The sequence below is a fragment of the Vanacampus margaritifer genome, chromosome 6 (assembly GCF_051991255.1).
Source record: "Vanacampus margaritifer isolate UIUO_Vmar chromosome 6, RoL_Vmar_1.0, whole genome shotgun sequence".
NCBI lineage: Eukaryota > Metazoa > Chordata > Actinopteri > Syngnathiformes > Syngnathidae > Vanacampus > Vanacampus margaritifer.
In genome coordinates this window covers 25,726,120-25,783,356 of record NC_135437.1, presented here as the reverse complement: position 1 = coordinate 25,783,356, position 57,237 = coordinate 25,726,120, and the positions used below count along the sequence as shown (strand labels likewise).

Genomic DNA, 57,237 nt, shown 5'->3' with positions numbered 1-57,237 from the left:
TGGAAACATTTGTGCCACTCAAACATGTCAGTGGCACGAGAACGACAAATCTTTGTGTCATCGTGTACGGATTACACAAGTCATGTAAGCTTAGTCATGTTGTCAATGTAACAGTTTACTCTTGTAACCTGCCGCTTTAGTTTTAAGGACAAATTCAGAATTCAAAATGAAAAGTTACACCTTTGTGTATGTGGAAGTCTGAAAAAGACTGGGCAAGATTCACATTTCGCTTTTACTGTTTGCACTCTAATTTGTTGACAAACCATCTCATTGTAATACAGAAAAGGAAAATACAGCACTGCATAGCACACGCATACAAAAAAGTAGAAATTGAACATAAGACAAACTATTTCGGGAAAATGCAACACTGTAAAATTACTGCCACAAATTCTTATTAGGCTACCTTCACTTATATGAACTATTTTAGAAAACTGGTTGATCCAATACTTCACATATTTCCCTTCATAATAAAAAGTCAAAATTTGCCTGTGGAAAAAAAGTCCAATGGAAATGCATAGAAGAAATATGCTGGACATTGGACATAATCATTTGCGCGGATGTACAATAGCATTTGAGCTTGTTCATAAAAATGAGAAACTGCTTTTTTTTTGATGAGCACACAATGATGTGAAAATTGAACAAAGTCATTTTGAGGAATTCAATTCTGATCGGATGAATGTACCAAATTACTGTAAAGCGCCTGTTGGTAGCTGTTCATATAATTAATTGACAGCAATTTTAATGCTTTTCAACTGCCAAATCAGAATTCTTACATGTGCGTGTGAAAGAAGGGTTTAATGTGGATGTCATTAAAGCAAAATTAAAATCCTGTCACCGTAAAGCAAACACATTAGAGCTGGATTGTGATGCATGTGGCTTTTCCTGATGCCTCACCAAGCAATCAATTAATCATGAAAATAATCTGCAGATTAATCTGTAATAACCATCACCTGCGGCGTTAATCACTTTTTCATTCTAGCCTTCACATTCGCTCCCTCCAGTGTTCTGTCTTTACAGGGCAGGATGCATCCCTTCTAATCAGTATGCCATGCATCTGCAAGCACAAAAACAACAATTGAACTATAACGCACCAACTGCTTCAGCGTGCCCATGGGTGGGAGGGGTGGATTTTGGGGGGAGGGGGGGGGGGCTGGTAGTTGTTAAAAAGAAAAAATATATATCACAGTTGAAGTTCTAAAAAAAATTGTCGTTTTGAGTCGCGCTTTGAAAGCTAATAATGACACGGAAAATGAAATTTAGTTGTATTTTTTTCCTCAATTTTCCCTTTATGTAGCTTTTCAAAAATGAAGGCTTCTGCTGCCTCTCTCTCTCTCTCTCTCTCTCTCTCCTGCTGTTTTCCCACGATTTCTGTCCACCAACACTAGTTGTACATTATGGGATGGTAACCAGGCAGCATCTAATTGCAGTAATTGGGAGCATGTACTGCACGGGCTGTTTGAACACCTGTTAGCACAGAATGTCTCTCAGGTTTGCACATTGTAGGTGCCATGTCACACCATTTGGTGCATGCATATGTGTGTGAATATACAGTTATGCCATATATATAGTGGATGTGTGTTGGGTGTCGCCACGTTCAGCCTCAAAATTGTTGAGGAGGTTTGGGTGGTTATAATTATGGCAAATGAAACAAGTGTCACCGAACAAGTTTCCGTTTTAACACTTCTGACCCATCCAGAAGGTGACAGCCGGTCACTGACACGTCCCCAGTTGCTATTCACTCCCACTGATTTGGGTCTTTGACAAAATAAATAATATGCATGGTACATCTTCACACCTCTCAAGCTGTCGTCGCGAGCCTGCAATCACTTCAAGTCTTTCCAATGAATGAGTTGCTCAGCGTTGTCCGTGTATGTGTTTTGTTTACATTTGCTTTCTCTTTCCTGTGAGACATCTGGACAGATGTGAGGAGCTGTCCTCCTCAGCGGTGCTGAAATGTCAATCCGCACACTCATCCTGTCTACTGGGGTAAACACGCGCCGCCGCTTTCTGACTTTCATAAAAGCTGTAATTTCATCGCAGCGTTGAGGACTAAAATAGACATTCATTTCAGCGTTTCCAGCAGGGTTCAATCACAACCATTTACACCCTTATGCGAGATTCTCTGCGGTTATATTCACACTGCATGCTTCTGCACACATTCCTGGCCGTATCTGATTTTTCTTGATACGTTTTTTTTTTAAAATCAGGGTTTCAATGTTATTACTTGAAAAAAAGACAGGAAATAATAATAATATATTGAGCGGGTGTCATTTGACCCCAGGGTGCCCAAAGAGCCTGCTGCTAATCTATTGCAGGTCACCAGCAGGTTCCACTCTGCTTGGGTCTCCAATCTAATCACTCTGCGGCCATTATTGCTAATTGAGGTGCCTACCGTTGGTGAGATCAATACAGCCTGTAAGTACCTTTGCCGCGTATAGCGTCACGCAGCGGCTTCTATACTTTGAGTTGCTCCAAATACCTGTTGATTTCTTGTGAGGTGGGCCACCTCCTCGTCTCCATCTCGAGGGCGACAACAAGAAACTGGAGTCAAGAAAAGACAAACACCATCGTATGTTATCCATCTATCTTTATCCATACATGAATAGTGACGTTTTATTTCTGTTCCAACAAGCACACACTGCTAAAACATACTCTTTCTACGTGTTTGTTTCCCGAGGCGCTTGCACGTCAAATGCGCATTAATTTAAAAGTCTCACCTGATGATTGACAGTCCAGAAGCCGCCGCAGTCTCCCCCGCTGGGCCTCGATGGAGCGACGGAGAAGAAGACGAACCTGCGAAACATGCCCGCTCCTTTAAAAAGCTTCCCCGGTCCAATGGGAGGTCTGCCAGCTTTAGCGGGACCTGACGTCACTACCAATGCCGCGTCCATCCCCCACCCACCTCCCACCATCAACCCGCACCCCACTTGGTTTGAAATATCACAGAAATTATCTTGGCGTTATTATCTCACGAAAAAGGGCGACGAGCCGTTCTAGGAGCGGAGGAAAAAAACGGATTTCTTTTGGGAGGGTCTAGTTTTAAAGGTCTTTTTTTCCGTCATCAAAATTGTGCCATTTGGGAAGTAACACAAAACATGCACCACATTTTCATCGTGTCCGCTATTGGCCACGTGCTTTAAATCAGTTTTCCTCCAACCTTTATTGAGCCAAGGCACATACGTTAGAAAAATCTCGCACCATCAAACAAAAATGATTGTGTCAAAAATGTCAAAAACATTGTGTCAATATCAAATTTCTCAAATCTCCCGTTAATACAGAGGTGTCCAAACTATGGCCCCAGGGCCAATTGTGGCCTGCCATATATTTTGAAGCGACCAACGGCATACATGGCTTATATATGTAAAAAAAAAAAAAAAAAAAAAAAAATCTGCTACTAATCTATGTTTTATATAGCCTACTGTAGAGCTTTTCTAAATTTGCAATAATGGAAATTAATTTGTTACAACTAAACAAGTAACATTTCTTTTCATAACACCGTGGTGAATAAAGAAAAAAATGTTTCCTCCATTTTCTGCTCTGTGCCAATGTCTAAATTGTGAAAATATCACATGGATTATTTTCAAGTAACTGCTTTAAACATGGCCACCCTCTTTAAATAATTGGCTGTCTTTTTTTTCTTTTTTTTTGCAAAAACTTTTTTTTGTTGCCTAAATCATGTCCTCATGATGCAACTGGTCTAAATGTTTGTGTTTCCTGCAAATCGGAAAAAGATGACTTTTTAGCCAACTATTTTAAGAAGGCGTCAAAATGGTCATCTGGTTGCTCCTGTATATTTTAGAGATGAGATTTGGCTGCTGTTCTTTGCAGGGGCAGATATGGCCTGCTGGGTTAAAGAGGGCTTCGACCACCCCATAATCTGGTAAATTCCTGAACTATTTGCCTTGAGCAAGTTGTTCAGGTAGCAGTTAACTGTAACATATAAGCAAAATGCAATTGCTTGATCGACTGAGTTTGGTGTGCTTGATAAAAAAATAAAGCTAAACAAATCGTGGAAGCTGCCAATACCAGTCACCGACACTTGAGCTGACATTGAGTCAGTCCTTATCAGCAGTAGTTGGCGCTTCAGTTTGACACATCAGTGAATCATCATCTGCTCTTTGTTTACTTTTTTATTTTGTCATTGTGTTAAATGAAATGTGATATATCAAAAGTAGTAGAGGTGAGTACTGAACGAGTGAATACTCATATTGTAAAGATCTTTTTTTAAAAAAAATTTTATCGAACATCTCTAGTATATATCGTACTCTCAGTGGTCGGAAGTAACGAAGTACAAATTCTTGTTACCACACTGAAGTAGATCCTTCAACCATCATTTACTTGAGTATTTTTTATTCAGTGTCCTTTTTACACTTGCTCCCTTATAGAGGTGAAAGCAGCAATGTCTTACGCCAAGGTTCGAGGCTGGTGAGGCATTAAAATCAGAGTGAGGTTTGCACATACTGTATATGAGTTAGAGTCTACCACCATAGGAATGCCATGTGGGTTCATTCCTCAAACCTTGCGGCCATGTCAAAGTGGCAAGCAAGCAAGATATTGAACTCCCAGTTGTTCCTGATACTATGTCATTAATACAAAGTAAAAGGGGGGACTCACGGCTACGGTGTCCTTGAGCAAGACGCCGATACCCCAAGCGCTTCAGCAGCCCCCACCCCCGCTCCAGTGTGTTTTATCCGTGACGGGTCAAAACGTAGAGTTCAAATTTCACGTACATGAGAAGAAAAGATTCTTCGTTGAACAGATTTGTTGCTCCCTAAGCAGTATGCAGTGACAGTAAAAAGTGGTTTGAGCTGTAAACAAAATGCCTAAAGCAATTTTGAATTTTATATGAACTCTTCTCACTTAACAAATAGCGTAAACTGCCACCGTGTCTCCTGTGTGACGGACAGACTGACATGAAAATGAAGTGCATTTTCACAAGCAAATTTGTGCAATTTGAAAGCTCTTTGTGCACCATTGTAGCAGGCAAACTAGAAACCATTGTGGAAAATACTATTGTGTTGTTGGATGCTTATTTCATTGTTGTTCCCTACTCCACTTTTGAAATGCGTATGCTTCGTCTACAGTTTAGACATCTGCCGAGAGGTTGTATTTTTCCGTTTTATTTTGGTAACAAATTATTGTAACGTGTATTCCTTTCATATGCATCTAGGTCGAGGTCAATAACAGTGAGGGCAGTAAATAGAGCACTTTTATTGTACAGTTAATCATAAACTATAGTTCCACATTTTCCATTTTATACCACATGGATCTCTATGTCCGTCCATCCATCCATCCAATTGTTAACACCTGCGTAAGCAGTATGTCTACTAATTGCAAGCGCTTGCCACCTGGTCCCAATTGCCAGAGGTTGACGCCTCTCATTTCCTTATAAGGTCAATATGATGACAGACGAACAGCCTGTAGGAATAATTTTGGCGAATCTCAGTTCTTTATCTTTAATCTGCTCAGTCCTCGCTCCTCTGTTTAGCAGGGTTCAATCAATCAATAGATGGTGTTTATGGAGGACCAAAACTGCCCAAATTAAAAATAAATAAATGACTAAATACACTTAAAAAAAAAAAAGACTAAAAGTGAAAATAAAAACGGATATATAAAATATAATTCAAAAATTAAATACAAAATATAAAAATAAATGCAAAGAAAAACAACAACAAAAACATAGCCCTAAAATTTTTATTACAATTAAAACTAAATACAAAAATAAAAATGAGATTAAAAAAATTTAAATAAAACAAATGTCGAAATAAATACACAAATAAATATATAAATAGAATTAAATATCAATCAATAAATAAAAATGCTCTGCTTTCACATTTATTTATTTCATGCTGCAGAAGCTGTCAGGTTGAATTGTTATTCAAATGAGAGGGCGGTCGTATAAGCGTGTCTTGGGTTGAGCTCTGTCGTTGCAAACTGCCTTTCAATGGTCGAGTGAGCGGGTCGGCGAACAAGCAGGTGACAGCGGACAAGATTGTCGTCCATTGCTGGAGCTCTCCATGCAAGCCGGCGACGGCGGCAAGACTTCCTTGTTCGTCGACCCTCTTTCTCTAGGCAGTTTGCAAAAGCGGAGCACAAACCTCAACACGCTTAGGACCGCCTACTCATTTGAATAACATTTCGATTTTGAGAGCGTCTGCAGCATGAAATAAATAAATGTGAGAGCAGAGCGTTTTTTTTATTTTTATTGATTGATATTTAATTCTATTTATACATTTATTTTGTATTTATAGCAACATTAATTTTTATTTTTGGAATCTGGTTATTCATTTTTGTATTTATTTGTACTTTTTTTAGATTTAGGGATATATATATATATTTTTTTTTTATTTCCACTTATATCTATTTTTTCGTATTTCATTTTTGAATTATATTTTTTATATCCGTTTTTAATTTTCACTTGTAGTCATTTATTTATTTATTTAGTAATGTATTTATTTAAATTATGGCAGTTTTGGTCCTCCATTGGGGTTGCTGCCCTACCGCTCAGCAGGATAAATAATGTTGTTGGTGAGTAAAATTGATTTGTTTATCTCTGGTGTCTCCAACGATGACATATTTCTGGTTTGGTGCAGAGAACATCGTGATCGACACTGATTAAAGTACGACACATGCAGTAAGGTCTTTGTGGAACACATGTATCAGGCCGTATAATGCTGAGTTCGACCATAACTGTAAATAATGTTTAAATGGAGTTACCGTTAAAAATTTGAATCGCGTTGCACAATGTAGCAATGTTGCAAATTTTTGTCAATCAAAATATATGGCCGCCAAGCGATTGAAGTACAGTATATACAGTCCACATATTGTTTTTTAGAACAATGCTTTATCATATTCATGATTTCATATGTAGGAGAAACCATGGCTTAAAAAAAAAAAAAAAAAGGGAAGGAGGCTGGGGGCTCTGACTATGTTACTCGCTACGACTCTGGACTGAGCCAGACGAAGTATGAGTATTTGCGGCTCGTGCATTTTTGACAAAGGCTGCTTTGGAGCTGGAGCACCAGCTGTGTATTGAACGATACATTGACAATAGGCATGTCATACTATACATGCGCAGCCAGCTTCGAGGGAACTTTGCTTGAGGCTAACCCCAATAGCCGCTAGCCCTAATAAAATCCAATCACTGGCGAATAACAAAGGCAGCAGCATGAAGTGAAGCTTCATTACCAATTTCATCACAGTGCAGCGTAGTTACCGTCGTAATTAACACTTGTTGGAATCCGGCTCGTTGCTACTAGCTAATGATTTTTAATAATTTTATTAGAGCCCGAACAGCGACTGGTGACATTCGTTGCACTCCCTTGTTGAATGTTGAACAACAATGACATTGACTGTTTATATAACATTTCTATAATAGCTGTTGTTTTTATTTCACAAATTGTTTTATGTGAGTGATTATTAAAACTAGTAAGTATATTACATGCGATAGAATAATTAAAATGTTTCATTTATAAATATAAAAGCAGAAGGCATTTGTAGACTACAATCAGACATTTTCAAGTAACTCATCCATCTGTCCATTTTTAGCACCACTTGTAAAATGTGGAGCACAATAAAGTCAGTCTGAGAATGAAAGCGTTGCTAATAGTGTGGAAGGCTCTTCATTTGCTCTGTCTGAGCTTAGTATGACATGGATGGAATGAAGCTTGGATGTTGGTGTTTTGAGTTCATAGATTTGTCTGCCTGTGATCACAAACACAGTCGAAAACCTGAGAAATATATGATAGATTGTTAAGATGTCTTCTAAAAGTCAAAAGGCACATGAGATTAGGTGAATGGTATAGCGAGAAAACTACAAGACACACACGACAGTTTGGTGTCATACAAACGTAACTAATGTCTAGAAATAAATCAGAGAGACATGTTTGAGACCTTAAGCATTTTTTTTGTTTTTGTTTTACTTTTCCTTGTGCCACAACTCATGAATTTGTCTCGTGCCAAAAATCAAACAATAGGCCTGTGATGTGAAAGGGAACAAAAAGCTGTAAACAACTTAAAGCTTGTGTTGTTGCCGGACACAAATCGAGAAGTGATGGTTGTTTGTTTTGCAACCGCAACGTAGTTGCTAGATAAGCTAACGGTTAGCTTCGATTCTTGTACTTTTTCTTTCACTAGTGCCTCTCACAGGCCAGTGTTGGTACTACGACATATTTCTGGTTTGGAGACCCGGCCTTATTTCAAGGTATGACGAAAGCAGATTTCTAGGGCGCAGCCGAAGCGTTGAGGGGGTCCGGTTTGGTGGCCTCAGTATAGCATCTCTGCTTTTTGCAAAAGATGTGGTGCTGTTGGCTTTTTCAAGTCGTGATCTTCAAATCTCACTGGAGCGGTTCGCAGCCGAGTGTGAAGCGGTTGGGATGAAGATCAGCACCTCCAAATCGGAGACCATGGTTCTGAGTTGGAAAAGGGTGGCGTGCTCTCACCGGATCAGGGAGGAGTTCGGTGCAGCGTCTGCAGTGATGCGGACTCTGTATCAGTCTGTTGTGGCGAAGTAGGAGCTGAGCCAAAAGCCGAAGCTCTCAATTTACCGGTCAATCTACGTTCCTACCCTCACCTTTTGTCACAATCTGCGGGTCGTGAACGGAACAACAAGATCCCTGAAAGAAGTGGCCGAAATGAGTTTCCTCCGTAGGATGTCCGGGCTCTCCCTTAGAGATAGGGTGAGAAGCTCGGTCAACCGGGAGGGACTCGGGGTGGAGCCGCTGCTCCTCCATGTTGAGGAGAGCCAGTTGAGGTGGCTCGGGTATCTGGTTCGGATGCCTCCTGGAAGTCTTCCTGGAGAGGTGTTCCAGGCATGTTCCACCGGCGGGAGGCCCCGTGGACGACCCAGGAAACGCTGGAGAGACTATGGCCTGGGAACGCCTTGCTGGAGGAACTGGTTGAAATGGCTGGGGAGAGGGAAGTCTGGGTTTCGGTAATGGATGGATGGATGGATGGACGGAGAGTCGAAAGCCAATAGCAGCATTAACCACCCTCTAGGGGCTGTTTTACGATCAGGAACTAGAAATGAGAAATTACAAGAATAATTAAATGCAATTTTAAGAAAATATGCTGTATTGGGATATTTAGGTCGTTAAAATTTCCTTTTATTATCTTTAAAATTATCTGCCATCGTTTTTTTTCTCTTTTGTATCAAAAGTATGAGTGGTATTGGTGCTTGGAATCGGTATCAGTCACTACTTAAAAGTTGTGCACTCATATGGGTATCGTTACGGAAAAAAGTGGTATCAAACAGCCCTAATATATACATAGAGTGTATGTATAAATGCAATATTAATTGTAATGAATAAAAAATGTCAGACACAACAGGTTCCTAATTGCAAAACGAGAATATGAAAAAAATGTTTTATGTAATTTGCTCAGCCAGCTCGTATGATGAAATTTGGACAAACAAAGCAGTGTTAATTGAAAAGGAAATAGAATCAGATATGAAATATTTCAATCAGTGGTTTCCCAGGAGCTACAAACACAGCGAGCTTTTGCTAATGCCTGCCAGCACATTCCACAGTGATGGTTTACCTTTTTAAATTGTCAAAGTTTAATATGGCTGCACTGTTGTGAAACAACAAACTGATGTGCAGGTGAGATTATAGTTGCATGTGACTCGTGCTATGTGACAAAGTGGAATTCCAATGCAGTTGATCCAAATCCACATAAACACTGCTAGAATAAAATATACACTATGTAGAATCTGCCTTAAGGTGACTCACATGAAAATGTAATTTAAAAATAAAAGAAATTAAAATCACCAATACTGTAATAAGGTATTACTTTATTGATAAGGATGTTATTACAATATCAGTCAGGATTTTCTTTTCTTGGTTTGCTTCAGTATTGCGTCTGTAAACATATAGCGTGTCACGGTGTGGTCACGGAGCGGCGTGGTGTCTGTCGGCGTGTGGAGTTGGAGGACCCAAAATACAGGGAGGCAGGAGAACCACAGCAGGAGTGCGGGCGAGACTGGCGTGCTTTATTTTACAGAAAAACACTAACCAGGGTACTGGTTAGTATAAAATAAACAAGGAACTTAAAAGGTACAAAAATCAAAATGACAGACAGAACTCCGGGGGTGACCGTGACAAGCGGCAATGATCACCACCCGGGAACTAAATGCACCCACACTAATTGGGTAACTAGCCACACCTGTGGGCCAGGCACAAGTGGCTGGGGGCCCGGATTGGTCAACCCGCGGAAGGGCGGGAACCCACTCAGGGCCCTCAACCAAAGCCAAATCTCCCCAGACATGACATAGAGCTGATATTCCTTTCCAAAAAGTTTGGTTTCCAATTTTGTCTTGTCTGTCCATTCTCTGAAAAGCTTTGTGGGTTGCCAGCATGCAGTCTGGCAAATTGTTTATGGTTTATTTTCAACAGTGGTGTCCTCTTTGGTGTCTTCCCATGAAGTCCACTTTGGCTCAAACAATGATGGATGATTGCAGTTTATCTTATTTTCTAGACAATCTACATTTGCAAAAATATTTCCATCCAGCCAACAATGGTTTTTTTTATACTGCTTGTCCTTTTGCATTTAAGGGCAAATCACAGGGCCTCTATAACATTATGGCCCGGTTTCACAGAAAAGCCTTAGGACTAGTCTCAGACTAATATGCTGTTGGAGCTGTCTTAATTTTAAGTCACTTGTACAGATGTATCTTAAAATAGTCCTAAAATTAGCCTGTTCTGGTTTAAGCAAAGCCAGTTGCAAGAATGCGGATTAGAGCTACTCTTGGACTAAATTGAAGATTAAATTAATCCTGCCACGAGGCTGGTTTAACTTCATTTTAGTACTGTTAGTGAAAGGGAACACAGATAGTTTGGGAACGTGGAGTACTTAGAATATCTAAATGGACAACAACATTAGCTACCGAGGCCAGCCAGGCAAACTTGTGGATGAGAGAAATCAATTACATCCATTTGATGAAATAACTTTCAGAGATGTACAAAGGTGACATGTGACCATCGCTACATCTGTGCTGCACAACTTCCTGAAGCAGCAAAACTGTAAAGAATGATCCAGGTGTTCCCATCATGGTGGCAGAAAAACTGAGGACTTACACTCAGAGCTCCTTTCAAGTTGCAGCACTTCAGTTATAAAAGATAACTGTGTTTGGGATGTACAACATACATAAATAACATGCTGAAAAATTAAAGGACAAAACTAAACCAAGGCTTTTGTGTTGGCCAATACTCTCAAGTAGGGAGAAAAAAATGTCCACATTGTATTTAATTCACACAGCTTCCTCATACATCTTTCTTTGAACAGCTCTCTCTTCTAATTTCTTGTCCATATTCCACGTGTAGAATTCTCATTTTTATGTCTTTCATATATTTCATTTTCTGCTCACGAAATTCCAAGGCTATCTTTTCATGCGTCTCTGCATCTTCTTTGAGGGATGCCATAGCAGATGTGGAGGATTCGCTGTCTTTGTGCAATGGCTCCTTCACAAGGGTTAGAGTAAAAACTCACATCGTTCATAGAATGAAAGCCCAAGCACTCCTCTTATGTTCAATAGAAGCAGTGTATATACAGACGCTCCCCTACTTACGAACATTCGAGTTACGAACAACGGTACATACGAACATTTCTGCGCGTACAGTATGTCGAAAAATGTTCGGAAAGAAATGCTGTAAGTTAGATTTTGTATTGCGTGTAGTGCTTCTTTCCGCCGCTAATACCGACGATTGGCGCTGTGAGAGCTCATTGGAGGCTGAGCAACGTGGCGAGGAGGAGGAGGAGGAAGAAAACGCCGGTCCCCATGAAGCAGGAAATAACTTTTGAAGCCGATTCCAGCGACGACGAAGAATCTCTCATGATATAAAATCCTCCTCTTCCTCCTCCTCCATCATCTCCTTAAGCATCAAGTACATCTTCCAAAAGTAAGTTAAACTTCATTTTATTTATCTTATTACGTACATGTAAATACTGTGTGTGTGTGTCTCGCTTTCTCTCTCTAACATACGTAGTACAGTACAATACTGTACGTATTCTCTCCATTTTATTAAGTTTTTTTCAGTACAAACCAATGCAGGTTACTTGTACAAGCCTTAAACATACTTATATAAACCTTCAATATACTTATATAGGCTTTAAACATAAATTATAATACAAAATATAGCACTGAAGCAACTTACGAACAAATTCACCTTACGAACGATCGTCCGGAACGTAACTCGTTCGTAAGGTGGGGAGCGTCTGTACTGGTATTGAAAGTAAATGCTATAGCATTTACTTTCAATAATAACATGGTTTCCCATAACTTATTTCTGTAGAGTTCTTTTTCATACTCCTTATAGTTTTTTTGAACGTGTTATTTTTCTTTCAGCCATGCTTTAGGGACAGAATTTCTTCAATCAAAGCTGTCCTGAATTCCATTTCAGGTTTTTATGAGCAATATTCTCATTTAAGATGACTCCAGGACTCCATTGTCTAGGACACGGGTGGCCAATTTCGGTCCTCGAGAGCCACTATCCATCCTGTTTTCCATGTATGAATTTAATGATCAGCTCATCGGCAAGCTTTGCAGAAACCTGATGATGATCCTGATCATGAATCAGGTGTGTTAGTGGAGAGAAACGTGGAAAACAGGCTGGATAGTGGCTCTCGAGGACCGAACTTGGCCACCCCTGCTCTAGGACTCACTAAGACAAATTTAAGCCACGTTCATGCAAGTCCCTTAAATGACCGAGCTTTAGTAATCTGATTTATAGGCCTAGTCCTGACTTGATATAAGACAAATTAAAACGTCAATAATTAAACTTGATCTGGTCTTGCCACGACAGCAGTAGAAATGCTGTATTTTCTATATCATAAACCTGTGCATTCAAAATCATTTAGAAAATCATTTGAGGTGCAATTAATACATGCTGTTGCAAGTCCCATTTTTCTCTTCCATATCATTTTTTTTTCCTTCTGTTTTTCAATTCACCATCTCCTGAGGTAAAAACCTGGCTTGTTAGCTGTTAAATGCTCCATTATGTTCATCAGCTAGTTGCTAGCTGATTGGTAATTATTTTGTTTTTGTCTGCAACAGCTGCCTGCTGCTGATGAAAATCACCATTGACCCCGGGGTTGCACATGGATGAAGGTTTCCACACGTTTGCCTTTGAGGTGGATGATCTCAGAAAGGTGTCAACTGTGGAACTGCAAGTCAAACAGAGTTCGAGTACCTTGTTCCATTTTAAAACCCGGGCATTTAGGTTACACACCTGCACACGCATGCATGCATGCACACACAAAACCACACAGGTAATTGTTGGAGTCCCGATGTTTTTAATCAGCAATGGGGCCCCACCCCGAGCAGATAAGAGTCTGGTTACGTAGCATTAAAGAGCAATGGGGAGGGCAGAGTCACCTGGGCAGATGGTCCTATCAGTCTTAGGTAAACCGGTGGCCAGTGCAACCATGTTTGGCTTAACGGCTTTTAGGTAATTCATTATGTTCACTGAGAGAGAGCAGCTGTCCAACGTCGCAATTCTGGACACACACACACACACACACACACACCCGCGCGCACACACATACAATACAGGCGTGCATACATAAACATACTTACATGAACAGATGACCACACGCATGCACACTGCAGCACAGGTGGTTGCAGTTCCCTGCCCATGTGACCTTCTGCTCCGATCAGATAACTAGCAGTGATCTTAGTTAATGCTCACATAGAACTCATTTACTACTAAACCTGTGAGCGGCTCTAAAAACAACGAGGGAGGAATAGAAAGAAAGACATGGAGGGATGATGTTCAAGCGCCGCATAACACTTGATGAAAGGAGTCCAAATACTGAATATATATTTTTACTCCAAGAGCTCAGTCATCCACTTAGTCTTTATTGGCTAGAATCTTGTACAATCACGTCTCTCTTTCATGTTGTTTATTCTCTGTCTGTAAACAAGTTTATCCATCAACATAAGCTATTATAGTATTAATATGCACAGGCTCTTCCTATTCTATTGAATGTCTTCATTCATGAGCATGACTGAAACGTCTGCACCATGGAGAGTCGTTTTTTAAAAGACCGCTTTCAGTAACGCCATCGTAATTTCACAAAATCATTTCAATTGGGGTGAATGCTTATACGTTTGCTTGTCTGGGAATAGAAAGTGAAAAGAAAGACACAAAATTATCCAAAGGCAGAAAGATGAAGATTTCTGTTTGAATAGTGGAAAGTCTGACTATTTATTTCCCTTTTAATAGATGCCCCATTTGTTAAATTTAAGAACATTTTGTTTCATTTGACTAACGAGCAGCACAGTGGAGTATTTGCACTGGCTTTATGGCACTTTTGCTCTTGACTCCTGCTTGTTGTTCTTGTGGTGAGTAGAAGACTGAAGTGTTGTCAGTAACAAAAAAAGAAATGAGCATTTATTCATTTACAGGGGAAGTCAAGTCCAATAAAAAAAAAATTTGCATGTTCTATGTGCCCTCACTAGTCTAAACATGGTAGTCTGATTAGTTCAAATAAATTCTCCATGTGCTTTGCGATTTACAGTTTTATTCACAGTTGAGGTCCTGCCACCTCCAGCTCAACCCGTAGTTGTCACGGTAATGAAATTGGTATTCGCCGATCGCCCCAGCATTGAGGCTAAAGGAAGGCTGGCTCACTTATCCTCACAAAAAGGTAAACAACTAAAACAGAGTTTAAACCGTGCTATAATTCTGTGTCCGTTTTGCTGAAAGTATGTCACAGATATAGATATGATAACATCAGAACTGTTTAAAAATGTTTTAAAAAAAAGAAGAAAAAAGCTTAATGTACTTCCTTTAATGAATCAAGAGCTGACAACCTTGGATGCAACACACTGTAAAAGATGACAACAAAAGAAAACAAAAAGGATGACAATAATGGTATAGGGAGAATCATTTTCTCTGTATTGAATCTGATTGATGCATGCAGGTTAAAACGAGTACATAAATTCAACTATGACAACGTAAAGCAATGAACTGATAACATCATTGGCTCTGTGCAAATGTGCTTCCAATTTATCTCTTTAATTAAATGGTAAGTGCACTGCTTTTTATATAGCGCTTTAACTACACCATATGTAGTGCTTTACAATTTAAGCATCACATTCACCCATCCACACACACACTCATACGCCAGTGGTCGGCTGCTGCCATGCAAGGCGCTGCCAGGTCCATTGGGAGCAAATCGGGGTTCAGTGTCTTGCTCAAGGACACTTTGGCAGGGTCACCAGGGATGAGGATCGAACGCACAACCTCACGGATGGGAGACAACCTCTCTACCACTGAGCCATGCCGCCTTGCGGTTAATTGAAGACTAAATTGTCCATAGGTATGACGTTAGTGGGAATGATTCCGTCAAAAACAAGCATCAGTATCATTGTAAAGGCAGAAAAGAAAAATACAGCTGCCGTTAGATTATGCAAGTGCAAGGTGGAAATTAACATAGTATTGGCAGTATTTTACAATATGAGTGATAGGTAGCAGGATGGAAAAAGGGCAGGTGCATGATGGGTTTCGGCCCTGCTTTAATATTCAATTCACTCCGTGCTTTTCACCATTGCAAACTGTACATGACAGCATAACAAATACAATTTCTGAATGCTTGTAGCGACTGATGGACATGTTCCGAATGCTGGTTGTTTTCTTCAGCCAGCACTCTGCAAAAGGAATAATAATAGAAAAGTGGCCATCACTCTGATTTTCAGCTCACACTTTGAAATGGCAGAAATTACAGGCCTTCTTTGACTCTCGCTGTTGAGTCTCGGCTGTAATGTGTACAGCCGCTCAGTCCCCCGCCAAGGCCATTTAACTCTGTCAGAATTGGGGGACGTGAAAGTGGAGCGAAAGAAGTTCGCGTGCCCTCTTTTTAAGCCCTCCCTTTGAGCTCGGCCTCCCTTACTGTGGCTAAATACCGGTGTCTCTGACCTTGCTCCTTTTACTTCCAACCTGAGAGGACGGCTGACCCTGGACCACAATAATTCTCAAACTTTTTTTTTTTTTACGATAATTACATACTTGGCTTATTTTTCATTCTGAAAACAGTATACATAGAGAGAAAGTCTTATAAGAGTAGCCTCATTTAGATGCTTATATACCATTTAATGTGTGAGGATATCAACAAAAATTACGCTTAAATTTCACTTATTGACACACATTTTATTTACACAAAATAAATAGATTACTAGTTAGTTTTCAGAGTAGATGCCACAAAACAAAAACACTGCGATCTTATTTCATTAATAAAGAATGACGTCATGTTTGCAAACAACAACGACACGACAGGACTGTACGTGCTTACTCGCTTCACCAAAACTATCAGTCATAGATTTATTTTCAGTAACATTTTTGATTGTCTTCCACTAACAATTCCATTTCCATCCCTTCATAATCCATTTTGTGCTTGTCTCCTTAATGTTCCATGGGGCAAACATCAATGCTACCGACAGCGCAAATTTTTAATAAGCTATCTCCACCACTTTTACACCCGTTGACAACAGCGCACACAATCAATCTGTTGGCGTGAGTGAACACAACTGTTAGCGGCAGATCATGTATTTTGAATGTTATTTATTTTTTGGAGAGAGAGCTCAGTATTGTTCATTCGGTAATTTTACCGATTTGACATGTCATTATCATTGCTCTCTCTCTCTTTTTTTTATTTTGTTTTTTTATGCATGTGCGGGCGTGTGTGAGTGTGTACCCATTAATTCACCTAAAACCTATTTTAAAAAATCCCATACTGTTCACCTAAACCGAATACTTCAGAATCCAGCTAGAGTCGTGAGGTTGTCAGGGGACCCGAAGAAGGATCAAAGAAAAGAAAGGAAAGTAAAATCTAGCACCGGGTTACCAACCAGAGTCTTTCACCAACCCCAGAAACATGTGAATTCCAACAAATTAGGGAAGTTATTAAGTAGAGACTGAGGAAAGGAAGGAAGGAAGGATAGATGTAGCAGAGTGAGATCCACAGACGTCAGCCTCCACCGATTCAACGACCACAGGAAGAAGCAGATTGTGTTTGAATTTCGGTAGATGCTGGTGTGGTGGATCTGGCATGCACGAAAACCTCCACCAAAGGGGGGGGGGGGGGGCGTCGACCCCGGCCAGGACAGAGCAAGCACAACCCTGTATTTTGAATGTTATAATAGCATTTGTAGATCACGTGCAACATGCCCACCAACAGCACACTCAGCCTGTTCGAGTGAACACACAATTGACCAAATGCTATTTGGGATCTTAGTGAATCAGGCGCAAATGCTATATAATGAGGCTAGTGCATTTGCACTTGCCTTCCTCCCACCCTGATGCAAAAGCATGCTTTACTTGAAGGAAAATGTGAAAGGTAAAACTGGAAATATAGCTCTTTTTTAATCCCTCCCACAAACAGATAATTCCAGAATATGAAAAAGATAATCTGAGTGGTTTACGTGAAGAGTCTGGAAATTAACAAACATATCTCCGTGTTCATATGTACAGATACATGCATGTCAAATATGTTAGATAATCTATGATCCTTTTTAAAAAATACATAGCAACATGTTTTTTTGTGTGGGCGGTCTTTGTGAGAAAGATACAATGAAAATCATATATATAAAACAAAAGATACCTAACATGGGGGGCGGGGGGGGGGGGGTATGAAGGTACACTTGTTAATAATGCTATAGATAAATAAATATATGCTATAATAAAAAGTTTTATATGAATAAGGAAATAGTTTTATTGTGGAAATTGATTTTATTGTCATTCCACATCACAAGCACAGAGCAATGAAATTCATTTGACATTTTCAACCCGTCCAAGAAACGTGAAAAGACATGATAACTAACAAAGGGAGACAGGAATGGGAAGTTTGACGAGTTGCTAGGCAGTGCCTTGATATCTGTGATGAGAAAGGGGGAAGCAAAGGAAATAAAGAGGGGGGGGGGGGGAGAAGGCCCCTAAGGGGGAGCACAGTGTGGGTCCTGGATTTTTTTTTGTTGAATCCCTGATGAGAATGATTGTATAAAAATAAAATAAAAATTAACGTAACCAGTGGCTTTACTTATGAATATCGATAATTGACCTTTTGCAAAAAGATGGTCCTTGGCATTGCGTCATAAAGAACTTGCCAAAAATGCGGAAGCACTCGCCAATTTCGGTGATGACTGGTCGATGAAACAACGTATTTTGGTGGTCTGGTAATGATATCCTGATAATATAAAATATTAAATAATCGTAAATATAACTTTGATGTCCAATTTTGAAGATGGTCATGCTTCTTTGAGCTAACATTATACGGTTATACGGCAGCTGACAGAAGTTTTCTGGATCGATGTATGAATGGAAGTCTATGAGCCGGACACAAGCTTGATGGACCTTGGCCGTTTGGAGGCGTGGTTTGCTCAAGATCAATTCTTTATAATAACATACTTAAGGAAGTGTTCTGTCATGTTTATTTTCAGTCTTGTTTACTCCCTGTCATGTTTTCCTTGTTTTCCCCTTCTCTTGTCATTTCCTGTTTTATTGTGAAAAGTTTGACTCCTCTCGTTTCTGGTCACTTGCCCTTCCTCGTGTGGTGTCTGTGTCAACCCTGATTGTGTCCACCTTTCCCCATTACCCTCATGTGTCATCCAATCAGTGCCCTCAGCCAGGTGTGTCTTGTTATGTCATTAGTGTTGGTGTATTTAGTCGGTTGTCTCCCCCCTGTCTGTGTCGGTTAATTTTTGCTGTTGCAACTGTCGTAAGTCTTTCGCCACGTCACGCTGACCTCTTCGCCTGATCAGGATCCATGTCATGTTGTTAGTCTTGCCTTAGTTGTTTTGTCATGTTTAGCTTCATGTTTTGTTAGTTCAGTTTATTTTGTATTTTGAAGTTAGGTTTTTTTGATTAGATATTAAAACGTCTTTTTGGACTGCACCTCTGCCTCCTTGCCCTGCCTTCCCGCATCTGGGTCCTAAAGCCCCCAATCTACTGACAGAAACTTAAATAATAAAATTAATTAAGCTTCAGAACATCCCTTTACTAGCCGATCAAGATGGACTCTTTTTCTTTTTTTAAATCAGCAACATCTGAAACCAATTTGATCAAGCACAGATGCCATCCATTTTCAAATTGATATATATATTTCATTCAGTTACTATGGGAACCAGATCTCTTCCTCGCGACAACCTCTGACCCGGGTTATACAAAGGGGTTCACAACAATGCTCCCCGCCTTCTATGTGCCGCCCGCCCTCACGCACACACTCTATCTTCACATCCACAAACGCAGTAATGCAGCTGCCACATTCCACATATGAAGTAGACAAAGAAAATACTAGTTTTCAACACCATGTTGATTATGCCTCCTTTTTTATTTTTATTTTTTTTAATTCCATAACTCATCAACTACAAACGCTCACATACTCAATGTGTTGGTGTTATTATTTCACATACAGTATTGCCCTTTTAATGGTGTAGTCAAATTTGAGTTCCTGCAGTACACTTAATGATAATAGTAATGGAAACCAGGAGCAGTTGGGAAACCTAAAGAGAATATATTATTTTGGAGATATGTCATCGTGCTCGCAACCCTTGTGAGGATAAGCGGTGCGGGAAAAGGATAGATGTGATCAAAAAGGTTAGCTGGGACCAGAAAGGTTGACAAAGGTGGCGTTAACCTTTTGGACAGAAAATCACAATACCCATCACTGGTGAGCTATCCTTGGAATAGGCCAGCTACTGCTGCTCTGATCCTCGCGAAGCCAGAGGGCAGCCATCTTACGTTGCTACTGTTACCGTTAGGTTGCTACTGAAAACGCTGTGATTAACGCCAGGATCCGTGTAAGAGAGATTCTTAAAAGAACAAACATTTTACTTTCGGTTTCAGTATTTTCTGTTGCTTGTTTACTATATGCAAACACAAATTTACATTTCACAGTGGACAGTCTCATATGTGCAAAGAGAATTGATTTGCTTATTTTTTTTCCTGATGGGCTTTGCTTTTATTTCATCATTCATGGATCTGACAACGTGATGCAGACGAATGCATGAGTAGAGAAAATTTATAAGAGAAAATTTTGATGATTAGTGACAAACATATGGTCTCTCAGTGATTCCAAAGTTCTTGTTCCAAATTCTTCTAATCAGCTGATGAAAAAGCTGTCTTAGTCACCTTTGCCATATGTCACTGCAAGCATTCTGAGTGGTTTCACATACTTGCACAACACTTGATGGAACAGAACTGACAGACCAATTCTTTTGCATTGCAGCGTCAAGTTTCCGCTTTACCTTTCGGGTGCTTGTATTTAAGTATTGTGAGGCTTAAAACATACATTTTCTATATTTTAAGATGACTAACCAACATCAAAGGCTCTGAACTGGGGTTGAATTTTCTTGTTTTAAGATTTTGCATAATCTAGTAATAAGATAAATGGGGAAAAAATACAAGTATGAAAATAATCAAACAAAAGTGCAATATAGCTGTTTATTATGAGCATTTTTTTCCTTGAGAAAATCATCAGTTCATGGGGCATTTCGTTACATTTTCTAAGCTAAGACAATAATTGTCAGATCTGTTACCTCGCTGCTTGACCCTCAGGCTAAGTTGGCCTTTTGTAAATTAATACGTCTATATTTTAAGAAAATAGTTCTATACATTACATGTTGAAAAAAGTCAATATCACTTGTTTTTAGTCTAAAAAATACTATTTTCGAGTCCGCTTTGGTTGATATGGGCCTAGTATTATTTTCTTATTTTTCAAAATCTTACAGATAACTTTAAGTACAATTTTCTTGTTCTGTTGGCAGATAATTTGGCTTATTTGAAGTAATAATTTTCTTCTTTGACCCTATTTTTTTTTCAGGAATTTTCTACCATCCTTTTTGCAGTGTGACTTTGTTTCTCCTTAAGTTGTAATAGCATTTGTTGCAAAGCCTTAACTCCAAAGCAGCACCTGAAATTGGAGCTAGACTGGCTGGCTAAACGGACTGAGCCGCAGATCCATCAGGCGTTATTGTGACTTCATGGCCAGGAGCAACCTTAAAGGTTATTTTTTCAACCTCTTCTTTCAAGCGTTTAATCCCACAGCTGACCTCAATGTTGTACAAAAGAGCTAGCTGTAACCGGCCTTTAGAGAGCTGGTCAAGCAACTCCTCAGAAGATGCTTCCGTGAGGGCATCCACAATTGCCATTCCAACAGTTTACTAAAAGGTTAACCAACTGCTAACAAGTATTTCAAAAGAAACAAAGAACACATGGTAATATATACAGCAACCGAAATATGCAAATGAGAAGAAGAGACCCAGAGATCCATTCACTGTAAATTGATGGCAGCCACTTCTATTTACACTTAAGAGCCACACAATCACAATTTCACACAATAGTTTTTTTTTTTTAAAGAAAGAAAAAAAAATTACCAATCAAAATACTTTCCACATAATTTAGAAAATTGCCAAAAACAGCTATAGATAGAAGTACCAGAAGTTGAAAAATCACAATTATGTCACGGTACCATTCCTGTTGTGAAAAATTGATGTTAATTAAAGTATCGGCTGGTAGATGCTGTACAATTAACCCAATCACATGTTTCAAATTCAATAGTTTAAAAAATGGTTGAAATGTAAATCAAAATGATTATTAAAAAGTGTATTAGACAAAAAACTAATGAGAAACTACATATAACATACAAGGAGCGAAACTGAGCTATATGAAAATGACATCACAGTTGCTCAGGTACTGGCCAATCACGGTTGACCTGCTTTCTGAAGCTGAGTCGTGATTGGTCGTTACCTGATGAGCACCTGTGATGTGATTTTAAGTCAACAGCAAGTGGGAAAATGGCCGCCCCCTGAGATGGATAAAAACAAGTGGATTTAGTTGATTTATTCATATTCCACAAACATAATATTAATCAGAATATCATGTTTAGACTAATGGGGCTACATAAAAATTATTATTGTAAAAAAAAATGTTTGGGTTGACTTCTCATTTATGCGTGTACTGTATAGTGAAAGTAAAGAAATACGACATCACTCATTTACATTCATTCATTTAATCCCCATAAAATGCAAAATATTGGTGTGACCGTTTTGATATTTTCAGAGTTTGATTTGTGTCTTGAATTCCTGTTGTGAAGTCTTAAGCCCGGTTGTTCTGTGTACTATTTCTATATGTGCTGTATATATATTCATGTATGAACCACAACTCAACACACACTCATGCATCGAATGAAAGAAACTTCATCCGAGAAATCATCCAACAAAATATTAAAAAATATTAAATGGATGACTAGATACAGCAAGTTTGTTATTGTATATCAATTTCCATACAACGCAGCCCACAGAACCCCAACCACATGTACCCATGTCTGTCTATCAAACTTGACAAAAGTCAGTCAACTACAATACAACTTCTGCTTCCTGCCCTACAATGCATTCAAACATAAGCACTCCGTTGAGACTGCGAATGACATTTGAGGCATTTTTCATTGCAACAGCTTATTTAAAAAAAAAAAAAAATGCACCAAGCTGACAGAAAGTGCAGCCTTTTTTTCCCTGTTGTCATCACAGCCCAGCAGTGCACACTTTAGGATGGCCGCAAACTAGCCTGCCGTAATGCATTTATGATCACCATAATCTCCCAGGAGGGGAAATGATTGCTAAAATGTCCTACTGTGCTCTGAAATTAGACATTATAGAAAAGTTAAAAGCTTCTGTGAAATGTCAGAAACAACTACATTCCATGGTGAATAAAAAAAAGATGCGGGAAATGGTAAAACAAAATACTGTACTTCTATTTGCTCCAATGCATTGAATAACCTTTTATAAAGTGCTTTTATATTGTAGTTCTAGCCAGTAAATTTGTTCTATATTTTCCATCCGGTGCCCTAATGTAATTGCTCTTCTTGAAACACCAGTTTTAACAGATGATGGCAACAATAGCAATTATAATCATTGTGCTTAGTTCCAGCAATTACCGGTGAGTTTTCAAGACTAAACTATCCACTTTGCATTCACATACACCAGAAAGTCCAGCAATTTTACGAGACAAGCTATATTTCTGAGCTGGATAGAGATGTGAAACAATTTTTTGTAATAATAATTACAACTGTAAAAAGTTAATAGCAACACACAGATTCAGCCTTCATCAGCCTGAATGACTTTAACATGAAGCAAAGGTAGCACTGAATAAATGTTTGGGCAGCACTGACTGGAGTGTCTGAAACTTCAGCTGGTAGTTTGAATGGCTTCAGGGTCGGATGGACTGTCTCCTGAAAGTCTGCGCTGACCAATTGGCTCCAGTCTCCAACAGATCTTTGGAGTCTGTGTGAACAGACTACATCTGTAGTCAAGAAGTCCGCCTCGTCCCGGCCCAAACTGGAGCCGGGTATTTACGCCAGGATCCTGTTTGTGGACTTCAGCTCTGTGTTCAACACGCTTGTCTGCATTATACAACTGTCATTGTACTTTATTAGAATGACTTATATTTGCTTGTTTTTACATACTACCAATAAAGATGATTCCGATTTTGAAGCGAAGCATCTCTACAGTCAGTGAAATTAACAGAGAAGCAGCCAAAGGTTAGCAGTTAGTTTCTCTTTTGAATGACTCTCTTTGAATGCTCATTATTGCAACCGAACATGCAATTTTGAGACACAACTGCAAAATTGTACACACATTTTCTGCCAGAGAAATTTGACCCCACCACCACCCCACCCCATTCACATCTTCATGTTTCTTTTCACACTTGTCCTCCATCCGCACTATATGTAGGCTATTATGTCAAATGAAAATTACGTGGAAAATTGCAACATTTAAAAGAGGCCCTTTGATCAAGGATAATTTCTCTAAGCACCATTAGCAGTCTTCAAGACCAAAGTAATTCACATTATTCTTTGGGTAGTCATGCCATTCTTCATCTATAGTAACTTGAGAGTGCATATGAAATAGCTGCATTTGACAGTAACTCACTGTAAGACAAGTCGGTTATGGCTGAATCCTTTAAATCAAAAATATTGTGGAGACGGTGGTGTGTCACATTGTTGTTTAGAACATTGTTCACACCACAGGTAACATTCAAGAAAAGGGATAAAAATCCTTCCCTGTTCTGGAATCAATTGAACAAATAAAACCAAGATCAACTTTTATCAGAATGATGTGAAGAGACAGTTACAAATGTGTTTTTAGTTGTGTTTTGGGTCAATATCCTGTTGCAAGATACATAACTTATGACTGAGGCCAAGCTTTCTGACTATGGGCAGCAGATTTTTCTTCTCTAGAATAGTTTCTTACTTTAGGGGCAATGTAATGTAAAAAAAAAAAAAAAAAAACACAAATCACCTTAAGATTTTAATTCTGTGTGAGGGTCTTTAAATAAAAGGCAGTAGTGACCTAACAAGAGAAAATCAAAATCAGTATGATCAGAAAGATTGGGTAATATTTGTTGCACTCATTTAGCCATTTGCCTTTAAAAGAATTTAAATGTATTTGTTGATTAAGAATTTACATCATGAACATAATTGGTTACTTGATTTATTGTCACATATAAAACAATTAATGATACCGTAGTAAACTTTATATTTTACATTAAACACAGTATTTTCACTTATTTGTGTAAAATATTTGATTAGTACAACATGAAAAAACCCCAAATGTAAATAATTTATTGTCAGTTTTTTATTTTATTATTGTTTTATTATTAAAGATAATCATTTTTATAGTACATGCAGTTTAAATGAAGTGGCACGTAAATAAATGGGTGGGTGAAATTGATGGATGGATTGTCTGCAATACCTGTTTGGACCTCATAAGAAAATGATGGCGCTGTATAAAAAGATCGAATGCCACCAGTTTCTTCTTCTCCGTCAAGCAGTTCCTCTTCTTCTTTCCACCACAACAAACAGCAGCGTTTCCCTAGCTACGACACAAAAACCTGCATTCGAGAATGCGCTCTAACGTGAGACTTATGTGTTTGATTCCGTTAAACTTGTAGCACTTACATGTCGAGTTTCCATGGTGGCACGTTGTAAGGTGTTTGGTTGGTGAGCCAAACTTTGCTACTCGCGTCGTACTCGTAACAACTTCCCAACTTGACAGATCTGCAGAAGATGACAACAGTAAGCGCAGGTAAATAAGGGCTGTAGCAGCTTTACCTGCATTCTTTGTTGTTCTCAGGTAGATGAATTAGTCGTTCGTGTTCAGCCGGTTTCTGTCTCACGGTGAGGGCAAAGCATTAATGATGCAGAGACAGGACAAGTTGTGTTAAATTATTTCATTTTCCGGCTGTATTTCAGTTAACCATGAGTATATTATTGAGAAGATCATTAAACGTTAAATAAACTAGTAATAGTTCCTTTACCTCTTATATTGTCTTATAGACTAAACATCCACATCACTTATGTGCTGTGTATGTTAGGGGCATGGTGTGGTAAATTCTCGATCTAGTAGGCTATTGGTCCTCTTCTCATGTATTTGAAATGATAAAATAATTCATTATTATGGGGAATTTAAAATGGTTATTATTGCAGAACTTTACCTGTGAATATTGTTTTATTTGGCTGTCCTGTATTTTTTGCTCAAAAGGATTTCATGAATGGTCTAATAAATTATAGGGGGTGTTAGAAAAAATTGATTCGGCAATATATCGCTATATTACAGCGCGCAATTCTTGAATCAATTCGATATGCGGCCGAATCGATTTTTAACATCAATTTTTTATGGGAATATTCAACAAAACGTCTTACTTAGGGTTATGATTCACACATTAAGCATGGAAGAATGTTATATTAATATTTTATTTCAGTGCTGTTCAAACATGAAACAGACTACAACCAGTTTGTTAAATGCAGTGGCTAAATAAATATTTTTTCATACAAATCTTACAGTGTACAAGTTTACTGATTAGTATTTTCTAAATTTGAGTTGGAAAAAAATCGCAATAATCAATTTATATATTTGTATCGGGATTAATCGGCATCGAATCAAATCGTGACCTATAAATCGTGATACAAATTGAATCACCAGGTACTAGGCAATTCACACCCCTACAAAATACAATATCAGGATATGTCATTATCGGGATATAGAATTACCTGTATCGGGATATAAAAAAAAAAAATCATGCCATACATACAGCACTAGGTCAACGCATTCAGAGGAACACTCCTGTCAGTTAAATTCATAACAGATAGCTAAAAGCTATGTTAAATGCAAGAAAAAGGTGTTTTTCTTCCTGCACCTTTTGCACAATTGCCAGACCTCCATTTGTCTAATTTAACGATAAGATGGAAAAAGGAGAATGTCTTTGATCACTGAAGTGGATAATTTCACATGCTTCCTTCCATTCAGGTCTTCAATGCATGCGGTTAAAACATTAACGCTACATTCTTCAGTTAAAGATAATTGCGCATGGAGCCATTAGCAATTATTTTATTTCAGTGTTCTGTGAGCCTTTTTCCACTTTCTTATTAGGCAATTCAGAACCCTCTTTACAGGAAAATGGCACTTTGCAGAAATGTGTGTGCCAAGAATTGCTATACGATGATCTAGGGGTGTGAATTGCCTAGTACCTGGTGATTCAACTTGTATCACGATTCATAGGTCACGATTCGATTCGATACTGATTAATCCCGATACGAATCTATAAATTGATTATTGGGATTTTTTTTAAAAACTCAAATTTAGAAAATACTCATCAGTAAACTTGTACATGTACACTGTAAGATTTGTATGAAAATGTATTTATTTAGCCACTGCATTTAACAAACTGGTTGTAGTCTGTTTCATGTTTGAACGGCACTGAAATAAAATATTAAGGCTTAATGTTCGATTATGTTCCATTAATATAACATTCTTCCATGCTTAATGTGTGAATCCCAACCCTAAGTAAGACGTTTTGTTGAATATTCCCATAAAAATTTGATGTTAAAAATCGATTCGGCCACATATCGAATTGATTCAAGAATTGCGCGCTGTAATATAGCGATATATTGCCGAATCAATTTTTTCTAACACCCCTATAATTTATTAGACCATTCATGAAATCATTTTGAGCAAAAAATACAGGACAGCCAAATAAAACAATATTCACAGGTAAAGTTCTGCAATAATAACCATTTTAAATTCCCCATAATAATGAATTATTTTATCATTTCAAATACATGAGAAGAGGACCAATTCGGTCCGCATATCGAATCGAGAATTGCGCGCTGTAATATCGCGATATGTTGCAGAATCTATTTTTTCTAACACCCCTACGATGAACACGACTTGCCTTTGAGTACTATGCACTGTAAATTAAGTAGATTTGTCAGTGTTCGATCAGTCGTGTGTAAATATAAAACAATGTATAGTTTTGTATAAATACAGTTATGTTGTTTAGTTACTATATAATTTTTCCATAATTTGAATCCGTTCCCAGTTATCACGGATTGACAGATGACCAGCTTTTCTGGTCATTTTCATCTGTTCTCAACAGCGCCTTTGCTTCTGACCTAAATAAGTTTGGAGGGGCTGCAATTTTAGGGTCATCAGTTGTGCTTGCCATGTTTCTTCCTCTCCACTGGTCCATTTTGCATATTGAACAAAACGAGCATTTTGTAGGCTCAGTTTAGCTCACTGCAATCAGACGACTGCATTTGGAAGAAGCTTGCTGGAAAAAAATTACCTGCAATCTAGGACAACGCTGTGATCTTATAGGATTGCTGGGAGTTGGAAGGGGTGTGTCGCGGACAGACCTTACTGGATTGCATGGTTCGCTTACCGACACATTTCCTGAAACTTGCATATAACGAAATATTTACTTAATTGATTAATTTCACAGTTGACGGGTGGGTGACTCACCCCAGTAACCCAAGTATTTGTATAATAAATGATTTTTTAAAATTAATGTAATTTCAATTATTTGTCTAATTTAAAGGTATAAAATCATACATGCATTTGTAGGCATTTTGATTGAAATGCAATTGTAATAGGCAGTAAGCAAGTAAAGACTATAGTGTATCAATATTCAACTAGTGAATGCAATTTCTGGAGAAAAAGTGTGTGAAGGCTGGAAGGCCGAATGAAAAATTGTGGAGTGGTGTGGATTTGTGAAATGATATTGAATGACATTGACATACAATGAGCGTAACAAGTTGAACTTGGAATGGTTTGAATTGGTCAAAAAATGTAGAAGTAGCTGAAGGATGAAAATTAAGAAGGAAACAATGAATACTATTTTGGCTTATGTAGCCACCTCATTGACTTAGACACTTAAATATTCAAAAAATAGAGTCAAAATTTGTAAGTTTTCGGAAAAAGAGAAACTAAAGGTAGACAAAGAAGTTTTTAAAAAATACCTAAAAGTGTCCAAAAAGTTGCCAAAAATGCCAGAGAATTGAATAAAAAAGGCAGGAAAGTAACTATAAAATGTCCAAAAACTAAATCCCAAAAAATTAACATAAAATATCCAAAAACGAAACCCCCAAAATTAACATAAAATGTCCTCAAAATTCAGATCTAAATTAGGAACATGACATTAATGGCTTCATTATACACGTGTTGCTATGGCGCTCTGGTGCCCAATGTAAAATGTGCTATTACTACTTTGAGCAGTGGGTAATGAGCAGCAGAGCCTGAAATGTGCTCAGAGGTAACTGTTCTATTTAATCATGGTCTGTGATTGACTTTTTCAGTTGTGGTTTAAAAGCAGCGTGTGATAACGTCTCTTCTTTTCCTCCATTCCTATTTTCCCGAAAACAAATAGCTAGCTGGGCAATTATGTAGTTGTTCAGCATCGCTGGCCGTCCTCAACATCAACCTAATAAGTAGAACTTTGAGTCAACACTGGTGAGTGATGGATGGAGACATGCCCACCCTTAAGCCCAGGAGGATCCAGAATCAAAATGTGGTCCATCGTCTTGAGAAGCGTAGGATCTGCTCGGGCCGGCCCGGCGCTCACTGGTACAGAGTACGCTGCTTCCACCAGAACCTGTTTCCCAACTTTACGGTGGTCAATGTGGAAAAGCCTCCTTGCTTCCTGAGGAAGTTCTCACCTGATGGACGCTGCTTCATCGCCTTCTCATCCGACCAGACATCTCTAGAGGTAAAATTAGATTTATACATTACAGTAGAAGATAAATGTGTCTTTTACACCCCACGGGGGAGGAATTTAGAAATGCCGATATTCGGCATTTTGACGAACATCCTTTTCGGTCTTTAAAAAAACAAAAAAATGAATCTGATTTAAAACTGTTATTTTAACAGAACTATTTTGTTATTTTAGATTGTCACACTTATATCATATGATAAATTTATATACTAGTCAAAGACAACACAAGTAAATACAAAATGCAGTTTTGAATTTTTTTTTTTTTTTAATTCAGGGAGAGAGAGAAAAAATCCAAACCTACATGGCTGTGTGAAAAAGTTATTGCCCCCCTAAACCTAAAACTGGTTGAGCCACTCAGCAGCAGCCTTTTAAAGATTATGCATGCTACAGCATTCCAGTCACATTCAAGTCTGGACTTTGACTCGGTCACTCCAAAACGTTCTTCTTTAAAAAAAAATAAAATAAAAAAAAGCCGTTCAGAAGTCAACTTGCTGGTGTTTTCGATCATTGATGTAACGCAGAACCTAAATATGCTTCAGCTTGAGGCCACAAATTGATGGCCAAACATTCTCTCTCAGGATTTTCCGGTTAAAAGCAGAATTCATGGTTCCATCAATTACGGCAAGTCATCCAGGTCCTGAAGTAGCAAAGCAGCCCCAGACTCTACCATTACCGTGTTTGACGGTTGGTATTATGTTCTGTTTCTGAAACGCTGTATTGCATTTATGCTAGATGTAATGAGACACATACCTTCCAAAAAGGTACTTTTTGTAGGCCCGGCCACCCCTGGGAAAGTTAGCATAAACATTTTGGGATAATGGCTCTCTCACCATGGTCTGCTGGAGTCCTAAAGCGTTAGAAATTGCTTGTCAGTTATTTTTATTTCTAATCTGTTCATGAATTTTTTGGGATCATGGCATTTTCTTTGTAGCTTTTTGAGATCTTTTGGCCGACTTCTTTTTGTCCGATGGGTTCTATTTGAGTGAGTTCTTGATGGAGATAATTAGGCCTGGGCGTGATCAGTGTACATGAACTCGGCTTTCCAAAAAATGTGGTTCTTCACACGGAGCCAGGTAGCTTTGAATTATTTATTTTTTTGCCAAAATCACCATTTAAAAACTGCATGTTTACTTGGTTATTCTTTGATATTTGCAATTGTTAATCTAAAAACAAGTAGGGACACAAATTTTTTTTATTTTGAGGACAGGTCGGGCAAATGCTTTTTCATGTCACCCTAAAAGGGGGAGAGGTTTTGAAAAGATTTGTCTAGGTCTCATTTATTACATCACATAAACCTGACATTTTAACAAAGTTGACAATATTTTTCATCTCAACTGTATCAGAAGCTATCAAACAAGCACTTTCAACAAGAACTTTTCATTTATCCATTAATAATTGATACAACATTCCCCTTACAGATTTACGAATACCAAGGCTGCCAAGCTGCCCAGGACCTTCTGAGAGGCCAGGAGGGTGAGACTCTTCTAACGGCCAATGACCAGCGCTCGCTCAACATCCGAGGCCGCCTATTTGAACGTTTTTTCTCCTTGCTCCACGTCACCAATGTGGCCTCGAATGGAGAACACCTCAACCGCGAGTGTAGCCTCTTCACCGACGATTGCCGCTACGTCATTGTAGGCTCGGCTGTGTATGTCCCTGAGGAGCCGCAACCATATTTCTTCGAGGTACAGCATCAAAATCGCAACTTGATAAAAAAATAAAATAAAATAAATCACTTCATCGTTCATACAGTTTTTGTTGTTTGATATGTGCTGTGATCTACAAACAGGTTTATCGCAACAACGAATCTGTGACTCCCAACCCTCGATCCCCCTTAGAGGACTATTCCCTCCACATCATCGACCTCCATACGGGCAAACTGTGTGACACCAGGTCCTTTAAATTTGACAAGATCATCCTGTCCCACAATCAGGGCCTCTACCTCTACAGAAACATCCTGGCTGTGCTGTCGGTACAGCAGCAGACCATACATGTCTTTCAGGTGGTCTGATTTTTTTTTTTTGGGGGGGGGGCATGACGGAAATTACTGACACTACAGTACTCAAAGCTATCAAATTGCGAGTACAATTAGGCAATAGGAAAGAATTTGGGCGCATCCTCTAATCGTGGTCTCTTCTTTGCAGGTGACTCCAGAGGGAACGTTTCTGGATGTCAGGACCATAGGACGGTTCTGTTATGAGGATGACCTCCTGACTCTTTCGGCTGTTTACACAGAGGCTCAGGCTGAGAGCCAGCCGGGCTTCCCGCGTCTCTACACAGACAAAACGATCAACTCTCTTAAGCACAGACTGCTGGTCTACCTGTGGAGAAGGGCTGAACAGGATGGCAGTGCTACTGCTAAGAGAAGGTACACTGTCCCAACTTTTTTGTACACCTGTATTGCTTTCTTTTCTGCTCTTGCTCCAAATTTTCAGCAGATTTTCCCTCAGATTCGGGTTTTGGGTCTTAGATTTAGTTAGGCATATACGCAGGCACTTCAAAGCTGCTTCAAGCTAATTGCGTCGTTTCAGTCGGGACCATATTCATCTTAAAGGATATCCGATTTAAGATGCAGTGGGACTACTTTTACCACAGTCTTTTCCATGACATAGGTCAACCTCCCCTTTGTTCATATTTTGAAAAACCATAGCAAATACAGACGCTCCCCACCTTACGAACGAGTTACGTTCCGGACGATCGTTCGTAAGGTGAATTTGTTCGTAAGTTGCTTCAGTGCTATATTTTGTATTATAATTTATGTTTAAAGCCTAAATAAGTATATTGAAGGTTTATATAAGTATGTTTAAGGCTTGTACAAGTAACCTGCATTGGTTTGTACTGAAAAAAACTTAATAAAATGGAGAGAATACGTACAGTACTGTACTGTACTACGTATGTTAGAGAGAGAGAGCGAGACACACACACACAGTATGTACATGTACGTAATAAGATAAATAAAATGAAGTTTAACTTACTTTTGGAAGATGTACTCGATTTTTAAGGAGATGATGGAGGAGGAGGATTTTATATCATGAGAGATTCTTCGTCGTCGCTGGAATCGGCTTCAAAAGTTATTTCCTGCTTCATGGGGATCGGCGTTTTCTTCCTCCTCCTCCTCGCCACGTTGCTCAGCCTCCAATGAGCTCTCACAGCGCCAATCGTCGGTATTAGCGGCGGAAAGAAGCACTACGCGCAATACAAAATCTAACTTACAGCATTTCTTTCCGAACATTTTTCGACATACTGTACGCGCAGAAATGTTCGTATGTACCGTTGTTCGTAACTCGAATGTTCGTAAGTAGGGAAGCGTCTGTAATAAGAACATTTATTTAATCCGTTCCAGGATCTGACTGTCCCCATCAATACATGAAATTAGGTACAACAACAGGGATATTATGACCAATATAAAACTGATATACCGAAAGTAAAACGTAAAATTGTGAAAAAAAAACATAAAAATGAAAATCATCTCAAGCTGATGTAAAAGCCAGCAAAACAAGTGTATTTTAAGAGAGGATTTTAAAACAGGAAATAAATTGGCCTGTCTAAAATGCAGAGGCAAAAACTGTTATCCCCTGTATGTTTTTTGTTTGATTTTAAGACGAGTTTTTTACAAGAATTTGAAAATATGAATAAATAAATGAAACCAAACTGGAAGCCAGTGCAATGACTTAAAAATCAGTGATGTGCTCTGTTTTTTTTTGTTTAGTTTTTTGCTAGTTAAAAGCTATGCAGCATCATTCCGAACTACAGTAGTTGCAGTGGAGCAAGTGATGTATGTCTGAGCCTAACAAAGTGCATTGCAGTAGTTGAAACAAATCTTAATAATATTATTACCGCTTCCATGTTGACCGTCAGCGACCGGCGGATGCGGCATAAGCTCCGTTGTGTTAGGGCTGTCTAATGTAAACAACTCTCATCTAGGACTTTTGGCCGTTGAGATGATTGGAAAATGGAAGCAATATTAATTTATCCAGTGAACTCATTTAAGAACAAATTAGTAGAACCTTGAAGTGAAAGAGTGCGGAGTTACGCAGCACTCCATTGACAGGATAAGGTAATGATTTATTCTGCTTAGCTGCCTCCTTTTTCAAATGTCAAGATTTGACCTAGCATGGATTAAGACAGGTGGGACTCATTTATATAATAATACTGATGATATAAATAGTTTTTCCGGCTCAGTGGACGACTGCTTAACACATCTGCTTCTCACAGTTAAGAAGTTTGTCTCTAGACTCCGGCCTTCCTGTGTAGATTTTGCATGTTCCCTCCTTGTAATTGGTTGGCAACCAGGCCAAGGTGTACCACGTCTCTCGCCCAAAGTCAACTGGCATAGCCTCTAGCACACCTGTGACCTGTGAAGATTAGTAGTATCAATAATAGACAGATGCCGATGTATATACCTTTTGTATAGCTGGCAATTTGATTGATTGATTTATTTCCATCAAGTTGCAGCATGCCACCTCCCAACTTTTGGTCTGCGTATTACAAAAATGCAGCTCACTGAAAAAAAATAGTTTAGCCTTTATATACTATGTACAATATATTATGTCCATTAATCAAACCTGGTAAATATTATTGGTTGCTCGCTAACTCTACAACTGCTTGGCAGAATTGATTTGGTTTACTGTTATAGACACATACAGCCACTTTTAGGTTTTAGGTTGACATTTACACGCTTCAATGCTTGTCGCTGAGTTGATGATGATGATAATAATAATAACTTGTATATGAGACAGTCAGGTCCATAATATATATATATATATAAAATAAATGGGCAAAAGGGCACTTTGGGCATCTGTGCCCCGGCAGCTAGCTTGTGAAAATATTTGAATAGTGAGGCCAATTATTTTCTTTTGCCTTAAACTGACAACATTTTAATTGCGACAGGAAAAACAATTCCAAATGTATGATTTAAATCTGGGTGAACCCACCCATTGTTCAATTGGGCAATAGTATTAAAACATGAGACTTGACAGTAGTTTTGGTGGCAAAGTCCTGTCTTTTTTTCTGTAGTGATTTTTCATTACAATTCAAAAACAACGAAAAGTGCTTGAAAGTCTTGGTTTCAGATTTTGGTTTTTGAATGTGAAGCCTACATTAATAACCAGTAGGTGGTGTAACCAATCCGAAAAGCTTTGTGAGGGGAAAAACAGACAAATTGGACATTTAAACATCAGCACAATGGATTTGAAATGAAGGTGCAGACATTTAGCTTTTTAACTTGAGGGTGTTTACATCCAAATCAGGTGAACTGAACAGTGCAGGAATTACAACAGGTTGTGTATGCGCCTTTCACTTTTTTAGGCAATAGGCTGCTCAGCAGTTCCATAGCCAGGCGTGTGTTATTCCCTCATTATCCCATTTACAAGGAACAGATGAAAGGTCTAGAGTTGATTTCAAGTGTTCTATTTGCATTTGGAATCTGTTGCCCTCAACTCTCCAAATGAGATCCAATGCCGAGCTATCAGTGAATCAAGCCATCATTAAGATGAATAATTAAAACAAACTCAAGAGAAATTAGGAAGGTGTGGTTTGGCCAACACAACCATTTGGAGCATTCTTAAAATGAAAGAAGGCACCGGTGAGTTCAGCAATGACAGGAAACAACTGTATTGGATAAACGGAAAATGTTTTCCCTGTTGAAGACAAATCTCAACACTCGGCCAGACACCGTGTAGGATTTAGTGCCATCTAGTGGTGAACTAATGAATTCATAATTTTTTAAGCCTACTTTTCATTTCAATAATATGCCCCAAAAATATGTTCTATAACAAGAGCATACTTTTAGTTTTTTTCCGCCGCCATCTTTCAGCAACGGATACCCAAAGGAGAAGAACTCCACAAACATAGTTAGCCTCTGGTGGTGCTTGCAGCTAGTGTCAAACCGCCGCATACCTTCCACAGTTGGGGCTTGCAGGTGGACATCGCTGAGAACCCGTGATTCGGGCTTCCGAGGCTTGTCTTCTCTCTGCTTTGCTTTCGCTAGCTTCTCCCGGTATACACTCTTGTTAGCTGCTTCAGCTAGCTTTTGCTAGCCGTTTTTGTAAGCTGCTGTTAGCGAGTTCTTGCTGGCCACTCTTGCTAGCTAGCTAGCTCCTGCTCGCCAGGCTGCTCACTCGCTCCAAATAACAATTGGTGGTAGGCTTGCAAAAGTGTGGTTTCTCTGAGGCACCGTAGTGCGCCTGCTTCAAAAATCGTTGCATTCTAATTAGTTCACACTAGATGGCACTAAACACTACTCACCGTCACTTCTTATGTCTTGTTCTTCTCATTACACTTTTGCCCACCAAAATAATTTGGTGTTGATTCATATGATGGTGTCATGTTATGTCATTGCTATCTTATTAACTATCTTGATGGCAAACTCTTAAGTTGTGAACGAGAGAGTGTTCATTGCTTTACCGGCAGGAACTTAACTCTTTGACTGCCAAAAACGTTAAAGAACGTTTAGTAAAATCCTATGGAGGAGTGCCAAAGACGTTAAAAGACGTTTTTTCAAAACAGAGGTGAAACTAACCATTTTCTATTGTTGATTACTGAAAAACGGAATAAGGTAGAAACAAACTTTTTTTTTCTGATGAAAGATGAGAGTCCAATCTTTCATTTGGTAGTATGTGTGTTTCCATAGTCCAAACACATAATTTTCTATGGACCTTGAAAGATCAGTCAAAAATGCTTAAATCGGCTGGCACCCACGGCATCCCTTTTCTGAAAACGTCTGGCAGTCAAAGAGTTAACATTTCTTTACATCACCGCCACTCAGTGATTAGTTTATGTAGAAAAAGCTAAACTGTGACAGTTTTCCGTCTCGCATTGACTCCAATCTGTGATTTAATTCCGTTTTGTTTTAAGCGGAATGTTCCTATGTGTGATTTCTAATGTACAGTATTCCTGACAGATATTCACAATTTTACTTTTGCTTGCAACTATTTCTGCTCTTTTCATAAATGATGTTGAATGTTCCCGTTAGATTTTTCCAGTTTTTCGATCAGCTGAGGAGACTGAGGATGTGGAAGATGCAGCTGCTGGATGAGCATCATCTCTTTATTAAATACACAAGTGAAGATGTGGTTACGCTCAGGGTCACAGACCCCTCACAGGTACACACACGTCCGTACACACACACACACACACACACACACACTGCGCCCTTTGTTGGGTTTTTCCTATTGCCTCATGTCTTTTGTTGTCTGTGCTGTATGAAAAGGATTCCATTTTTCTCATCTCCAAGGACCATCTCGCCTACAGGCTTGGTTCAGTCCTGTGACACATTCAGGATATCAACCGAATAATCTAATTACACTCCTTTTTCTATACATTTTGTCATTCTTTTACAAACATACACAAGAATGTTTAAGAATATTGCAACGTCTTGGCATTCCTGACTACAGTATCGTTGTATTTTTTTCCCACTCCTGAGTTTAATTCCCTCTTCTCTTCCTTTTCTTTGGCAGCCATCTTTCTTTGTCGTGTACAACATGGTGTCGACGCAGGTGCTGGCCGTCTTTGAGAACACATCCGATCAGCTCCTGGAGCTGTTTGAGAATTTCTGCGACCTGTTCCGAAACGCTACGCTGCACAGCCATGCTGTCCAGTTTCCCTGTTCCGCCTCCTCCAATAACTACGCTCGGCAAGTCCAAAGAAGGTACAATGAAGGGAAAGCGCCCTTGCTGAACTTTGACATGCCTGACGTTGGAGTCTCATTGTTCTGCCTGTGACTCAGATTCAAAGACACCATCGTGAATGCCAAATATGGCGGCCATACTGAGGCGGTACGCCGGCTGCTGGGTCAGCTGCCAATTAGTGCGCAGTCATACAGCAGTAGCCCTTACCTAGACCTATCACTATTCAGCTATGATGACAAGTGGGTGTCGGTGATGGAGAGGCCCAAGACCTGCGGAGACCACCCAATCAGGTAGAGATCACATTGGGGTCACTTATTACTCCAAGCTACAAGTGTTTTGAGTTACAAACATTCCGTCGTTTTATGCACTTCACCGTTAACTCAGACTGAGTCTGTTGTGGTTATATTTTCAATTTTTTTTGTTATTTGGTGTTTTACCAAATTTATTTTTTTCCAACAATGGGTCCTACAAAAGGAGTCCAAGGCTGTAACAGCACACAAGGGTGGAAATAATATTTCATAATAATATTATATTTCTAAGCAGCAGACCTCTTCCATGTTAACTCATTCAAACCCAAAAACATATAAATATGTTTTTTTTAATACTTTGTCCTTCACTCCCAAAAACGTATTTATGTTATATTATATATATATATATATATATATATATATATATATATATATATATATATACATATACATACAATATTATATGTTATATTCAAGCCTTTAATCCACCTTCTGACATGAAGAAGTCGCTAAAAGCAATGGTAGTTATTACAACAACAAAAACAGCAGGTGGTGGCAGACTACAGACGCTCCCCAACTTACGAACGAGTTACGTTCCGAGCGATCGTTCGTAAGGTGAATTTGTTCGTAAGTTGCTTCAGTGCTATATTTTGTATTATAATTTATGTTTAAAGAGAATACGTACAGTACTGTACTACGTATGTTAGAGAGAGAGAGCGAGAGACACACACAGTAAGTACATGTACGTAATAAGATAAATAAAATGAAGTTTAACTTACTTTTGGAAGATGTACTCGATGCTTAAGGAGAGGAGGAGGAGGAAGAGGAGGATTTTATATCATGAGAGGTTCTTCGTCGTCGCTGGAATGGGCTTCAAAAGTTACTTCCTCCTCCGTAACTTCAATGTAGGAAGAAGTTGAGGGTCGCGGAGAAGAAGATGAGGGTTGATGAGTATCTTCCTTGGAGGATTTACTAGAAACTGGCCGAAAGAAGCGATCTAACGACGATTGCACAGTTTTCTTCTTTTTTCATCATAAATGATGCGGTAGCACTGTATGGCATCATTCAATTGATTTGCAACCTTTGTGCAACGTTCAATATTTGGGTCTTGCTGCTCGAAGAGTGCGATGGCTTTATCTATGAGCGGCAGGCGTTTCTTCTTCTTCCTCCTCCTCGACACGTTGCTGAGCCTCCAATGCTGGGTGAGCTCTCACAGCGCCAAGCGTCGGTATTAGCGGCGGAAAGAAGCACTACAGTACTCGGAAAAAGGTGCGCAATAAAAAATCTAACTTACAGCATCTCTTTCCGAACATTTTTTGACATGCGCGCAGACATGTTCGTATGTACCGTTGTTCGTAACACGAATGTTCGTAAGTAGGGGAGCGTCTGTATAAGAGATCAACCGTTGCAACAAGCTCTTTTTGATACTGTTTTCAACAGGTTTGGGAATAATTATGAAACTTAGCTATATTCTAATGCTAATTGCTGCAAAACAGAAACGGATACAAATGTACTTTTTAACCTGATGAAAGAAGAGACTCTAATCTTTCTTTTGGTAGGTTCCATGTTTTTTTAAGATAGAACACAATATTCTGTGGACCTTGCAAAATCAGTCAAAATGTATTCAAACAGCCAGGAGCGAAGGAAGTTGCTTCAGTGAAAATGGCAGAGAGTGAATGAGATAAGGATGAAGGTGCTGAAAGTGTGTTAAAAATGAAAACAATCAACAATTCAGTGGGAAAAAAATACAGAAATTAATGAAAAATTAATACAGTATTGTACTGCGCTATTTTCTTTAACAAAAAAAAGTTTTTGGGGGGGCTGAAACAGATTGATAGCATTTCCATTCATTTCAATTGGGAACGTTGATTTGAAATATGAGCATGGTCACATACGATACATCAAGGTGCCACTGTACTGCAAATAATTAAAATGTAGATAAATACTGCAATTGTGGTCAAATGTTCTTCAAATGCATGACGGCGTTTTCTTTTTGTCACACACATCAGGTTCTATGCACGTGACTCTGGCCTGCTAAAGTTTAAGATCCAGGCGGGCCTGCTGGGACGGCCGGTCAACCACGCTGTGCGGCGCTTGGTCGCTTTCACCTTCCACCCTTTCGAACCCTTTGCCATTTCTGTCCAGCGCACCAATGCCGAGTATGTGGTCAACTTCCACATGAGGCATGTTTATGCGTGAGGAGCTTGCATTTCTGTACAATGGAGACTCGTTTTAAACATCCATTTTACTGATGGGGAAAACCATCAATATTAATGCCTCTTTGTTAGGATAGCAGTTGGACCCATTTCTGCGTAGCCTGCACTTAAATTTGCCTCCTCCTCCCAGCCAAAGGAGACTTTAAGATGGAGATGGAATTGTGCAGCGAGTATTTGGGCGCAGTAGCTGGGCTCATGTGTTTGTTTACTCGGAATTGTACCACAGCCAACTGTCATTTTCTAATGTGGGGAAAATACATTTTAAACTGTCTTTTTTTTGTTGCTTTTTACTTGGTCTGATTTAACATGTACTATGTATATATTTTATATGAATAAAATTATCACTCTTTTTTTAAAAAATTTTTTTTACATTGTCTGTCTTTTGCTTATTTAAACCGAGAAGGCGCATTATTCAATGTGCAGGAAAAATAGAAGGCAGAATTAGAGATAGGCAACCGATTCTTGTAATTGCTGACATTTGGACTAAGCTCTCCGTGCGGTTCAGTGTTGTAGAGGGTGTATTTTTGTGTGTGCTTGTACGCAGTCGACAATTATATGTGGGAAAGCTAGAATTCAAAACGGAAGGTCTTTTGGGTTTGAACTCATTTTTTTCTGTCATTGACTTTCTATTGTTAAATGTGCGAACTGAGGGCAACCGGCATATTTTTTGCCATGATGATTCATGATGAATGACAAATGTTCTGCACCGTGTGAGCACCATTTATTCTCCTTGTAGTCAATTGTACAGGATTTGAATGAGAGTCGTATATTTTCACAGCAGTAGCACTGGAATATGAAGTGACAAAAAAGGTTACCGGAGTGGTGTCACAAAGGATAGTCTATACCTTCTCTGGCACATATTCATGCACTGCTGGATAGACTCTTTGGGATCCTCTGCAGTTTCGTCATCATGGCCATTTTGATATCGTCCACGTCTTTACAGGGAAAGTCCAGCCAAAAATATTCTTTACAATATTATATTGTATGTGCCCTCACTAGTCTAAACACAACATTCTGATTGATATTGTGTTTGTGGAATATGAATTCAGAAGCAGAAAGCACCCGTTTTACCCATTCAGTTGACAGCAAGTGGCAAAATGGCTGCCTCCAGAGATAGATAAAAACAGGCAGATTTTACTACTGAACTCGTATTCCACAAACACAATACGAATCAGAATACCGTGTTTACTGGGGCTGCATAGAACATATTGTAAATACATTTTATGGGTGGACTTCACCTTTAAAACAAACCCTTGAACATGGGAACGAGGGAAAGGCAAAAAAATATCACAGCCAGGTCGGGTGATGATGGCGGTTGCCACTGGAACGGCGATGACTACTCAGTACAGTAATTTCTGGACTATAAGGCGCATCTGACTACTAGCCGCGCTAGCTAAATTGGGGCAATACTCTAGTGTGTTACACATATAAGCTGCACCCGACTATAAGCCGCAGGTGTTTTAATGTTACCACACCGGCTACTTTATTTTCCATAATGAGGGCGCAAAATGTCTCGCTCTCGTTTTGTCTTTCCTACTGTATTTGGGCTCGCTTTTGGCTTTGTTTTGCTCTGCTTGGCGCTCTTGCGCTTCCTTTATAGTGCGCCCCATTGTGATCTGATGGATAAGCCGCACCTTTGTATTAGCCGCAGGGTCGAATGCAAGTGAAAAAAAGTAGCGGCCTATAGTCCAGAAATGACTGTGAGTCATTAACTAAGCGGTTTGCGCGAAACATACTCACGACTAGACGAGGCAACGAAAACTAGACCAGAAACAGCGAGAAGGGATCGTGGATCAAGAGACGTGGAGCTAAGTTGCTAACTGGCATTCATTGGTCTGTGGAGGCAAGCAGATGAATGGTCCGACAAACAGAACGTGTCTTCCGCTGTTCCCTTTTAAAGTCTGTGGTCGCCTCTCATAGGCTGTAGTTGCATCACAAAGGATACAGTCTGAGAGCACAAACATGACATTTTCTCTGTAGATTTGCTTAACTGTTGCTCATCTATCTACACTCTACAAATAGAATTGTTGAATCAATTTGAGTTTACAAATTGAATTGTTGACCAATTAAAAAAAAAATCTTCAATTGGTACGATTGAATTAAGTTAGTCTAAACTTTGGACTCCAGAGTGAATATATTAAGTTTAATTCATTATGAATTCATTAAACTTAATACTTTGGATTGGAGTCACTTTGGATTAACTTAATTCAGGTCAATATATTACGTTAAATGAACTGATAATTCATTAAACTTAATATATTTACTTTGGACTAACTTAATTCCGTTGTGTGTTAACATTTGAAGCGATTTTTGTTTTTAGTTGGTCAACAATTCAATTTGTAATCTTATAAATTGGTTCAAAAATTCTTTTTTAGAGTGTAGGCCAGTGGTTCGCAACGTTTTTTCATTGATGTACACCCTGTGAAATAGTTTTTCAGCCAAAAATTTTTGGTTGGGGGGGGTGGAACAAAAAAAACACAAAAACAAATTCAAATAAAGTGCTGCGCCATCATTGTCTGAGTTCTATTAAACTTTGGAACTTCATTTGTAAAGTGGTCTCTCTTGAGCTATTTGGAAATCAAAAGATATAACGTAAAAAAAGAAGAAGCAAGAATTAACTTAATTACATAATTACAAATAAAGATTTGTGCACACACACACACACACACACACACAAAAAAACACTTACGTGTCCTTTGGGATCCTAGTAAAAAATCTGTTCTAAAAAATAAATCATTACATTAATTGATAAGTGATACTAGGTGGCACATGACAGCTGGGGTCGAACCATGCAGGTTAAAAGGATTTTTGCACGGATGCTACTTTTTCAATGAATTTAGGAAGGGCCTCCCATTTGAGAACAGAATGAGAGTTCCGATTTTGAGGTTTGAGATTATCTTTTTTTTTGACACCAGTGCTGGAACCTCGTCGACAAAATTAGCATAATAGTGCAAAAAAAATAATAATAATTACCATATACTGAGAAATGCTGATGATTTCTAACTTTTTAGATTTTACATATTGCGCAGTGGATCAAATAATGACCTCCCCCTACCGTATATGATCACAGCATTACTAAAACAGCGAATGGAATTGTCAGCCTCGGAATTGAACTTGGATCATCCTGCAAACAAACGCACTGAATATTAAACAACGTTAAGCACTCAAAACATATTCACAAATATGCAAATGGCCTGACACACCTCCACTGGGCAACCTCTGACAACAGCGCTGACATGAATGCAAAGTTGCTAATACATAAGACGTGTGTCATAAACCGACACGAAGGCACATGTCCACGCAGCTGCAAAGGGGTCACGGTGGTATGAGGAGCAGGTGCTGAGGGATTAAGTGTTCCTCTTGTCTATCCTCTGCTTACACACCACGGTGAACCTGTGAAGTTTTTTTTTTTTTTTTTTTTTTTTTAAGGCTACACGAAAGGAACGTTCACAGATACCGTATAAGAAATGGTGAGACAACTGGAAACAAGGATGGCAATTATCTCCATCTGGTCAAGATGTGAAACGCAAGCTATTATTTCTATGATTAGAGGACAGTGTTATGTCATTGTCATTATATTTTGTTTGTGTAAACTGATGTTTGACAACATGCTGTGATAATCATCTAATTACAGAAAGCGCGCGCAGCAGGCCCACATATAGAAGGACACATCATCTTTTGTTTAGTCCGCGGAGAAAGATTGCCGTGGAACAATTTATTGTGTACATCTTTTGTTGTGGTCTTCACTTTTTTGTGCCGTTTTGCCACAATCAGTTAATCACGTTTGATTTTGAACGGGTATGTCTAAGCCATTAAAACAAATATATATATTAAATGAAAGACATCATACAAGTGAAGCACCCCATCTCAATTCCATTGTAGGAGCGCTACTGCGAAGAAACAGGTAAATCCGGCGCTTTCGCTTTCACCTTGGTCGGTTGCTATGGTCGCCTGGTAACCGAGTCTTTTCTAATTGCTGTCGTCTTGGCAACAGCACAAGCAACGTAATCCAGAAAAGGCCACAATCCTAAATGTTTCGACTTGGTCCCCTTCTCCAAGCACATTGAGGCTCATTAAACAGTGGTAACCTTCAAATAATTCTGACCTATTCAATTTGTTGTACATTGGAGTGAGTTTTCATTTGAGCCCTTTCTCCAAAAATGACAGCACAAACATGGCAAAGTTTTCAATTTGCGACCTTTAACCTGTAGCTTCACATTAGCTTTTTAAATTGATGCATATTAGCATGACGTGACCTGACAGGATGTGGTGGTCATGGCTATTTCATGTTTGAACAGTTGCTATACACGCTTGTTCGTCTACGAGCTTGTTGGAACGGAGCATTCAAAGACGACATTAATAAATATGCCGGTTGAGCCACATCAATGTTCGGGGAACAGCAGATGGGGGGGCAAGGTGTTACCTGGCCATTATTGATGCTATTTTTAACATGCCTCCCTTGTCAAGGACTGAAAATCTGTGAGAGCAACACAGCGAGGCAAGCATTTGCTTGAAATTTGTGCAAAGGTGCAAAAGAGCAGTTAATGATATGGATTCAAGGTGGTGACTGAAATAAAGGTCACAGCAGATTTACCAGGGTGGATTTTATAATCATCCCCCTACAACCACCCCCCCCCCCTTTTTTTTTGCAACCCCACCCATGCCACACACACACACACACACACACCCTTTGTATATGAAGCCGACAAGTCCCTTGATGACTGAAAAGCTACTCTTTTATGAATCTATAGATAGCAGCTGTGTTTTCCTTCCTCTGTGATTCCTTCCTTTTTCAGATTTGTTCTCGGCTGTTGTTTGATTCGTTAGAATGCGGTGCAGCTCCGAATCATGGTAACATAAAACCATAAAGACCTATAGGCATCTCCATGAGAGATTTCTCCCATATCACCCATATAAAATGGTTTAAAAGTGCAACTCTTGTAACAATTTTTAATTGAACTAAAGAGGTTTTGATTTAACTGTCTCAGAATGGTGGCTGTAATTTGTGTTTTTTCTAAACCTACAGCCATGGGCCACAGTATTAGGTACATCAATCTGTATCATATAATTATATCCAAAACAAAATGTGTAGCCTATAAATACAGTATCTACCCCCCCACCCCCACCCCCCCCAAATACATTAATAAAGCAAATAATTTTCGATTTTGTGTAACACTGTCAACAAGTCCGGGGCTTCAGCCTTCCTGGGTGGAGTTTGCATGTTCTCCCCGTGCCTGCGTGGGTTTTCTCCGGGTACTCCGGTCTCCTCCCACATTCCAAAGACATGCATGACTGGTTAATTGGGCGCTCAAAATTAGCGTTGTTACCGATAGCGATGCTGGTATCAGCAGAGGCCTACTGCATGCCGAGCCAAGATATCCTGTTGGCCTTTGAATGCTCTGAACCAATGGCAGGACAGCTTTTTCATGTTGAGAAAAAAACAACAACTTAGATATCGGTATCGGCTGATACTGGAAAGCTGGTATCGGGGGCCAAAAAAACGGTATCGGAACAACACTACTCTAAATTGTCCCTTGGTGTGATTGTGAGTGTGGATGGGTGTTGTTTGTCTCCGTGTGCCCTGTGATTGACTGGCAACCAGTTCAGGGTGTACCCCGCCTACTGCCCGAAGTCGGCTGGGATAGGCTCCAGCACCCCCGCGACCCTTGTGAGGAATAATCGGTTAAGAAAATTGATGGATGGATGGATGTGTAAAAGCTACTTTTGAAAAAAAGACATCAAGGATTTTCCCCCACACAATTTTAAAACAGTTCACTGTTATCTTAACATTTCTGCCATGTTTTTTGTTATTTTCCATACTAAATCTGTCACTCACACTGTCATGCACGGTAACAAACCAAGAGGAGTCACCTGTAACTGTAATTCTATGCACCTTTCTCTGTTCTTCTTGGTCAAAGGCTCCTGTGTTGTCTCATCACTGGGCCTTTTCTCCGTTGCAAAGAAACTTTCTAAACATGTGTGTTTTTTTACTCATTTTGCTAACTTGTCGATTAGCACCAGCGCTACGCGACTGAGATAATTAGCATCTTTACATGTTTCAAGAGTCAGTCGTAAACAGAGAGAATCTGTTCACTTTTTCAAAATGAAATATTCATAAGCCTCGGCTAATCAATTAACCGAAAGTACAGTAAGTTTTTTTTTATTCTTTCAACCGTGCGGCCCGGTCCAAAGTGGCCAATGGCCCTGTACCGGTCCGCGGCCCAGCGGTTGGAGACCACTGCTCTACAGTGTTTGTGCAGTAAGCCAATGCTAAAATAGATATGAGAAATTTGAAACTGTGCCCTACTTTGAAAAATAACTTTTATTGCTTTTATTTTATTACTGAAAATGTCTGCAACTTCTTTTTTTTATGCCTCCATTATTTACTGTAGATTGATATCTACTTTTCTGCAAAAAAAAAAAAAGTATACTGCCGTGCCTCGTGTTTACCTTTGATAATTTTATGTAGCAGCACTACTGGATAACATTTCTCATTTGGTACAGGTAAAATATGTAAATGGAGAAAAGTCATAGTGTATTGTATTTTTTTTTTTTTCAAAAGAAGAGTCGTTTATCGTTATTGTGACATAAAATGGCCTATATATTTAATTCCATAATGACTTACCCAACACCACATAAAGAGTTGCTGATAGCATCAGGATACACATGATGGCTCCGCAACCTATTTAGGACAAACAAGATGCTTTTTCCAAAATGAATGATCACCCTCGAGGTCAACCTTACTTATCCTTTTGTTAGAAGTGGGGAGGATGTTTTTTCTTTTTTCTCTCTCCAGAAAAAAAAAAAAAAGTGGGGAGGATGTGAGTACCTGAGCCCAAAAATCCCATCCCTGCGTCTTTTTGTTCAGACGTGATTGAGTTGCCCCGTTTGCAGCCTTGTAAGAAGGTTTCAGTGTGTTGCCCAGATTTCAACATAACTGTATCAAAGGTAAATTCAATTTAGTTTGTACTCCACACAGCTCTGCTGTGCCTAGCGTGTCTGGATAAATGTTGTGTACGAAGGCACTGCTTTTTCCTCCTGCAGTCCCCAAAAAAAAGAAGTCCATGTGAATGTTTGTCTATATATGTGCTGGTTCTTTTTTTTTTTTTTTGTTTGTTTTACATGAGTTTTCTCTGGGCACTCTGGTTTTGTCCGCATCCCCTAACAAATACATAATTAATTGAAGACTTAATATGACCCCTCTTGTCGTGTATGATGATTGGTCTCTCTGTGCTCATGTGCGATTGGCTGACACCTATTCCAGAGTGTGACCCGCCTCTCAACCAGTCAGCCAGGAAAGCACTAAAGTCAAATCATTGGGTGTCAGTGATGGCACGCACATTCAAGTCCTGACAACTATTTGTTATTTTTACCAATTACACATCGTTGCTCCTTGTAACATATAACACTATAAAAGTGTCAACATTTCATATGAGTGGGAGTAACACTTCAGCTTTCTGTATTGCTGCTTGAGAAAACCGGTGGGCTCGGTGAGTCTCCTGGTGTGTGCTGTGAAATCACACCACCGCTCCCAACTAATGAGATCAGGAGCAAAAGGGGGAAAGAGAGCACAGGCCTAAATATTGAGCGCAAATATTTGACAAGAGGTAAGACAATTGAGCGAGGGCAACTTCCAGCCACGTACACACTAACCTTAAACCAAAACACATACACAGGCCATGCGGCATGCTGAGAAAACTGCACTCACTGTCTACGGTATGGAGAAAGCTATGGGTGTTTTCAGGTGCGTGTGTGCCTGCATGTTAAAATATTCAAGCAGATCGGCACACTTGCACATGATCCCTTCAGAAGACCATACACGACTTCTCAGAAACTATTTCTTACCTAACTTCCAACCTTATTGTCCTTTCCCAAATTTTTAGCCTGGTAATGGAATCTAATCAGTACATTTTTATCTTAAAAATAAATTCTAGTACACGTTCTCTCACACACACTGTAGCATACTTGGCTGCACATCTCTTGGAAGTGAAAATCCGTATGAATGGTTTTCCATGGAGGCCTAAAAACTAAACAGAAATCTGCTATTTTACTGATAATTCCATGCAGACAACAAAGCACATTGTAATTTGTAACATGATGGAAAGGAATGGCTTCTTGTACAAAACTGCGGTCTTCTATCAGAGGAGCTTGATTTAATTGTCTGAAAAATCAGGATGACTGATTTTTCTTTTTAGACAACGTATCTCTTGCAGCATATGACAGATGAAAATTAAAAAATATATTTTTGGGCTTGTAATTAATTGGGCTACTGCAGTGAGGCTCCTGAGGCTTTCAGCCAGGCCTATCAAGTGCAACAGATGATCAAAGTTCTCCCCCAGCTGGACTAAATGTGAACTGTGTTCTCTTCATATTCAAGTTATCCTCTTTTTTTTTTTTTAACAAGAATCCATCCCTCCAGATAATGGTGTAAGAGTCACAGATATTACATATGGAGATGTTTTAAAAAAAATAATCAAATAAAATAATAATTATACATGAATTAATTCATGTTTACTACATTATTTAATTCTAATTATTTAATCTAAAAATAAAACGACTGAATATACAAAATTGTTGTACACACAATGTTTACTGAAATCACTTGTACACTTGTAATTATAATATATATATGTCATATATTTGATTATATATCATATTATATAGTATATTATATAAATTAAACCATCAAAATCACCCATTAGCTTTGACAGATTTAAAAAAGAAAACTAACTCATGAAAAAGGCCTGGACAATAATGATGGTTCTCATAACCTAATATTTTGTTGCACAACCTTTTGAGGCAATCACTGCAAGCAAACAATTTCTGTAATCGTCATTGACACTTGTGCACAGGCATTTTGGCCCACTCCTCGTGAGCCAAGTGCTCCAGCTGTCTCAGGTTTAAAGGGTGTCTTCTCAAGATTGCAAGTTTCAGCTCCATCTACAGATGTTCATTGGAATTAAGATCTGGGGTGCATAGAAGGCCACTTCGGAATAGTCGAATGTTTTTCTCCTAGCCATACGTGTTTTGTGTTGTTATTCGGTTGGAAGACCCATGATCTGCGACTGAGACCAGCTTTTGGCCACGAGGCATCACATTTCTCTCCAGGATGCCATAGTCTTGATATTTCATTGTACCTTGCACAGATTCAAGAAACCCGGTGCCAGATTTAGCAAAGCAGCCCCAGAACATAACCACAGTTACGTATGTAACTACGGTTCTTTTTCGTCCCTCTCGACCGACAGGTGGCGGTGCTGAAACAGCACGGAACGCCGAATACCAGCGATGTCACGAAGACCCTGGAAAATGTAAGTCACAGAGGGGCCTCCGCGGGACCGCGAATCACATCCAGTAGATGAGGAGAGGTGACATCTAAACTGTAGAACGTGCAAGGCGACAACCAGGAAGCAGCCGCATAGACGTCACGCCTTTCAGAAAAGCCCATGACGTAGACACACTCCTGGTGGAGTGACCACAGGGGAAGGGGAACGACCAGTGACCCGGTACTACTGCCGGATCACATCCCCAATCCATTGATAGAGTTGTTGCTACAGACACTTATGTTCATGCTTTATGGTTATGTACTCCGGTTATGTATTTCTGGACTAAAGTCTTAGAAAAACTTTCCGCTATTTTGGACTGTAGGATACCTTTATCTCCAAACTTGTGTTTGCTAGGTGACCTAACAACAACTGACTTACCACATAAACAATTTCAATTTACACTTGTAGCCCTTACTATCGCAAAAAAAACAATCCTTGTTAACTGGAAAAATAAACAAACTCTGAATATCGACCAATGGTCTAACCTCCTCATAAATCACATTTTAATGGAAAAAAATATCTGCCTCAAATAAAAAACAAATATCACAATTGATAGAAACATGGTCTACGTATATAGAATATTTTAACCTAATTCTGGTTCCTTAATTCTGCCTGTTAGCGAGAGCCACCACATCGTGATAACTTACATTGATGTTTCTGTATTTGGCAATTTGTAACTAATGGTTGTGTTTTTATAGTCAGGGCTAACAGATAGGACGTGGAGCTTCCCCACACCGCTTAGCGGATGCTATAGCAAGTAGGAACGTCGTCTTACGAGACAACCAGCGAAGTTCCCCTTCGGTCAATGGCTCGAAAGGGGACTTGCACAGTGCGTCAAGCACCAATCGAAGGTCCCAGACGGGGACTCGAGGCGGGTTCCTAGAACGAAGGCAAAGGGCACCCCTGAAAAAGGAGGCCACTAGGCTATATGGCAACCCACAGACTTGTCATCCACTGCAATATGGCGGGCCGAAATGGCCGCCACGTAGACCTTCATCGTAGAAGGGGAACGCCCCTTATCGAAAACAGATTGGAGGAATTCTAAAACAGTGGGACTGGGCAGGTGCCATAGTTCGGAGGAGCAGAGACTGCGGAGGAGAGGGAACCTGGGCTGGTCAAAAAGGGGCCACCAGCAACAACGTGTGACTCTCCAGAAGGACCCTCTGAAGCAGGGGTGTCAAAGTCAAATATCACAGAGGGCCCAAAAAAAAAAAAAGCCACAAACCAAGGGCCAAACTGGGTCTACATTAAAATTGCATGTATTATTAACTGAAAAGTAGAAGCTCTGTAGTGAAGTTGCGGCAACCATTTGCATTGTGGGTAATGTAGTTTTGGCGCGTACAAACCACCAGCGAGCGGCTGAAGCGTGCGGGCCGGTTTTAGTCATAGTTAAAAGTCATCCCGAGGGCCCAATAGACTTAATTTTGGATGCGGCCCGTGACTTTGACATATGTATGAAACACAATAGTGTTGTCCGATTGTACCAGGACATGGCGCCCTGCCATGAAGGGCAGAAAATAAATGAGGGCCAGATGCACCGCCCGCAGCTCCAGCACACTGATGTGCATCGACCTGTCCCCTGCAGACCACCGGCCTTGAGGAGTCAGTCCTGTGTTGCCAAACTGCACCCCATCCGCTCAGGCTGGCATCGGTGATGACAACTTCGTGGCGTGCAGGTACCACACCCAGCGGGACTCCTGCTGATCGAACAGACCGGCGACCCCAAGGTGTGAGAGCACCCATGAACCGACTGGACACTCGAAGACGCTCCAGCAGCGGGTTGAGCCAGAAACTGAACTGAACTGTCGCAGCGACAGTATAGGCCTAGTGGCACAAGCGCCGTCAGGTTACGTTAAGTTGCCCAGCAGACACAGAAAAAAGACATAAAGCAGCATCCCATTGGCACGGAAGAGATACCAGATAAAAAATGTACGAAACTCCTCTCGCTGTTCAAATTCAACAAGGAAACAGTGAGTAATCCTGCGAGAACATAATTAATGGCACCATCCATTCATCTGTTAGGTTTGTTTGTATCCCCCCTGCCATCAGCGCTTATTGGTTTCGTCCTGCTTAAACAATGCCTGATTAGTCCAATTGAAAAAAGATCGGCTGCAAATGTATCAGCGGGAGTGGTACACGATTTATTCTCCGGAGTTTGTGAACTCACAAAACAAAACTTGACCTGGAACCACAGGGAGGTGATGCAGTTCCTTCCGGGAGGGCTCTCACAAGGGAGATTGAGCCAACCAGACCTCGCCTCCAAACGGCTCAACTGCCAGGCAACCTGAGAGTCAGCCCGACTCTTTTTACTCCAATGGTCAGGGGCAGCAGGAGAAGCATATCAGCATTTTGGCCCATTGCCACCACCGACGATGACCGCCAAAAAAAAAAAGCATTTAATTTCACTCAATATAGGCTCCAGAAGAGGACCAAAAATTTACAATGTGCAACTAACTAGTCACCTAAATGCTTACAAGGGCAACTATTGCAAAAGTTTGCCAGTTGATACGGACAGCATTGGGCAGTGCCCCCAAAAAATCCACTCTTACCACAATGGCCTTTCGAAAGCCTTGGACTGCTGCATGATGAAGAGGACTGCACAAGCTCGTCAGCGAATTTCTCGTATGCAGCAACGAGAGGCTCAAAAAGTGTGTAACGAAGGAGGTGCTGTTTTATTCGACTAGTGATGGGAAAATGAAGCTTCACGAACCACTTGCGATGAAGAGAAAGGCTAGTGTAACCCTGGAGAACCCACGGGGTCAAATTTGGCCCCTATAAATTCTGCTACTCAAATAACAAAGACCTTTTTTTTTTTTTACAAATTTAACTTCAAAAGTCCAGAGTGCCACTTCTGACCCCTGCATGGGGCCATCTAGTGGATGAATATTGCACTTACATGAGCCAGAGTGGTGGTGACAAGATGGCTGGCAACATGCTGTTTTGTTGAGCTGGAAATCAATCCAAACAAAACCATCTTCTCAGCAAACCATCAGATGGTAAAATTTAGTTTTTTTTTTTGTTAATCTATTTCATATCATGTTGCAGAATGCCTAGGAGTATGTTTTATATATATATATTGATAAATTAGCAACTCTGAGCTAGTTAAAAAAAAAGGGTTAAAATTGAAAAAAACATATATTTTGTTGTTCAGTGAATTTATAGCAGTCATTTAAGGTATAATTCATAATTTTCCAAAGAAGAAAAGGGTTCTTGGGTTCTCCAGGGCTAGTAGTGCAATGGAAATTGATAACATTTACACTGCATCTTTAAACCAAGATCACCATCTAGAGGAGTTAAAATATGTATATCGCAAGTGGTTCATGAATGTTCATTTTCCCCATCACTAATTCCAACACTGAAAAAGCGGGTTTGGTGGTAGTGCACAGGAGGAGGAAGATGAAGATAGCCTCAATGAATTTTCTGGACGGCTACTGTGTAAACTATAGCAACATTCGGCATTCTTTGGAAATAAGTGTTTACCTGTGTTTAAGGTAATCATTTTTTTTTTTTGGGGGGGGGGGGATCTATCTGTGTGCATGACTTCTTTGCAAATATCAACATGGTCGCAGACCGACAGCCAAGCCAAGCGGCCAAAATAATGTACCTTTTTGTTTTTACAGCTAAATGTTGCTGTAACAGCTTTTAATTAGGAGTGCTTTGGTTTTGGTAAATAGTTCAAGTAGGATGGAAAAAAAGTGATACATATCAAGGCGGTGCTCAAGCACGTCAAGAGCTACGTGGAAGGCTATTAAATTCATTTGACTAGAGCTAGAGTCACATTCGCACTCAATACAACTATAATTTGATGTGAGGTTTATGTTTCGGTATTTTGTGCTGGAGTTATTTAAAGTTTGATGAGGGCAGGAAATAGCCTCCATCCTGGGACTGGAAGTTACACGATTTCGTAGTATTAAAGTCAGCTTTTAATTGAGGAAGTGGGCCAAACTGACGATCAGCTGATTTGACAGTAACTATTATATTACCAATCAAAGAAAAGAAACGTACGTACGTACGTACCATAATGCGCATGTTGTTGCTTCATATTGGAGAAGCTGAGACGCAGGCAACAGAGGGTGGTGCGTGACGTCACAGGTCAGCTGACGGGTTTGTTTTGCTTGCTTTTCGGAGCTCGTCATGATAAAAACACAGAGGAAGGAAGCGAGCACGTCGAAGCGCATCGGGTAACGTCAACAACTCCTCACTGCCATTACAGCACAGCTCCACGCGCATTTGGCACCGATCGTGTCGTCAACAGCGGCCCTTTTGTTTGCTAACACCGCCATTTACCTCCGTTGTCGACTGGGACGACGACTTTGACGCAGTATGCCTTCGGAGAAATCCTTCAAACAAAGAAGAACATTTGGTATGTATTCCCCCCCCCCACATTATTCACTCTTGTTATTTGTTTTTTGTATTTTTTTATGCTGTGTATGTTTGTAGCCGTGCCATGCGACGAGTTGAGCTTTTATTTCGACCACTTCAGAGTGAAACTGCGTCAAACACAAGTAGGAGCAGATGGAGGGTTGTTGACTGGAAGGCCTCGCATTCTTGTTTTTATATAAAACATACGACCCACTTGACACGTACAAATGCCGTCGTTTATAATTCATTTATTGACCGAGGGGGTGTATTCTTCCGTGGCTATTTGCGAGGCGGTGGTAGCAAAAACAAGTGGTGTCGAAACAGGGCACAGGAGTGAGCTGCAGGATTGGGGGATGGGACCGTTTCAGGGGGAGCGAGAAGTGTCCGACAAAAATGCATCAAACACTTGCTGCTGACAGTTCTTATTTCTGTTTATTCGGCATGATTAATACAGTGTAGCCTTGTAAAGTGTTACATGTACAGTACTTGGCAATTCCCACTCTGATGACAACATACCGACTTCCGGTTGAAAGTCACGTTTGTTTGTCTGTGTTTAGCAAGGAAGGCACGTGAGGCGATTTGAGCAGCAACATGGGCACCTGCTTAACGTGGTCGCTCCGTCTACCACATGGTCAATGTTGTTTATTACAATGTCACAACTACCCCCAGCTTCTTTTATTGCTACAGCACTTGCAAGCAAATACTATTCATTGTTGTGTCAAACTTTCAAATTACAGTTGTGTTTTCTTCAGGTACAGTGAAACCCCAGATCGATCAATCAATCATTGTGTAACTTCCTAAGATGAAACCCAGGGACAGCAGATACAATGAAAACAACAGAGGCCCCAGAATTGTACCCTGTGAAAAACCATACCTTCCGTTATATATGTGATTGCATATATCACATATTCTTCAGACCGCTTCCTTTTTTTGCTCGACATACTTAGTATGAAGGGTATACAATAATAAAGAAATCACACGACGTACCATCACAACAGTCACAAGTCAACTACTGAATACACTAAATTTCCTGCAGCACAGATAGGTGCTTGGCCTATGATTGGATCCAGAAAGTGATGAAGACGGTGGCTTGGCAAACTGTTTAGTAATTAAGTTTGATTTCCCAAACCATAAGGAGTTCATTTGTAAAGTGACATGTAAGCGGAGACTTTCTGCTAGCATGTCAGACAGTTGGAAATGGAAACGGTACTAGCTAGGGTTGTGGCTTGACCGGGGATATAAACTTTGGCATTCGTCATTCGTGTACCGAGGATAATTCTCAAGTTTGTAAGTTAAGAACTTTTTTTTGTCAGTTTGCAATTTAGTGTCGCTAGATCTGGAGGCTTTTCTTAAGGTGGTGGTTGTGTGTGAGCTAGCGAGTGAGCTCAGTTGCAAACACTAGTAGTTGCCTTGCTACAACACAATGGTGCGTTTGGAAATTAATGGGAGCGCACTTTCCCTCTCTGAACATTTGCGCACACTATGTAGGACAAGAACTTTAGAGCGTACTTCTGAACACGGCCAACATTACAGCCAGTTAGCTTGCATAGCATTGTCAAAAGCATGGCAGCAGAAAAACAAAAACAATGAACCCGTCAGGTATTAGTCGAGACCCAATGCGTTACTTTGGAGGTTCTTGCAATGGAAACGTTATTCATTACACCATTAAATGGGTTGAGCTTTAGACGCGGCCAACGGGTTATATTTCTAGCCTACAGCGTCCCCTGTTGGCGCTTCGGCTTCAGAAAGATGATTGTTTGGCACAGCAGTTAACCTGGAAGCAAAACCGTGCTAACTAGTACAAACTCAATAGGTGACTGGCAACTCTCCTGCTAGCATTATTTTTGCCATGTACGGTCTTCATCCGTCAATCGCCGCACGTCGTCTCGTCGAGACGGAAACACCTCACAAGCACTTAGCTTAGCGGTTAGCAATAAGCACTCAATAGGGTTTAGCAAATTTGTTTAGTAACTAATATTACTGAAAAAGTTCAGGCATATTTTAATACAATAAAACCTCACTAATTAATGTTAAGGAACTATTCTTAAAAGCAGTGCATTCAAAGTGAAATTTGACTTCTTATATGGACTATGTAGTGTTGCATGATGTGCTTCTCTGGCTTCTAACATTTTCTTTGTAAAATGACATTTATCATGGCCTGTCAGGACAATTCCATTTTAATAAGTATGATAGCAGAATTTGTATTTGGTTCTTAGTTGTGTTACTTGTGTCCGCCTCGAGCCTTAAGATCCACAAGTGAGTGACGGTGAACTAACGTTACATGCAGTCTATCTGGTCGCGGCACTTTTTTTTAAAATATATATATTTTTTAATTAAATTTGCTTGAAAACTTCTTGGGTGGCAGGCAGTTTACTTGGGTGGCCCGCCCAAGTATTAACACGGTGTGGGAAACACTGGTAGATAGATGATCTTGGCTCGGTCTCGATACTCTCTGGTCTCGATAATGTCTTGGTCTCGGTTGGTGTGGTTTTGACTACAACACTAATGTCTAGACCGCCGCCGAGCCCCTGCCTCACCAAACCCCAAGGGTTCGACCGAACCCACTGCCCCAGATAGTTGTGGTTTGCCAAATAAATAAAAGTATTACTTTGGTGGCATCTTGTTGCCAAGGAGCTGTGTTGCAGTAAATTGAGGAGCTTCTGTCTTCAATTTCTGAAAAGGTAACGGTTAAGATTTTGGTTTCATTTAAAACTAAGTCATAAAATGAGTTCTTTATTGACCATCAGCTCCTCAGCTCAATTTAATCAGAAAATAAAATCGTTTAAAGTTAACTCATTCACTGCCATTGATGGCTATAGACGTCAAAAATTGATTTGAACAATTTTTATTAGTTTAACATTTTTCCCACTTTTGTTAACAAGATTTTGAAAACCTAGAATGTTTTTTATTGTATTAAAACAGATATAAAAATTGAGATTAATCGTGAGTCATGCGAGTAATTACGATAAAAAAATTGTAATCGCCTGACGCCTCGAATTTTTAATGATGTTTTCTTTATAAAAAAGTTTATTAATTTTAAAATTTTTCAAAGAAAAGATTACTAAAAAATAATTTTACATCTGTTCTAAATGTACAAACAAAAGTTCTAGGTATTCATACTCTTAACAAAAATAGAAAAAAATGTTACATAGAAATAGTTCTTTCTGTCTATAGCCGTCAATGGCAGCGAATGAGTTAATAAATAAACACTACTTCATGATACCTTATTTATTCAAATTCAATTAATTAATTGTGAAAAATGGGACATTATATTTGGCCCAAATGGCCATTTCTAAAACACACTAACACTCTTATGAAACCATCTCCCCGTGTACATAATAATTGTTTGACAAGCAAAGTAATTGAAGAAGTGTAAAAAAAAAAAAAGCTTTATACTCCAGTCGAGGAACGTACAACCCATGGGCCATATATAGTGGATGACTTATTAAAACTAAAATGTCCTCTTCTGCTTGGGACAAAATATTTGAGACATCAATTTCTACCAAACTGTGTTTCCAAATATGGTTCCTTGCTTAAAAGGGATAAGTCAGCAGTATCACCACTTATATTATTATGAAGACAAGGAATGTAATGGAAAACCACCACCCCCGTCTTCCCCATCAGAAAAACACGTGCCAGTGCTCAGGTTCCGGGCGTCCTTCTTTTAGTGTCGACTGAAAAGTCATGACTCAGACGTGTCATGACAGACAAACAACACCCACAGAGCTTCCCTGTTCCTGCGCTGTGAACTTAACCTAATTGACACGTTATCACAGGACATCGTCCCACATTTCCCAGAAAGATAAACAGTTTCAGCTTGGAAATTAGATTTGAACGGCAAGTTTACACAGTGGGATGCCCGTCAATCACTAGATATCATGACTGTTGAATGCATGACTTATCGACGCAGAACCCACAACTTCTCATACACCGGTGAGTCTTTTGAGGTGATCAGGACATTGTTGTGTTTCTTGTCATTCGGGCTACGAAAGAACAGCATTTTCATCACAATAGGTTCAAAGTACTCAAAGCAATATGTATGGAGTTAAGCCCGACGGGGGAGGGCCATTAACTCATTCACTGCCATTGACGGCTATAGATGTCAAAAATTCATTTGAACTATTTCTATTAGTTTCACATTTTTTTCCACTTTTGTTAACAAGAGTATGAAAACCTAGAAAAAAAATGTATTGTATTGTTGAATCTGTTGTCACTTTTATGAGTAAATCACTATTGCTTATGTCAAGATGGCATTTAGAGGTAAACGATGTGGTACAATGTGCTTGCTTTGAGTGGATTATCGAGGATAACCCCGTTATGCTAACCTCTACAACTAGGTTTTGGTCTTTTGAAGCAGTTCATTTAGTACAATGCTCTCTCGGCCTTGGCACATTAGGGCATTCTTTTAAGCTTGTCCTCATCAA

General features: G+C 39.6%; 3 protein-coding genes across 4 annotated transcripts in view; 2 read left to right on the top strand and 1 right to left on the bottom strand.

The window, feature by feature from the left end:
- LOC144053201 (uncharacterized) overlaps positions 1-2,912 on the bottom strand; it is a 23,176-nt gene extending 20,264 nt beyond the window's left edge. The window contains exons 1-3 of the mRNA XM_077567364.1: positions 2,903-2,912; positions 2,718-2,844; positions 2,480-2,541 (exon numbers count right to left, since the gene is read on the bottom strand). Coding sequence (XP_077423490.1) covers positions 2,480-2,541; positions 2,718-2,844; positions 2,903-2,912 — 199 coding nt within the window. The remainder of the gene's footprint in view (positions 1-2,479; positions 2,542-2,717; positions 2,845-2,902) is intronic.
- A 21,901-nt stretch (positions 2,913-24,813) lies between these two features.
- Positions 24,814-39,482, top strand: det1 (DET1 partner of COP1 E3 ubiquitin ligase). Of its 2 annotated transcripts, none has more exons than XM_077567992.1 (9): positions 24,814-24,902; positions 28,692-29,030; positions 30,455-30,721; positions 30,826-31,038; positions 31,181-31,404; positions 36,010-36,139; positions 36,494-36,684; positions 36,763-36,954; positions 38,922-39,482. In XM_077567992.1, the coding sequence occupies exons 2-9, from the start codon at positions 28,782-28,784 to the stop codon at positions 39,109-39,111; spliced, it is 1,656 nt and encodes a 551-aa protein (XP_077424118.1). In that variant the 5' UTR covers positions 24,814-24,902; positions 28,692-28,781; the 3' UTR covers positions 39,112-39,482. The 2 variants fall into 2 exon arrangements, with proteins under 2 accessions (XP_077424118.1, XP_077424117.1); XM_077567991.1 differs by having other exon boundaries at positions 24,820-25,072.
- A 13,036-nt stretch (positions 39,483-52,518) lies between these two features.
- map1lc3b (microtubule-associated protein 1 light chain 3 beta) overlaps positions 52,519-57,237 on the top strand; it is a 7,437-nt gene continuing 2,718 nt past the window's right edge. The window contains exon 1 of the mRNA XM_077567993.1: positions 52,519-52,814. Coding sequence (XP_077424119.1) covers positions 52,775-52,814 — 40 coding nt within the window. The 5' untranslated portion in view covers positions 52,519-52,774. The remainder of the gene's footprint in view (positions 52,815-57,237) is intronic.

Bases quoted from the DNA above. Each gene is read 5' to 3' on its own strand.
- det1 (XM_077567992.1), top strand. From the start codon at position 28,782: ATGGATGGAGACATGCCCACCCTTAAGCCCAGGAGGATCCAGAATCAA. The intron at 29,031-30,454 runs GTAAAATTAGAT...TTCCCCTTACAG, and splicing joins CCGACCAGACATCTCTAGAG to ATTTACGAATACCAAGGCTG. The intron at 36,685-36,762 runs GTACAATGAAGG...CCTGTGACTCAG, and splicing joins GCTCGGCAAGTCCAAAGAAG to ATTCAAAGACACCATCGTGA.